Source organism: Armigeres subalbatus, chromosome 1 (assembly GCF_024139115.2).
Source record: "Armigeres subalbatus isolate Guangzhou_Male chromosome 1, GZ_Asu_2, whole genome shotgun sequence".
Lineage (NCBI taxonomy): Eukaryota > Metazoa > Arthropoda > Insecta > Diptera > Culicidae > Armigeres > Armigeres subalbatus.
In genome coordinates, this window is record NC_085139.1 from 150,833,743 (window position 1) to 150,905,831 (window position 72,089).

Genomic DNA, 72,089 nt, shown 5'->3' on the forward strand with positions numbered 1-72,089 from the left:
CAACTCAACATCAGAACTAGGAAAATATATTAAGCTCTTTTAGTGGAATGTATTAAACCGTCTAAGACGAATTAAGTACTGTCCATTTAATTCCAGTTAACTGGTGGACTTAAATGGACAGTACTTAATTCGTCTTAGACGATCAGAACTAGGCTAGTGCGGTTTGAGTTAAACACGGTCACTTTGATAGGGCCGGCTTGCGGATACTTGCAGCTTTTCATAGAAGTTCAAAAGAGCCCACATCGAATTTGTTCCGTCGGTCGAGTACATTTACCGCGTCCAAACATGTACCAATATACCACACTGCAGGTATAAATATGGAGGAACACTCACGAGCGACGCGACGGTTACAGTTTAGAAGGGACGATGGTGAAAATCGGTGAGGTGCAAATCTTATTGAGCGTCTGTTCTCCATGTCAGGATCGGCTCACAGCAGCGTCTGTTCTCTATGTTAGGGGCGGCTGATCATCGTCCGAGTGCCAGCGAGGGACTCTAAGTGAAACTGTGCACCATGGTCCACCGGAAATAAGGAGGAATGGTCCTCCGGAAATTTAGGGGGTTTGGTGTCAGGCCCTGCAAGCCAGCCTTTAAAAAATCATAAGCAACGAACAATCAACAAGAGAGTATGGACCGGAACCATCGGCGAAGACCACTGCGACGAAAAGGGACTAGCGATTGGAAACTCGGTTCGTGGAACTGCAAATCTCTCAACTTCATCGGGAGCACACGCATACTCGCCGATGTGCTCAAAGACCGTGGATCCGGCATCGTAGCGCTGCAGGAGGTTTGTTGGAAGGGATCAATGATGCGAACGTTTAGAGGTAATCATACCATCTACCAGAGCTGCGGCAACACACACGATCTGGGAACAGCTTTCATAGTGATGGGCGATATGCAAAGGCGCGTGATCGGGTGGTGGCCGATCAATGAAAGAATGTGCAGGTTGAGGATCAAAGGCCGGTTCTTCAACTTCAGCATAATCAACGTCCATAGCCCACACTCCGGAAGCACTGATGATGATAAGGACGCATTCTACGCGCAGCTGGAACGTGAGTACGACGGCTGCCCAAGCCACGACGTCAAAATCATCATAGGAGATTTGAACGCTTAGGTTGGCCAAGAGGAGGAGTTTAGACCGACTATTGGAAAGTTCAGCGCTCACCGGCTGACGAACGAAAACGGCCTACGACTAATTGATTTCCCTGCCTCCAAGAATATGGCCATTCGCAGCACCTACTTCCAACACAGCCTCCCGTATCGGTACACCTGGAGATTACCACTGCAGACAGAATCACAAATCGACCACGTTCTGATTGATGGACGGCATTTCTCCGACATTATCGACGTCAGGACATATCGTGGCGCTAACATCGACTCTGACCACTATCTGGTGATGGTTAAACTGCGCCCAAAACTATCCGTCATCAACAATGTTCGGTACCGACGACCGCCGCGGTACGACCTAGAGCGACTGAAGCAACCTGATATCGCCACTGCATACGCGCAGCATCTCGAGGCAGCGTTGCTGGAAGAGGGTGAGCTCGATGGGGCCCCTCTTGAGGACTGCTGGAATACAGTCAAAGCAGCCATTAACGACGCAGCGGAGATCAACGTCGGGTATATGGGTCGAAGTCGACGGAACGATTGGTTCGACGAAGAGTGCAGACAGATTCTGGAGAAGAAGGACGCAGTGCGGGCGGTCGCGCTGCAGCAAGGTACCCGACAGAACGTGGAACGTTATAGAAGGAAGCGGAGAAAGCAGACCCGCCTTTTTCAGGAGAAAAACGCCGCCTGGAAGAAGCGGAGTGCGAGGAGATGGAACAGCTGTGCCGTTCTCAAGATACACGCAAGTTCTATCAGAAGCTCAACGCATCCCGCAAAGGCTTCGTGCCGCGAGCCGAAATGTGCCGGGATAAGGATGGGAGCATCTTGACGGACGAACGTATGGTGATCGAAAGGTGGAAGCAGCACTACGAGGAACATCTGAATGGCGCTGAGAGTACAGGCAGTGAAAGTCAAGGCAGCGGAGGGGATGACTACGTCAGTTCAAGTCAACCAGCCCCCACCTTGAGGGAAGTTAAGGATGCCATTCAACAGCTAAAGACCAATAAAGCAGCTAGTAAGGATGATATCGGAGCTGAGCTCATCAAGATGGGCCCGGAAAAACTGGCCACTAGCCTGCACAAACTGATAGTCAGAATCTGGGAAACCGAACAGCTACCGGAGGAGTGGAAGGAAGGGGTTATATGCCCCATCTACAAGAAAGGCGACAAACTGGAGTGATATCCCAGATCATCTTCCGTCGTCTGTCACCATTAGTGAACGAGTTCGTGGGAAGTTATCAAGCCGGCTTCGTTGACGGCCGCTCGACAACGGACCAGATCTTTACTGTACGGCAAATCCTTCAAAAATGCCGTGAATACCAGGTCCCAACGCACCATCTGTTCGTTGATTTCAAGGCGGCATACGACAGTATAGACCGCGTAGAGCTATGGAAAATTATGGACGAGAACAGCTTCCCTGGAAAGCTTACCAGACTGATCAAAGCAACGGTGGATGGTTTGCAAAACTGTGTGAAGATTTCGGGCGAACACTCCAGTTCGTTCGAATCGCGCCGGGGACTAAGACAAGGTGATGGACTTTCGTGCCTGTTGTTCAAATTTGCGCTAGAAGGTGTCATGCGGAGAGCCGGGTGTAACAGCCGGGGTACGATTTTCAACAGATCCAGTCAATTTATTTGCTTCGCGGATGACATGGACATTGTCGGCCGAACAGTTGCAAAGGTGGCAGAACTGTACACCCGCCTGAAACGTGAAGCAACAAAAGTTGGACTGGTGGTGAATGCGTCAAAGACAAAGTACATGCTTGTGGGCGGAACCGAGCGCGACAGGGCCCGTCTGGGAAGCAGTGTTACGATAGACGGATATACCTTAGAGGTGGTCGAGGAATTCGTCTACCTCGGATCCTTGCTAACGGCTGACAACAACGTTAGTCGTGAAATACGAAGGCGCATCATCTGTGGAAGTCGGGCCTACTACGGGCTCCAGAAGAAACTGCGGTCGAAAAAGATTCGCCACCGCACCAAATGTGTCATGTACAAGACGCTTATAAGACCGGTTGTTCTCTACGGACATGAAACATGGACAATGCTCGAGGAGGACTTGCAAGCACTCGGAGTATTCGAGAGACGGGTGCTTAGGACCATCTTTGGCGGTGTGCAAGAAGACAATGTGTGGCGGCGAAGAATGAACCATGAGCTCGCCCAACTATACGGCGAACCCAGTATCCAGAAGGTAGCTACAGCCGGAAGGGTACGATGGGCAGGACATATTGCAAGAATGCCGGACAGCAACCCTGCAAAGATGGTGTTCGCTTCCGATCCGGCAGGTACGAGACGGCGTGGAGCGCAGCGAGCGAGATGGGCAGACCAGGTGCAAAACGACTTGGCGAGCGTGGGGCGTATCCGAGGATGGAGAGATGCGGCCTCGAACCGTGCATTGTGGCGTCAAATTGTTGATTCAGTGTTATCTGTTTAGATGTTAACTAAATAAATGAATGAATATTGGAATAACGGTTTTGTAACGAGTTAGAGCACGTTTTGTATGAATGACCCCCAAAAATCATATTTTGAGCATAACTTTTTTGAAAATGATTTTAGCAGTATGGTTTGTTCTAGAAAGTTGTGCATAATGACAAAAAACATGTTTGTCTAGAAGACTACTTTGATCTATCTTGAAACCTGTCAATGTTATTGAGGAATCTTTAGAAAAAATAGTCAATTTTCACATCAAAACACCATGAGAAGCGGCAAGAGGCGGCAAGCCAAACAGCCACCATCTGAAATATTCATGCCATTTTTTTTTTTTTTGCTATTTCAGACATTCTATCTGTCACTATTACTCTATTCGAGAACTAAAATACTTGCCTTGCTTTTTAATTTTCGTACGACTTATATTACGGCAGACTATGAAGAATTATTAGGATTTGAGGCTAGACCAATTCAACCTTTCATTAGACTTGGAAGAACCTAAACATGTTCAGCTCATAAAGGGATCAATTTCCCCCTATATGGGGATCAAGTCTCCCGCAAGTTTTGAAAATGCCAAATTTTCTATCTTTCGGCAAAATCGATTTTTTGGTAACTTTCATGAACAAATAATTGCTTCCAATGACGTTTTTGAATAGCTTATTAAATTCTTTATCAAGTCCATCAAGAAGCGTGCAAATCTGTGTATGTTACATCGAGAAATATCCTAAACAAAAAGTGGGGATCATGTGTGTCCAGTTTCCCCTACAGTGCGTGTTTCAGTCGTCGTGTTTGTACAATCTCGCAAGTTCTAGTCAATCACGGAGTAGCAACTACGAATTGTACGGTCATAATGCTCATGCTCATGCGCACCGTTACAAAGTCAACTCATCTTTAGGCAGACGAAAAAACACGCTGGAGAAAATCATAAAAATAAGAAATTATTTAAATTGCTTTACATTTCTGGGGAGCCATGAGATAGAACATAAGAGCAGTAACTCTGCACAGTTAAACATATTTTGTAACTTTTAATATATTATAGTGTACATTTGGAACATGCAAATATGCGCAACATTCAATTGAACTTACTGTCATTTTGAATCGAAATGAAATCAAACTGCGCTGGCCTGTAGAATTCAATGAAATTTTATTGAATATCGAATGTTAATTCGCTTACTGGAAACACATGCTTGTTTACATGCACAGCAAATAGTTTTGAATATTCAACGACGTGTAAAATAGCATCTAGCCCAAACAAACGAATAGACATTCGATATACAATTCAATTTGATTGAATTTTACAACCAAGCACAGTTCAAATTTATTTCGATTTAAACGAACAGTAAGATCGATTGAATGTTAAGTTTATTTGCATGCTCCAAATATGTGCATGAAAAAACATTTAAAATCACAACATATTTTTATCTATGTGTCGTTTCCAATACTTTTTTCTGTGTATATATTTATGGGTAGTGAACAATAAAAGTTTAAGATCCCCTGAGGGACAATGTAGGGTTACTGCTCCTGGACTTCATCTCATAGCTCCTATATTCATCCCATGAAAAACGAAGCAATGAAAGGGAGTTTGGTGTGTTTCTTATTTGTGTGATTTTTTTCAGCAGTGAACACGCAAGTTAGCAAAAAGAAGCGACGAAATTGATGCTGTATTTTTTGTTTCGCGATGGGATGAATATATATTCAGTAAAGTGGAAAACGGAACAGTTCCCCTATGTAACTAGTGAGAAATGCTAGTGTAAAATATGACCAAAGGAAAGAGGCTGAAAAAGTGGACATTGTTAAGAACAGCTTTTGTTTTAAACCAGCACTAACTTACCTTACCAAATCGCAAAAAGGCAGTTCAGGCCAATTTCTCAGGTTCTGATAATTACTCTAATATGCAAAATGAGCTCTTTTCTAGTTATCACGTCTGCTGTGTTGAGCACAGAATAAACCTCTGGTAGATTTCTTTCCAAGAGACAACACGTGATTCCAGTCACATGCACCAGATTGTACAATAACATTTCAAAGATACACTCAGGTCTCTGCGAGCATAGATGAAGAAATCTTTGTGTAATTTATTTTAATCATCAATTAGAAGACTCGTACGGTGTATTTATAAGTGTAATGACGGTAATGAGGTTTGATTACAGGCTTCGAACTTATAAAAAGCACGAGAAGTAGGTGTTGTTCGTAATGAAGTAATCTGTTCATATGTCCCCAGACAAACTTGCTACTGAATAACCACCTGATGCAATTATTTATCTTTTAGTATTGAATACTTTTCCTGGACGACATTTTTAATAACAAAAACTTTAATATTAACGGTAGCTAGTCCGATATTGTTGCCTAAGAACAGATAATAGTGTATTGACCAAATCTTTGCATCATATTCCTTGTACAACCTAATATCTATGTGAAGGGGCAAACAGAGAAGGGACGCAAATTGGATTAAATTTATGATTATGAAGTTAAACCAAAAACACACTTTAAGTTGACTACAAGTGATATATGATTCTAAATGACAAGTGCACAGTTAGCAATGTACCCATAGAAATACTCATTTGAATTTACTTATATGCAAAATCCATATTTATAGATTTATAATCTATTGAAAATGAATCATGAATTGACTTACAAATAATCGTGAAAAAATATCTGCGCTAAAACAAACGTGCCCATTTCCCCCCGATTCCCTTCAATTTAACAAAATAGAGGCACGACTTTCTCGCTAGTGTACGAGTTAAGCAGGATAGTTGAAGGTGGCGCAGACCATGGGTATTTCTGAGCACGGTATGTTTTTTTCACAGTATGTATACAAATGTGAAGGAAAAAATCAGTCATTATTTCAATTAAGCAGTAATTTTGCATAAATGCACGCGATGACAGCAGGATAATTGCCGTGAGCGTGTGTTAACAATATTAAGTATAACATGTCTTCATGGATTTTCCTTCTCCATATCGGCTAATTCCAAAGCGGAGCCGGGCTTCAAAATGGGGTGTGATTATGTCGATCTTAATTATATTAAAAATGTTATACACGGACGGTGCGATACATACGTGATGAGTATGTAAGTAATTTTCTCAGCTTGTTTATTTGGAATTTGTGTTTTTTTCATCACTGTTCCATTATTTCAATTTCTGTTTTGTTTTGGAATAGCCAGATGTAAATAGCATTAATTTGTTTTAAATAAATGGAGGTTAATATATTGTCATTCTCAAAAGTGTCTCCTTCTTAGCATGTGGGCAGTGATAGCTTTATTATTGACGATATCGTATTGTAAGAAAAATTACTTTGGAGCTTATCTTAACTACTTTATTCCATTTGGTAACTGATACTATGGGAGATTTGCTTTATAAATTGTTATATTGTTATTGGTAATACAACAAATCTAGCATTGTCGTCAATCAGAACCGTCGATTTCATGCGTTTTTCTTCTCTGTACGTACTGCTGATCAATACAACTACTAAATATAATAATATATATTTCGCTCGCAGAAGATATCGTGCACGTTGGCATTATTATTGTGACGCTGGGATACATGACACGCCAATGAATGTCAATAATTCAATTAGTTCACTGTTTACGAACGTGATTTGTTGCAAAATAGTTTTTGATCTGCTTTTCACCCAACGCGATGTTACGTTAGAGTATCTAAGTGAATGAACTCTCCAATGATGAGACATCATTTTTCTTATTTTTCAGACTGTTTGGTATGGAACCATTTCCCACTTTATTTATGAATACTCATATCTGACAGAGGCGGCAGCATAACTAACGTATCGCAATCCTGGAGCAAAATTATCAACGGTTGTTGGAGTCTTGTTGGAGTCTTGCTCTGCATGTGGTTTCACTTAACAGTAAGGTCAATGTCATTTTGAATTCAACATATTGCTGTATGAAGGGGCAAAAATGGGGGTAGTGGACCTGCAAGCAGAGGCACTTACACGAAGCTTCCGGGAAAATAAAAATCTCCTTCCAGCAGAATGATCCAACAAATTGAATAATGAAAATTGCATTACTTGTTAAGCTTTCCACGGGATGGTTTTATTGAAGATGGGCGCGTCAACTGGTTAACATCTGTTGGAGATAAACGTAATACACGCGAATGACTAATACTATTCTTTCTTGACTCCGATTGGCTACCACTTCATTATCCAGTTGTAAATTCATTGATGCCCTGATACACTCTCCCAACCTCTTCTCAGATATTGACAGTAAAATCAGTGATATTGTTGAGTGAGAGCATATGGAACAGTTATCTGGCAGATAATCCTGGAAGGCTTATCAACGGAGTGAAAATGATCACTTCATAATACCAAGTAAAGGGACTCTTGGATTTCGTTGACCTGCTCCAGAATCATACGGAGCGTGACAATATGGTCCACACAGGATCTTACGGGCACTTGTGGTTTTTTGGGAGGGATTTTAGCAGAGCCCACTGCTAAATCCCACCACGCCTTAGGCAGTTCTCCCTGACTCACAGACAGCTGGGGAGGGGTCGTCAAGCCCTTGGACATGGTCCCTGCTGCCCCCACCGCAAGATCCTGTGTGACAATATGGTCCACACAGGATCTTGCGGTGGGGGCAGCAGGGACCATGTCCAAGGGCTTGACGACCCCTCCCCAGCTGTCTGTGAGTCAGGGAGAACTGCCTAGGGCGTGGTGGGATTTAGCAGTGGGCTCTGCTAAAATCCCTCCCAAAAAACCACAAGTGCCCGTAAGCAGACTCTATCAAAGCGACTGTGTGCCGCTTCAAAAGCACAAGCCCAGGGAGTGCCATTGGCACATCAGGATTGATCCCAGTAAGATCCTGATTATGGTATACTGGTTGCATGTTATTGGTCTTGTTTTTGGATATTGAGATATTGTGAACGCGAGGGCTGGTAGTCTGGTTATTCTATTCTCTTAGTAAGGCCGGGTGACACCGACCTGAAACGGCGAATGGGCTAATGGCCAGGCTGTCTTCCGTCCCCTAAAACCGTGGCAGGCCTTGTGGCACGCGGTACAATCCTGTGGCTCAGCTGGTAGCTGAGTGGGAGTAGGCTCAGATGCTCCTTCCTGACTAGCGCTGATCTGGCTCTGAACACGAAAGTATCAACCCTCGCATGGCCTCCCTGCATGCCGCAAGGTATGTATAGATAACCATGGGCTCGCAAAGGCGACTACACCAGCAGGATTCGACAGCAGCCGCAAGGGGGACCCAACAGAAATGAGTAACCTATTAAAATCAACAAAATCGACGAAGGAGGGAGGTGAGGCGAATGGCGACAAGGAGAACCCTTTCGCCAGGCGCAGTGGCCTTGATCGGTCACCCCAAAGATCGCCGGGGGGAGGCGATGGCGGAGCACGTGGAGGGTCGGAAGAGGTGCCGGTGGATGTTAAGATGGACGGCCCCACTCTGACCAAAGTCATTAACTCGGTGATGACTAACCACGGCGAGGATGGAGTCCAGACGATGGAAGTGATTACGGACGTTTCGGACGTAATCATGTCCTTCCTGGACAACCGAGTAAATTATAGTAAGGACTTGAAACAGGCCGTACTGACCCTCTGCGCTCTAGTCGTGGAGGCGAAGTCGGAGTGGAAGTCCTTGCTGGAAGCCAGTAAGGAGGCGGAGCACAAGATCCGTCTTCTTACTGAGGAAAAGGAATTGGCGGTTAGCCAAGCCAAGAAGGCCTCGAAGGAGACCGAATCGAAGATTCGGCTCCTTGCAGAAGGGAAGCAGCTGGCGGAGAGCCAGACTGCAGAACTTAAACGGCGTATGGCTAACAGCGGAGCAACTCCTAAGCTAAGTAGGGTCACGCAGGAGGCGGACCTGAAAGTAGTTAATAAAGCCTCGGCACGGACCGTAGAAAAGGTCCGAGTGGAGACCGAGAGGAAAATGGTACCTCCACCTAGGAAGATACCGGAGGACCGCCAGGAGGAAGATCTACCATGGACAAAGGTAGTGAATCCTAAAAAGGCGAACAGAAGCCGTCAGCAGGTCGCAAGGAGTGCGAACAAGGGAAAGGACCCAGTCACCGCCAAGAAGGGTAGAGCCCGTGAGAAAAAGGGTGCGCCTTCTAGTGGTAGTGGCAAGCGGAAGGATAGAGGTGAAGCGATCATTTACCTGGTAGACGCACTGAAGGATCAGTGTAATGTCGAGATCCAGGAATCCGCGATTCGGTTACGCAAAGGCTTTGCGGGAATGCAGGTTGCCTCATTCCAAGTACCTATGGCTGAGGCCAAGAAGGTGCTGGATAAGGTAAAACTGAAGGTGGGTTGGTCGGTGTGCTCGCTGAGCACAAGCCAACCCAATCAGGCCTGCTACAGGTGCCTTGGCCACGGTCATAAGTCCTATGACTGTAAGGGACCTGACCGTAGTAAGCTGTGCCGTAGGTGCGGAGCCGAAAACCACCAGGCTCGCATCTGCCAGGCTGCACCGAGATGCCTGATCTGTCCTACGGGGGCAGACAACAGGCATCTCACCGGTGCGCAGGCCTGTCCGGTCTCTAGAAGGGTCCAGACATGCAAGTAACACAGCTAAACTTGAACCACTGCGAGGCGGCCCAGCTGCTGCTACAACAGTCGGTTATCGAGTGTAAAGCTGATGTTGCCTTACTGTCCGACCCATACCGCATCCCTGCTGGGAACGGTGGTTGGATTGCGGACAAGTTCGGTATGGTGGGAATCTGGACTTGTGGGCGCTACCCCATCCAGAAGATAATATCTTCTCCTGACGATGAGGGTTTCGTCATAGCAAAGGTAAACGGTGTTTACTTTTGTAGCTGCTACTGTCCTCCTAGATGGAGTATAGAGCAGTACACTAGGGTAGTTGATATTCTTGCGGCGAAACTAACTGGCCTTAAACCAGTAGTTGTAGCAGGTGACTTCAATGCGTGGGCAGTGGACTGGGGTTCCCGGTTTACTAACGCTAGAGGTTATATCCTGCTAGAGTCACTAGCGGTATTGAACGTAGTTCTGCTGAACGAAGGTCAAGTGCCAACGTTCAGAGGACCGAGAGGTGATTCATGTATCGACGTCACCTTCTGCAGCGCAGGATGGACTGAAGAACCGGGATGGATGGTCCACGAGGCTCATACTTCTAGCGACCATCAGGAAGTACGTTTTATGGTCGAGTATACCCGGAGAACTACGACGAGAAGAGGTGGTGCAACGGATCCCGGATGGCGCACTTCACAGTTCAATCAAGAGCTGCTGGTGGAGGCACTGCGCTGGGAGAGTAGGACTACAGGACTAAGCGGTAACGACCTGACGGAAGTACTTACACGTGCTTGCGACGTGGCGAAGCCAAGGAAGACCCAGCCCCCAGGAAATCGACAACCAGTATACTGGTGGTCTGACACGATTGCAGATCTTCGTAGAACCTGTCTTAAAGCTAAAAGAGGGTTGCGACGTGCTAGAACAGACGCTGAGCGACTCGATAGACGAGGGATATTCCGGACAGCGAGCAGAGCCCTGAACTACGAGATTAAATGTAGCAAGCGAGCCTGCTTCGAACAGCTGTGCAGGATGGCGAATGACACCCCGTGGGGTGATGCATACAGGATAGTGATGTCTAGGACCAATATCACACCTCCTGAAAGATCCCCAGAGCTGTTAGCCAGTATAGTAGAGGGATTGTTTCCGACACATGAACCATCGGACTGGCCCGCTACACCATACGAGTCAGTCGACGTGGTACCGCTAGTGACTAACGAAGAGCTTATCGTAGCCGCAAGAAAACTTAAGCTCAATAAGGCGCCAGGCCCGGATGGTATTCCAAACCTGGCCCTTAAACACGCCATTCTTGCCAATCCAGATATGTTCAGGAGCTGCCTCCAGAGATGCATGGACGAAGGAAACTTCCCAGATCGATGGAAACGGCAGAAATTGGTGCTATTACCGAAGCCTGGCAATTTGCCTACTCGACACAGCTGGGAAGCTGCTAGAGAGGGTCATTCTGAATAGATTGTCGGCTTATACAGAGTGTGCTGGTGGCTTATCCAGCAACCAGTATGGCTTCCGTAAGGGCCGTTCTACCATCGAAGTAATTAGAGCGGTAACGGATACGGCCAAGATAGCGACAGGTTTAAACAGAAGAGGTATTAGGTACTGCGCGTTGATTACACTCGATGTAAAAAACGCGTTCAACAATGCTAGCTGGGCAGCAATTGCTGACTCCCTGCACCGATTGAGAGTTCCGGATTACCTGTGCAGGATACTGAAAAGCTATTTTCAGAATAGGGTGCTGTTATACGGCACTGATGCTGGTCAAAAGTCGATCGTAGTGTCCGCGGGTGTTCCACAGGGATCGATCCTCGGACCGGTTCTGTGGAATATTATGTACGATGGAGTATTACGCCTAAGTCTCCCGGTCGGAGTGAAGATAGAAGGCTTCGCGGATGACGTAATGCTAGAAGTAGCAGGTGACACTCTCGACGAAGTTAGATTGAAGGCTTCATACGCGATTGGCAGAGTGGAGGAATGGCTCAACTCGAGGCGGTTGTCCCTCGCACATCACAAGACGGAAGTCGTGGTAGTGCATAACCGTCATGGGCTGCAACAGGCGAGGATAAGAGTAGGGACCTGCACAGTTAACTCCGTGAGGTCTCTCAAGCATCTGGGCGTGATGATCGATGATAAGCTCAATTTTACGAGCCACGTCGATTATGCATGTCAGCGGGCTTCAATGGCGATAAAATCTTTATCACGAATGATGTCCAACAGATCGGCGGTGCATAGTCAAGTGCGTAGGCTGATAGCTGGCGTAGCATTGTCTATCATCCGTTATGGCGTGCCGGCATGGGCCGTAGCACTAAAAGCCAATGTAAAGAAATTGATCAGAGTACACCGGCTGATGTGTTTACGTGTCGCGAGCGCATATCGCACCATATCATATGAGGCGGTGTGCGTTATAGCTGGAATGATGCCGATCGACATACTCTTAGAGGAGGATGTGGAGTGCTACAACGAAAGGGACTCGGTGCAAGTGCGACGTGTCAAGAGAGCAGCTTCGTTGCTTAAATGGCAAAGAGCATGGGACACCGCAGTCAAACGTCGTTGGACCCACAGACTGATTCCAGATGTGTCCAACTGGGTTGATAGGAAGCATGGTCAAGTCAACTTCCACATAACACAGGTGTTGTCTGAACATGGCTGCTTTAAGAAATTCCTACACAGGTTTGGCTTCGCAGATTCTGCGGAGTGTCCTGAATGTGTAGGTGAGGTAGAATCGGCAGAGCATGTGATGTTCGCATGCCCGCGATTCGAGATAGAACGCAATGCCATGCTGCTTATTAGTGGTATGGATACAACCCCGGACAACCTCGTCGAGAGGATGTGCCGGGAGGAAGCTATATGAAATGCGGTGAACACAGCATCTCAACAGATTATGTCGAAACTGCAGCGGTGATGGCGTCTTGAACAAAACCAACGTGTGCAGTAAGGGCACCTGTGATGCAGTGAACTCTTTGCTCACCCCGACAACCAACATGTCGCGGGTGGGCTGCGGGGACCTCAGTATGTAGATATAGAGGTCATTGCGGTTCACGCGCGGTGGTTGTTGTCGGGGTGCTCGTCTCCAACGTGAGATTATGATACGGACCGTTAGGTTACTATCATAGCTTGCGATCGACGGGTGGTGAGGTAGCCACCCTTGAAGTCAATGTTGTGTGTATTGACGTCAAGTGCGTTAGAATAGGCGTGAGCGTTCTCAATAGTCCCCCCCTGATGTATTGCTTAATTGCGGGCCGGGGGTACGGACTGGCGAAAGGGTTTTGGTTTTAGTGGGTCGGGTAAGAGTTACATGACATACCCATCCCCACACTACCTGAGTACCTCCTCAGGTGTCTGGTTGCAGATTTCCGTTTACCCTTGCTCAAGAAAAAAAAAGGATCTTGCGGTACAGAATCCAGCCTGCAGCCGCCGGAGAGTCACATAGATCTTCTCCTGAATCCGGGCTAGAATAATTTTGCACAGAACTTTGAAAGCGGTACACAGTAATATAATGCCTCGCCAGTTATCGCATACAGTCAGGAAATCCTTTTTGGGCACCTTCACTAAGATACCTTGCATCCAGTTAACCGGGAAAGTTGCGGTGTCCCAGAAATTACAAAATAAACGATGCAGTAGTTGAGCGAAGGTCATGGGGTCAGCTTCGTGCATCTCGGTTGATATGCGTTTGACTCCTGAGGCTTTGCTTTGGATGGCTGTTTGAATCTCTAGCAGTGATGGAGCTTCGGTATTGACGCGTGTTATACCGTGCCGAGGTAGTGGTGGCTGGTCAGTTGGGTTGATCAATAACTGACCATTCGCGTCTTTCACAGGCATCGTTGCATTCATCTCCGCCCCGCTTAAGCATCGTAAGATATCTTGGAGGAGGCGAATGTCCCCGGTTGCTGTGGCTCTCTCTCATTCGTAGGCCAGAGAGTCCGCCCACGCTCGCTTGTTTCGTCGACATGAGCGTCTCACTTCCTTCTCCAGAGCCAAGTATCGTTGATGGGCTAAGATTTTTGCTCCTCTGGTTTTTGTTCGCTCTATCGCGGCTTTGGTTTCTCTTCGTCCCTCTATCTTCCTCCAGGTCTCATCGGTGATCCATTGTATTCTCTGGGTGCGCAGTTCGCCCAGATTATTCCCGCTGATGGCAATGAAGGTAGTCTTAATGGCGATTCATTGGTCATCCACGTTGTCACCTTCCGGAATATCTGCGACACGCGTCTTCAGTTCTTCAACGAAGGATCGTTTCACCGTGACATCTTACAGTCGGCGTATGTTGAACCGTTTTCCAACTCTCTACTCCTGTGTTTCCATTTTCGGCTGATGCAGATGCGGTCGATCTGATTTTCTGTAAAGCCGTCACGGGAAACCCACGTTATTTTGTGAACCGGCCCATGAGGGATGAGTAATCCCCCGATCACAATGTCGTTATTACCACAGAATTCTGCCAATAGCTCTCCGTTTTCGCTCATTTCAGTGGTTTTCGGAATAATAGCAGCAAAGGCCGATTTTCATACAAAATAGCCAACTTTGGCATGCAGTGACTTCGTTCCCCGATGACCAATTGAGCTGAAATTTCAGCAATGAACTACAAATATGTTGAAATTGACACACACGAAATATCAAATTTGAACAGCTTGTTGAAAAATGACATACCTACTAGGTCACATTGTTAGAAATAATAGCAGTGCCTCTTTTTGATTAAATTCAATTAAATATCATATTTCACAATGTATAATATTTATATAATCTTCTTGGTATCCTTTATCACCTACAAACAAATTAGTAACTACTCATACAATTGTATTCCAGATATTTACAAAACAAAAACTGTTGTTTTGCTACTATTATTCCGAACACAACTGTACTAATTGACTCAGCATATCCATTAGGGTGGTTCAAAAAATGGATTTTGCTCCACAGCTCTCACATGATTCTTTACCATGTTCTGAGTGTCCTCTGAAAATTATAGCACATTTGGATTAAAACTTATTTAGCACAAGCCGTTTCAAGTTTGCATGCAAATTAGTATGGGGTAATTTATTTTTTCATTATACTGTTATTGACGTTTCCCCATTAAGCACAGGTTAAAAGAAAACCTACATAGCTAAAAGGAATACTCAACAGCTTTCACTCAGTGAAAACCGCATGTTGATTAATCGCTCCAATAATTAGTAATCGATTTTAAGACAGGTTGCGAATCTTTAGTCATGATCGTTAAACTTCTTTGAGTACATCACTGAAAGTAAAGAATCAGATGAGCACTGTGGAGCAAAATCCATTTTTTGAACCACTCTAATATCCATATGTGTGAAAAAAAAAAATCCATTATACAATTAATACAATTAGGCGTTAAAAATATTTCAAAAGGCTTCCACTGCTACGTCTTTTGGATAGCAATTCAAAACAAAAACTCAAAGATGCAGCCCAATCGGGTTGTACACAAAGGTGACGTAGGACTACGTAGCTATTTGAAATTGATGGTATTTGCCATAATAATTTGTGTCGTTTTATTTACATTGAGCATACTGCTCGGAGGCCAACTGAATCAAGAAGTCGAATAGTTGTTCCCAGTTGGATGGACTTTGAGTCTCTAACCGTGGAATTAACATGACTCATCGGCCGCTGAAGCCACTCGACTGGACATGGACATCACAATCCTTACCTTGTCACTTCTTATTTCAAATTTCTTATTTCTTATTTTTTATTTTTTATTTTTTATTTCTTATTTCTTATTTCTTATTTCTTATTTTTTATTTTTTATTTTTTATTTCTTATTTCTTATTTCTTATTTCTTATTTCTTATTTCTTATTTCTTATCTCTTATTTCTTATTTCTTATTTCTTATTTCTTATTTCTTATTTCTTATTTCTTATTTCTTATTTTTTATTTCTTATTTCTTATTTCTTATTTCTTATTTCTTATTTCTTATTTCTTATTTCTTATTTCTTATTTCTTATTTCTTATTTCTTATTTCTTATTTCTTATTTCTTATTTCTTATTTCTTATTTCTTATTTCTTATTTCTTATTTCTTATTTCTTATTTCTTATTTCTTATTTCTTATTTCTTATTTCTTATTTCTTATTTTTTACTTTTTATTTTTTATTTCTTATTTCTTATTTCTTATTTCTTATTTCTTATTTTTTATTTTTCATTTTTTATTTCTTATTTCTTATCTCTTATTTCTTATTTCTTATTTCTTATTTCTTATTTCTTATTTCTTATTTCTTATTTCTTATTTCTTATTTCTTATTTCTTATTTCTTATTTCTTATTTCTTATTTCTTATTTCTTATTTCTTATTTCTTATTTCTTATTTCTTATTTCTTATTTCATTTCTTATTTCTTATTTCTTATTTCTTATTTCTTATTTCTTATTTCTTATTTCTTATTTCTTATTTCTTATTTCTTATTTCTTATTTCTTATTTCTTATTTCTTATTTCTTATTTCTTATTTCTTATTTCTTATTTCTTATTTCTTATTTCTTATTTCTTATTTCTTATTTCTTATTTCTTATTTCTTATTTCTTATTTCTTATTTCTTATTTCTTATTTCTTATTTCTTATTTCTTATTTCTTATTTCTTATTTCTTATTTCTTATTTCTTGTTCTTATTTCTTATTTCTTATTTCTTATTTCTTATTTCTTATTTCTTATTTCTTATTTCTTATTTCTTATTTCTTATTTCTTATTTCTTATTTCTTATTTCTTATTTCTTATTTCTTATTTCTTATTTCTTTCTTATTTCTTATTTCTCATTTCTCATTTCTTATATTTCTTATATTTCTTTTCTTATTTCTTATTTCTTATTTCTTATTTCTTATTTCTTATTTCTTATTTCTTATTTCTTATTTCTTATTTCTTATTTCTTATTTCTTATTTCTTATTTCTTATTTCTTATTTCTTATTTCTTATTTCTTATTTCTTATTTCTTATTTCTTATTTCTTATTTCTTATTTCTTATTTCTTATTTCTTATTTCTTATTTCTTATTTCTTATTTCTTATTTCTTATTTCTTATTTCTTATTTCTTATTTCTTATTTCTTATTTCTTATTTCTTATTTTTCTTATTTCTTATTTCTTATTTCTTATTTCTTATTTCTTATTTCTTATTTCGTATGTCTTAGTGCTTATTTCTTATTTCGTATTTCTTATTTTTTGTTGCGTATTTGTTATTTCTTATTTCTTATTTCTTATTTCTTATTTCTTATTTCTTATTTCTTATTTCTTATTTCTTATTTCTTATTTCTTATTTCTTATTTCTTATTTCTTCTTTCTTATTTCTTATTTCTTATTTCTTATTTCTTATTTCTTATTTCTTATTTCTTATTTCTTATTTCTTATTTCTTATTTCTTATTTCTTATTTCTTGTTCTTATTTCTTATTTCTTATTTCTTATTTCTTATTTCTTATTTCTTATTTCTTATTTCTTATTTCTTATTTCTTATTTCTTATTTCTTATTTCTTATTTCTTATTTCTTATTTCTTATTTCTTATTTCTTATTTCTTATTTCTTATTTCTTATTTCTTATTTCTTATTTCTTATTTCTTATTTCTTATTTCTTATTTCTTATTTCTTATTTCTTATTTCTTATTTCTTATTTCTTATTTCTTATTTCTTATTTCTTATTTCTTGTTCTTATTTCTTATTTCTTATTTCTTATTTCTTATTTCTTATTTCTTATTTCTTATTTCTTATTTCTTATTTCTTATTTCTTATTTCTTATTTCTTATTTCTTATTTCTTATTTCTTATTTCTTATTTCTTATTTCTTATTTCTTATTTCTTATTTCTTATTTCTTATTTCTTATTTCTTATTTCTTATTTCTTATTTCTTATTTCTTTTTTCTTATTTCTTATTTCTTATTTCTTATTTCTTATTTCTTATTTCTTATTTCTTATTTCTTATTTCTTATTTCTTATTTCTTATTTCTTATTTCTTATTTCTTATTTCTTATTTCTTATTTCTTATTTCTTATTTCTTATTTCTTATTCTTTATTTCTTATTTCTTATTTCTTATTTCTTATTTCTTATTTCTTATTTCTTATTTCTTATTTCTTATTTCTTATTTCTTATTTCTTATTTCTTATTTCTTATTTCTTATTTCTTATTTCTTATTTCTTATTTCTTATTTCTTATTTCTTATTTCTTATTTCTTATTTCTTATTTCTTATTTCTTATTTCTTATTTCTTATTTCTTATTTCTTATTTCTTATTTCTTATTTCTTATTTCTTATTTCTTATTTCTTATTTCTTATTTCTTATTTCTTATTTCTTATTTCTTATTTCTTATTTCTTATTTCTTATTTCTTATTTCTTATTTCTTATTTCTTATTTCTTATTTCTTATTTCTTATTTCTTATTTCTTATTTCTTATTTCTTATTTCTTATTTCTTATTTCTTATTTCTTATTTCTTATTTCTTATTTCTTTTTTCTTATTTCTTATTTCTTATTTCTTATTTCTTATTTCTTATTTCTTATTTCTTATTTCTTATTTCTTATTTCTTATTTCTTATTTCTTATTTCTTATTTCTTATTTCTTATTTCTTATTTCTTATTTCTTATTTCTTATTTCTTATTTCTTATTTCTTATTTCTTATTTCTTATTTCTTATTTCTTATTTCTTATTTCTTATTTCTTATTTCTTATTTCTTATTTCTTATTTCTTATTTCTTATTTCTTATTTCTTATTTCTTATTTCTTATTTCTTATTTCTTATTTCTTATTTCTTATTTCTTATTGCTTATTTCTTATTTCTTTTTTCTTGTTTCTTATTTCTTATTTCTTATTTCTTATTTCTTATTTCTTATTTCTTATTTCTTATTTCTTATTTCTTATTTCTTATTTCTTATTTCTTATTTCTTATTTCTTATTTCTTATTTCTTATTTCTTATTTCTTATTTCTTATTTCTTATTTCTTATTTCTTATTTCTTATTTCTTATTTCTTATTTCTTATTTCTTATTTCTTATTTCTTATTTCTTATTTCTTATTTCTTATTTCTTATTTCTTATTTCTTATTTCTTATTTCTTATTTCTTATTTCTTATTTCTTATTTCTTATTTCTTATTTCTTATTTCTTATTTCTTATTTCTTATTTCTTATTTCTTATTTCTTATTTCTTATTTCTTATTTCTTATTTCTTATTTCTTATTTCTTATTTCTTATTTCTTATTTCTTATTTCTTATTTCTTATTTCTTATTTCTTATTTCTTATTTCTTATTTCTTATTTCTTATTTCTTATTTCTTATTTCTTATTTCTTATTTCTTATTTCTTATTTCTTATTTCTTTTATTTCTTATTTCTTATTTCTTATTTCTTATTTCTTATTTCATATTTCTTATTTCTTATTTCTTATTTCTTATTTCTTATTTCTTATTTCTTATTTCTTATTTCTTATTTCTTATTTCTTATTTCTTATTTCTTATTTCTTATTTCTTATTTCTTATTTCTTATTTCTTATTTCTTATTTCTTATTTCTTATTTCTTATTTCTTATTTCTTATTTTTATTTTTTATTTCTTATTTCTTATTTCTTATTTCTTATTTTTTATTTCTTATTTCTTATTTCTTATTTCTTATTTCTTATTTCTTATTTCTTGTTATTATTTCTTATTTCTTATTTCTTATTTCTTATTTCTTATTTCTTATTTCTTATTTCTTATTTCTTATTTCTTATTTCTTATTTCTTATTTCTTATTTCTTATTTCTTATTTCTTATTTCTTATTTCTTATTTCTTATTTCTTATTTCTTATTTCTTATTTCTTATTTCTTATTTCTTATTTCTTATTTCTTATTTCTTATTTCTTATTTCTTATTTCTTATTTCTTATTTCTTATTTCTTATTTCTTATTTCTTATTTCTTATTTCTTATTTCTTATTTCTTATTTCTTATTTCTTATTTCTTATTTCTTATTTCTTATTTCTTATTTCTTATTTCTTATTTCTTATTTCTCTTATTTTTTATTTCTTATTTCTTATTTCTTATTTCTTATTTCTTATTTCTTATTTCTTATTTCTTATTTCTTATTTCTATTTCTTATTTCTTATTTCTTATTTCTTATTTCTTATTTCTTATTTCTTATTTCTTATTTCTTATTTCTTATTTCTTATTTCTTATTTCTTATTTCTTATTTCTTATTTCTTATTTCTTATTTCTTATTTCTTATTTCTTATTTCTTATTTCTTATTTCTTATTTCTTATTTCTTATTTCTTATTTCTTATTTCTTATTTCTTATTTCTTATTTCTTATTTCTTATTTCTTATTTCTTATTTCTTATTTCTTATTTCTTATTTCTTATTTCTTATTTCTTATTTCTTATTTCTTATTTCTTATTTCTTATTTCTTATTTCTTATTTCTTATTTCTTATTTCTTATTTCTTATTTCTTATTTCTTATTTCTTATTTCTTATTTCTTATTTCTTATTTCTTATTTCTTATTTCTTATTTCTTATTTCTTATTTCTTATTTCTTATTTCTTATTTCTTATTTCTTATTTCTTATTTCTTATTTCTTATTTCTTATTTCTTATTTCTTATTTCTTATTTCTTATTTCTTATTTCTTATTTCTTATTTCTTATTTCTTATTTCTTATTTTCTTATTTCTTATTTCTTATTTCTTATTTCTTATTTCTTATTTCTTATTTCTTATTTCTTATTTCTTATTTCTTATTTCTTATTTCTTATTTCTTATTTCTTATTTCTTATTTCTTATTTCTTATTTCTTATTTCTTATTTCTTATTTCTTATTTCTTATTTCTTATTTCTTATTTCTTATTTCTTATTTCTTATTTCTTATTTCTTATTTCTTATTTCTTATTTCTTATTTCTTATTTCTTATTTCTTATTTCTTATTTCTTATTTCTTATTTCTTATTTCTTATTTCTTATTCTTTTTCTTATTTCTTATTTCTTATTTCTTATTTCTTGTTTCTTATTTCTTATTTCTTATTTCTTATTTCTTATTTCTTATTTCTTATTTCTATTTTATTTCTTATTTCTTATTTCTTATTTCTTATTTCTTATCTTATTCTTATTTCTTATTTCTTATTTCTTATTTCTTATTTCTTATTTCTTATTTCTTATTTCTTATTTCTTATTTCTTATTTCTTATTTCTTATTTTCTTATTTCTTATTTCTTATTTCTTATTTCTTATTTCTTATTTCTTATTTCTTATTTCTTATTTCTTATTTCTTATTTCTTATTTCTTATTTCTTATTTCTTATTTCTTATTTCTTATTTCTTATTTCTTATTTCTTATTTCTTATTTCTTATTTCTTATTTCTTATTTCTTATTTCTTATTTCTTATTTCTTATTTCTTATTTCTTATTTCTTATTTCTTATTTCTTATTTCTTATTTCTTATTTCTTATTTCTTATTTCTTATTTCTTATTTCTTATTTCTTATTTCTTATTTCTTCTTATTTCTTATTTCTTATTTCTTATTTCTTATTTCTTATTTCTTATTTCTTATTTCTTATTTCTTATTTCTTATTTCTTATTTCTTATTTCTTATTTCTTATTTCTTATTTCTTGTTTCTTATTTCTTATTTCTTATTTCTTATTTCTTATTTCTTATTTCTTATTTCTTATTTCTTATTTCTTATTTCTTATTTCTTATTTCTTATTTCTTATTTCTTATTTCTTATTTCTTATTTCTTATTTCTTATTTCTTATTTCTTATTTCTTATTTCTTATTTCTTATTTCTTATTTCTTATTTCTATTTCTTATTTCTTATTTCTTATTTCTTATTTCTTATTTCTTATTTCTTATTTCATTATTTCTTATTTCTTATTTCTTGTTTCTTGTTTCTTATTTCTTATTTCTTATTTCTTATTTCTTATTTCTTATTTCTTATTTCTTATTTCTTATTTCTTATTTCTTATTTCTTATTTCTTATTTCTTATTTCTTATTTCTTATTTCTTATTTCTTATTTCTTATTTCTTATTTCTTATTTCTTATTTCTTATTTCTTATTTCTTATTTCTTATTTCTTATTTCTTATTTCTTATTTCTTATTTCTTATTTCTTATTTCTTATTTCTTATTTCTTATTTCTTATTATTTCCTTCTTTTCTATTTTTATGCACTGGAAACGAAATTACCCTCACTCGAAAGAGATGTTAAAACAACGGTCAGCGATTCAGCAACAGCAGTAGCACAGCGACGAAGTAAAACCAAGTATATCAGCAGAAATACTACCCGATCCAGGAGCAAACGACTTTGCAACTTTTTGCTGTTTGGATGACCATAGCAGGCAGTATTACAAACGTATTCAGATCCACAGCGTTCAATGTAACGTTTGACGTAGCAAATTCAGCCTTAATGTCAGATGATTCTGAAATTTAATCAGATGCGAAGTGCCTCGCGAATAATCCGCACGCATCAGATTCACTCGTCGACTCTCTTCCTCATGAATTACACTAGGACTTAGACTTATTCTTCCTCTTACTATTTATGAAACTCCAGAAAATTTAGGTTCACGACGAAAATTATTCTGCACTCTTATAACATGATTTTTAGACAGTGCAGCATCTAACCGTCTGTATTCGTCACTAGCGTCAACCAATCACAGATTGCATCGCTGAATTCAGCAACCGTGTCATAAACATCGAACTTTCATACCAAACAAGTGAGCAATAAGGAGGTCAAAGTCGACGCAGCGATAATTTAGTTGTTTTTCCATTCTATTAACTTCTTAAAGAGGCAGGGCAGGAACATCATGAAGAGGCAGAAACATCACAGCGAACGCTAAGCGGCCGATGGCGAAGATCAACTAGCAGCAATTGATCTTTGACAGTGTGTACCGAAATACGGCTATGAACAGGAGTGAAAATCAAGTCGAATGTGCGGTCTAAACTGTTGAACTGAACATTTACCTGAAATAGGTTCAAGAAGTCTGCATTCCATATAGCAAAGCAGTTCCTTTTGGAGTCAGAAGATGAATTGTCCGGACGGATTCCATTCTCATCGAGTCGACACACCATGCAATTCGAGGTTGATGGTAATCACCATATAGGCAAAACTTAAAGTATTCTCTTTCGCGCGAGAATCCCCCGTAACGCTGGGTATACACTTTTGCGTGGTGTGTTACGGTGTAAGATCTACCACGGTCACATTGTCAGCTACAGGCAAATCCTGACCAAACGAATACATTCCCCAATATCCAACTCCGTGGTACTTATAAAGGTGTCGCTGAGTAGTAATCTGAGTAGTAAAATGGAGATATCACGAGAAAAATATGAGTATCACTGCTGTCCAAACTACGAAGTACACCGTAACTATGCTATGCTATACTATGCTAAGTATGCTCTTTTGAGGGAGAAAAGGAGTAAAATTTGATGCATAAAAACCATGAGTTTTACACATTTTTCCTGTTTCTATGCATAAAAGTTAATCATTTGTCAATAAAAGATAGTCATAATTGTGCATCATATTTATTCCTTCTTTTGTGTAGTCCCATTCTCCCACAAAGAGCGTACTTTAAAATCAAAATTAAATACTTTATAGCCAAAAGAACATGCTTTAAAGTCTTTTGTGTGTAAACTTTCTTAGAAGTGCACATGAACACGTTGTCATCATCGGACGCGTTTTCGCAAAGCTCAAGAACGGGTGAGTCAGCATTTCGGGTTTTGTCCGGAGGAACGTAGATTGTGCAAAAACAGGAAATGAATCTATGCAGTGTAGAGTTCTATGGACGGCGGGAGGCTCATCTTTCCGAATAATGATAAATGGTAGATCGCAAACAACTGCCGTCACGGCCCAACTCATCACTGGTGCAATTGACTTTCCGGATCTTCTCATGAGAGTACATTTGTATGCTCCGAAACGAATAATGCGACAACAAAAGCTCCTGCACTTTTCCCCACGTGATCGACTGTATAACTGATATGAATGAACCCCTCCGTACTGCTGCGTTTGCTTTCAGCAACATCGAGAAGCATTTATTTTAATTTACTATTGACGACCTTTTCAAGAAGAATGTAATCGTTCAATGTACTTATATACCCAACCAGCGACTGTTGCATTTTCCAACAATTCTGTGTAAGAACCTACCAAAACCTGTATTAGAACTGAGCATATGCGAAATTGTTAGATTCTTATTGTACTGTGGGCATTTTTTCTTTGTTGCATGTATAAAGATAAGTAATGTGGTATTCCTGTTAGTACACGCTTTATTTTACTTTACAGATTTTTCATTTGTCCTGCATATACTGACAGTAACATAGATCTGGATTCACCATGGAAAGTGAACTTCTACACAACAGTATTACCATTTCCTTATTTTGTTCAATTGTACATCCTTCGCGAAAATAAACAATCAGTCGCTAAAAGTGAGCGATTGTTCATTTGAATTCCGGATTAGGCGCCTGGGTTATCATTTCTTTAACGTAACGAAAGTAAGAAAGAAACGGGATTAAAACTACAAATAAAGTAATATTCACGACCATATTGATAGTACATAATCGGAAAGCTAATGTGAATCAGCAACATTTATTTTATCTCTACTCAAGGTTAAATAAGAATAACCATATTGATAGTACATAATCGGAAAGCTAATGTGAATCAGCAACATTTATTTTATCTCTACTCAAGGTTAAATAAAAATGTCCAGCCAGAAAAAAACGCGCGCGTGTGTGTGTTGCTTGCCGTGACCAATATACTGTAATCAGGATCTCACTGGTATTAATCCTGATGTGGCGGTTGGCACTCGTGTTGGGCTAGTGCACTTTGAGCAGCACACCGTCACTTCCCATAAAATCGTACATCATACAAGATGCTAAATTGGAGACGAATCGTCATACATGTTGTATGGACAAGTACCTCTATCCCTAGTACCTCCATTTTAGCATCCTATACAACTCCATATACGTTCATGTGTTGACTGGGTTTGATGCTTATAGACACATGCAGCTTTTTGTAGAGGTTTAATAGAGCCTACTGTCAAACCCCACCACATCCTAGGCAGGCCCCCTTAATCGCAGTGGCCATGGGGAGGGGTCGTCAAGCCCTTGGACATAGTCCCTGCTGCCCCTTATTATCAATAATACTAATTGTTAGTCAAAAACTTATTTTTCGCTAATCAATTATCATACCAAATATTTTATTTGATGATTTAGGTATTGGAAATCAAGGGAAACACATAGATAATGTCAAAAAATAAGTTTGAAAAATTGATGTATTGGTGGACCTGTCCTGTCAACAAATTTCACAGTCAAACTTAGTAGCACAAGCTTTCATATTTCTGTATTCGGTTCCCCTGGTCCGATTTGGGCAACGATGCGGTTATGTTTAAGTATGGAAGAAGGTACGAATAAACAAGAAGTACGATAAGTACGATAATTTAAACGAGCAATTTTACAAGTATCATGATGAACCAGTTTCAAAATAAAAACAGCGTATTCCAGAAATCCCCTGTTATCGCATTTTATCAGGAAGTGTGTTACGTGATACGTTTAATCAAATAGTACTACCTTACACTTTGAAGAAGCCACACATAATTTGCGGAATGCTTATCTATATCAGAGGAAGCAGCCAATCGGAGTTATTTTGGTGACAAACCCCCCATCAGATACCGACTATAATTTTAGAAACGCTTACAGTGCGATAACAGATGAAATTGGTATATCTGGAAAAAGATAAGCCTCAATTAGTCTTCTTAGCAACAGTAAGAGGCGCGGCTACTGAGCAATATCAGTCAAAGGAAAAGGACGGTAGTTCGTATTACGATCCACGAAATGTTATTTTTTCGGGAAGAAGCCATGATTAGAATAACAAAACATGATACGGACTTAATTGATATTAGAGATAAAAGAACAAGTAACAATATCAAACTTTTGCACCGAAATATCATTTAAATATCAAGATGTGCTTTGGATAAGAGCAAACTTATTGCACATGATATTGATCCCTTTTTACAAATAGCATAACGCGATCTTCTAATGATATTTTAATGCAAAATGTTGATATTGTCGTCTGATTTTTATCTCTTATATCAATTATGTCCATATCTCATTTTGCTATTTAATCAATAATTGGTATTATTGAGCTATTTTCGTCTTCTCGGGTTGCCATAAGGTACATTAGCGTAAAATAAGGTGGATGGGGGTATTTAGGTAGCCTTCTCCAGACCGTCTTGGGCCTTCCTCCAAAAAATTCGAAAGGGGAATTTGAAATTATTTAATATTCATCAACTTTATCAACATTTCGTCACTCAGGTTTGAAATTTCAACAGAATTCATTTGCACGCATTAAAATGTAGGACTTCTATAACCGATTGTTTGACAAAGTACTTAACTTGTTGTTGCGAAATAAAAAGTCTAAGTACTATGGAAATGCAAGATTTTCATTGCAAATCACTTTCATTACCAATAACTAGCGTTTCTTCCCGGGTAGAGGTGAAAAACAAACTAATAACATAATAATAACAAATTTTAGTTAATGTTGAAGAAGTTGATGATCAATAAAGTTAAGTGGCAAAAGATTTATTATGCAACATTAATGTATCTTTCAAAATTAAATTGTTAATTGCAATTAGTGTTAATTGCGACTAGTGTGATTAGTTAGTCTCAACGATTTGACAACTCTCAGTTTATTCTGATAATGGCGCAATCAAATAACAAGAAATGTGTATACGAAACGTTAGCATACTGTGATTTTATTATAAGTTAGCAAACCATTCCTTCGAAGCGCTGTGTGGTGTACTAGAAGAGTGAAGGGCTACCGATTACAAGATCCATGTTTCGTATCCGGTTTGTGTTTTTGTTTTTTTTTTCAAATCCAGATTGCTTACAATATTATTGCAATTTACCATCAATCGCAAGATGTTTCCAATCACCCAAAATAAAAATGTGTGACATTCTTTCCATTAAACGTTTTGCATCGAATCGTGCATGCATACCGATCAGAGGATGTTATATTTGTTATGTCAGATCATTTTATTGAATTGGTTTATTTGGTTTCGCTCATTACATCTAACGATCTCGTTGATTCCGTCAGGGACAAATATATGAACCGAGCACAGCAATATAACTTTTACTCACACACAATCCCTCCCGATTCCGTTTAGCTTGATAACGAAAAACACAAATAAGCATGTTGCCAATTCCACTAATACCACCCATTGCTATCACTGTCACGCATCTACTTGAACATTAACGTGATGTATAACGTGGATTATGATAGATTTTGGTCACTATTCTCCCATCTGATAAATAGTCCAGATAGCTAGGGCATTAGTCGAGCAGTGCTAAGCGTGTACGGCCTAGGTTCAATCCCCGTTTTTGCTCATTTTTTTGTAAGCAAGTTAGGGCTGGCTCTGTACTTCCAACGATGCTATTCCTCGGTGGGAGTCTAAAAATAGTGTTAATATTGATAGAAATACACATACTCAGTTTTAATTTTATTGTGACCGGATACCTAACCCCCATACACACGGTCAAGTATTATTGACAAACATTTCCTTAAGCCCCAGGAATGAAAACAAATTGACGCTTTGTAGCTAGTAGTATTTTTATTTATAACGTTTTGGGCTTTGGCATATTTTTTTTAAACAATACAAGTATTTACCTTGTGGTTCTTCATCATACCAAAAATTGGTGCAAATGATAGGATTATTAATATCCAGAAAACAGTCACAGTAATTTTATACATAATTTCAAAAAATCTATTCTATTTCAATGTTTTAAAAACTTTTCCGAATTCAATACAAATACAAATGAAGAATTTCTAATATAGTTTACCAAAATCGAGGCAAAAAGAGGCTATATAAAACGCTTCGTTCTCATTTTCCGTTGGAGAGCATATGTTACTCGCACAGATGTGTAAAATAAATTGAAATGCATCAGTCCCCTCGCAACTGGAGTTTTTTTTTTAATAATCATGGGGTGAACCCCTCAGAATCAGTTCATTTTTATTACAGCTTGCGAAAAACGTCTTTCACAAAATAACATGATTTAAATAACCTACAAAATAATCTTATTTCATGATGCAATTTTCGACAATGTCGTAAGCCTACGATGCTCCGGGATTTCATCAGATTTGCGGATTTTTTTTTATTTAACGTCAGGTATATATTGAAACAAGCTCATTCCATGTTCTTTATTTAAAGTGAGCGGATCGATTGTTTTCTTGTTCTAATAGCGTGTGGATTTTTTTCAAGTGGTTTTGCGTGTTAAAGATTTTCAACTGGTTTTATTTCCATCGAGTTTTGGCCAACTGAAACTGGGAAGGAGCGTACCCTTGCTGAGTCCTCCGGCGTGTGGAAGGCACTTCCGGCCACGCAAACCGGCCAGAATAAAAGTTTCGTCTCTTCGAAGCATCATCTAGCAGCAGCCGTGACTGCTACAGTTTTGCTGCCGAAGCCCTCATCGTCGCAGCGTATAACAAGACAACAACCTGCCTGCAGAGGAATTAAGGTCGACGCTGGTGGCGGATATAATTGAGTACATAGACAAAGCCGTCAAACTGGGTAACTATTTTGGTTTGTTTTTAGTTTGGTAGTGCTTAAAGTTTTTCGAACAAACGTTTTAATAGAGATTTTTCAAATAATGTTATATTATGTCATCAATTCCTACTATTCGCGTTACATTTTCCCTTCCATTTTTTTTTCTAGTTATATTTTTCAGTATTATTAGTTTTTCTCTCCTTATATTTTCATTTGTTGTTTCTTTATTTATAATCTTTTTTTTATTAGTTTAGTTTTGAAAAGTAGATATGACAATCACAACATTATTGAAATTCCGCTGTTTTTACACTGGTTTTGTAATGATAACAACAGCTAATGAGCAACAAAAACATTTAAAAATCCTTTGCAGCCCATAGGCCGTTCCCGTAGTCATGGAAATACAATTATGAAATCATTAAATGTTTCATATCATAAAATCATGTTTATAGTTCATGCTTGAATGCTTTTTTTTTATTCCTTTCTTTATTTGGTAGGCACTAAGTGTTACTTAAACGCTACTGTGCCGAGATCTACTGTGGCATTCTGCTGCCAGAATCCACACAGAATCTATTTTTAGATTTTCCATTATCATTATTGTTGTCGTTGCTTGTCCATCTCATCGTGAGTCCATTGTGTCCGTTTGTCCATGTCGTCTATCCAATGATCGTTGCATTGTTCGGTTGCCATTTGTCCGGGTAACGTTGGAGGAATGCCTCCGAGAAGAACAAGTTGTCAGTCGTCATCAGGCAGCCGTGACGGTAAGGCGTGCACCCCAGAACGCCACCGTATGTATGGGCTGCGGATCCGGCGACTGACGAGGGTTTGGTGGAGGGGCTGGGAATCGAACCCATGACCATTCGCTTGTAAGGCGAACGTGACTTGAATGCTTATCGGTCGACAAAATGCATAACCTGTTACACTTTGAACTACCATTTCCAAAAGTCAAGGGCGGTCTAGAATTAGCACCCCGGATTCTCACACAGTGGCCTCGAGTTCGAACCCCGTGTTGAACTTTAATTATTTTTATGGTGTATTATTATAACGCGAAAACACGATGGATTTATAACATCACATCGCAGGACCCTGTATATTATTGCTTCAGAGAATTGGAAAAGAGTATCTATGCATGTATTGGTGTAATTCGTCAGGTAGTAAATTTATTTTTAGTCTGTTACCACAAGGGAACATCCATAAATTACGTAACGCAAAAAATGGCAAAAATTTACCCCCCCTCCCCCCCTTGTCACAGAATGTCACATTTTCTTCGACCCCCCCCTAAAAATTTCGTCACACGGCCTTTAACCCCCCCCCCCCCTTCACTTTTTTTTTCGGAGACGATATAAAAATTTCGACAATATTTTTAAATACAAAAGAAGATATTAAATGATTGTTGTATTCATGAATTCAGTTTTTTGATAAAGTATTTCAACATAAAAAAAATAAATTAGCAGCGGTTATGATATACATTTATAAACTTACGCTACTCTTCAATCCACGGGTTTTGTAGATGATCATTGATCGATACTACTAGATAATCGCTTGGTTCGGCCGTCGTATCGCTTGTCAACGGTGGTGATTGAGGCAAATCACTGAGGTCCAACTCGTCTTCTTCAATCCACTCACAATCCATGTTTCCTCCACGGGATATGATAGCCATCCATTCACGTTGGCGTTTTGCAGCAACTCTAACCGGGCGCGTTTTTTTCGCGGCTGCTTGGGATGTTAGAATGGTCTTATGCGATTTTCTGTGTTCTCGGAGCATTACTGCTGAAGCAAAGTATATTCCGCAGGAACCGCAAATCCTGTCACCAAAACACTTTTCACAGAAGTACAATACCGATCGTATGGGATCAGCTTATATGCATTTGCCGATTTTGGAAGAATATTCTCGTTGTGGAGAGAATTCCAAGACGAACATCGAAGGAAAGTGTATTGTTTCGTCTTTTGCAGATCCAGCTAAACCATGATAGGTTTGAGAAAGTGAAACTGGTGGCGAAAGAAATCTGTTGCGCAATACATTTTGCAAGCTGCTTCTTAAATTTACAATTTCTGCAACAACGTACGATAAGTTATCATTTCGGAAAAGGTAGACTATTACAATTACCTGTGGGAACATTTCGCAATCTGAAGCAAATATTGACTGGTCCTCACGTGTTTTCAAACCAGATCTGATCGAAACCATGAAATGACTCTGGATCAAGCTAAGATGATTCCGGTTCGATATATTCGGCCACAGTTGAATAACCATCGATTGTCACCTCGTACCAGCATACTTGAAGTTCTGCTTCGCCAGCAAGATCAGTTGTCCTCAATTGGCTATCCAGATGGAACCAAAATGGTCGTGTGGAATTATCAATCCAGCTAGCTCTTTGCTCAATGGTGCCATACGTCGTTCAACTCGGTTGAATGCATTTCGACCAGCGCGTTTGTTGCCACAAACAGTGAATCAAGGTTGTTTTCCATGAAATGGTGAACTGCTGTCTGTATTACTTTTTGGTAGCACGGATTCTCATCCGGACCACCGTCGACGATAAAAATAAGGACAGGCTTAACAAATCCATCAAATTTTAGAAGGACCTCGAATGACTCAAGAGTAAGCAAACGTTCAAAATCTAAACCATGAGAGTAAGCTGTCGATGAAGAATGCTTCCCAGATCGAACTGCACAATGTACGTAGGCCCAGAATATCCTACCGCTTCAGGTTTTCCCTAGGCCATTAGGCTTTATTTCAATGCCCGCATACACCGAAGGAATAAGCTTATGCTTATTCGCGACCACCCAGTCGTGATCTGGGAGAGTTACCTTGTACTCCACATGCATAAGCATCGGTGCCTGCTTATTTGCGGCAGCCAACCCAATAGCAACTCTTGCTTTATCATCCTGACTAATGAAAACCAGTTTCATTGGGTCCCAGAATTGATGCGATTTCTTCGAGTGATCTGATTGATGCTGTACAGAACCGTCCGTCAGGATGTTCTTGGTGCTTAGCATTGCTTGCGCGTAGCAACTTTACTGGTACAGTATGAATATGTCGCTTACCTTCACTGGAATCAGCTCTTCTAGGGATCAGTCGTAGATATGTTGCTGATCGCTTGATGTTAAATCCTTTCGTTTGAAGAGCGGCAGTCAACTCGTTTAGAGTTTTCACACCTCACACTTTCATCGTGACGTCTGTCATGTGCAGCAGAGCCGTGCAATGCTTTGACGCAAATAGCCTTGAGCAGGTCTGGCTGCTCCTCTTCCAAACGAGGCCGTCCTTGCGACTCGCGAAACGTTAGATAATTTGCTGAAATTTGTTGCCATTATTGCGTGAAATTCGTATTTTTAATGTAATATTATACCTGCTTCCGGAATATTCTTCATTACTTGTAACTTTGCCTGCTCAGTTTTGTCACGATGTTTCTGTTGCCGAGCCTGTTGATTCACTTTTAGTTTCATGTCCATTTCTAGTTTAATTTTTTTACTCTTCAAATTTTGTATTTAAGCGAATACAAACGTCATCTGTAAATAATCCACTTGATTTCCTGTTTGACAGGAAAATAACTTGTGAATTGACGTCGTTGAGTTGGGTATTCAGGCTTTCTTGAGCTGGAGTAGAGCGTTTGTTAGCACCAGAATGTCGAAGGTGTGGCATTATCGGTTCCTTTTCGGCTTTGGCATCGATTTTGTTGTGGATTCGGTTGATGAAGTAGGCTTCGCAGTTGTGGTCAACGATTTGCCCCAGAACTGGAGCAACTTTCCCTGCTTTGTCAGTACAAGCCCTCTAATTCCTTGATTTTCTTCTCGACTTTCTCTTCGAGAACTTTAGCATCCTTCTCCTTCCATACATTCCAAAAATTCAACGGCTTCAAACTGGCATTGCTGTCTTTTCTTGTTCGGAAATGCTTTCACAAAGGCATTGAACAATGAGTGAAAAAGTGCAACCTCGATCCATTATTCAAACTTTCAAAGTAATTCCGGAAATAAACACTTCACACTGCTACGAAAAACTGAATGAACACGGGCTTGCATCAAATGTCATTAACAAAAAAACAACAAATGGAAGTAATGGGCGATTCCCGATAATTCGACAAATTTATTTTGATTGAAAATCTTCGATATGTTGTTAGCGTTTTTGTCGATAAATAAATCTTAATAAATTTATTTCGCCTAATACAACACTGTTAATGCAAAATCAATTTAATAGATTTCCTTTATTCATGCTTATAGTGGCAAACTAAGAGTAAACTACAATAAATCAGTCTGTCCGAATATACCAAAACCAAAAATTTCACGAGATCACAAATCTTCCCCGAAAAATCTTGGTTCCTAACTGATATAACATATTTTCACGTAATATTTTCATTCAATCCATTAAGATTTTCCAAACAACCATGCGTTTACCATCATTTCACATGCAATTAAGTCTTTTTGCACCACCTTCGGGTGATTTGCCCAAGGCTTATTTTTAAAACATATTTTTAATACGTCAGTAAGTCAAAAAATCCTTGATTTCGATAGGATTATTGTGAGATGTAGCTAGTTTTGTAAATTTCCTATCTGCACGTAGAAGACCTGCGGTATGTGAAAAAAACTGCTTTCATTTCATCTGCCGATAGATGAATATTGCGTACATGAAAAAGTTGGCCAAAATATTAAGTTATCATTATTGAAGGGAACTATTCCACTGAACTATGAAATGTTATTTTAGGAAGAATGATGTTAAACTTCTGAAAATAAACACAAACATGAGGAAAGAAGTAATTTATTTTGCTCATTTATTTATTTTAAACAAACTAAGACAGCAATTGAATGAAGAACCAAAACAGTAACATTTTTCCGGATGTCGAAAAGCAGCAAAACAAGTGCAATTTAAAGAAACACTTTTATCGATGAAATATTTGGCAGAGTAAACACCATTATTACTGGTTCAAAACCGAAAGATTTATTTTCATTAAAATTTATCCTATACATCGCTTTATACATTTAAGAAAAATGTGACGTTACGGTCAGGTCCACCCCCTCCCCCCCCTTTGTCACATTTGGTCACGTTTCATTCAACCCCCTCCCCCCCCCTAAAAGCGTTACGTAATTAATGGACGCTCCCCAATATATAAAAACTATGGACATTTTTCAAATGGGCCTAAATAATTTTGACCTTGATTTTTAGAATGGCGATTCTACGGTCAAGTAATGTACCTAACAAAAAGAATAGATTGCGAACTTTCTGTTGGTAACGTCAGTTACACCAAATATGCTGAATAAAGAGAGTATTAGTCATTTTAAATTTCAAGGTCAAATACAGTTACGCCTATTTGAAAAAAGTTCCTAGTATTATACTTTAAACAAAAAAAATAGGCCTGACTTGAATTCAACCTAGGCTTGTCACAAGCATCGCCACAGTGCACTCGCGCGTTAGCCGCCGAGTCCAATTTGATTAGTTATAGGAATGATGATTGAAAGCCAACGTAAGACACAGGGGGATTCCAATGAGTCAGCTATGAATAGTCACCGCTGAACTCGAATTTTACATGTAGTCGTTTTGGCAACTCAAGCATAAGATGTCGTTTTCATATATTGCATAAAACAAATTAAACGATCTTATACAGCCCAACAAACAATTTAAGCTGGTTTTTAGCTGAAGAAGACTATTTTTAGTTGAATAAGCACTCTATCAGCTTCCAATGTTTTTTTGAGAGTAGACTGGCGGATGTATCATTGAGATTTTGTCTTGCGCTGTGATCTTTTCGCGTATTATTATATCTAATCCATGACATCAACTTGACAGATAAACACGTTTGCTGGATTTCCTGCAGTAACATGACTTTAGCTGATTTTCAGTAAATCATTTAACAAGCCAGAGTGTATGTAATTAAGAGCCCTCAGACCATGCTGAGGGTGGTCTAGCTTCGACTCCCGGTGCCGGTCTTGGCATTTTTCGATTTGGAAATTGTCTCGATTTTCCTGGGCATATAAGTTCATCGCGTTAGCCTCATGATATACGAATGCAAAAATGGTAACTTGGCTCAGAAACCTCGCAGTTAATAACTGTGGAAGGGCTGAATGAACACTAAGCAGCGAGGCGGCAATGTACCAGTGGGGGATGTAATGCCAATAAGAAGAAGAAGTATGTAATTAAGATTAAGAGTCTTACCAAAGTCCAACCAACGTCTTACCAAAGTCATATGAGCACGTACCGCTGTGAGGTGTTTGATGTCAAATATCGTCAGAACAGGAGAATTGTGTGCAGGTTTTGACAAGCGATGATGAAGCGGCTTTCCCCCACTTTTATACTTGTGACACATATATGATACCAATATCACTGTACAGCATAAAATCATATGTCTGTCACCCGGAATCACGCTGGTATCACGATAGCACGATGATTTCCGTACCCTGCCCTGCGACCGTTGAAATGTACGAAACAGAACATAATTTGTTGTTTTGAAATGTCAAATACGCCGTTTGACATATGAAATAAAAACAAACATTTGCAAGCTGATTGAGTAAAATTCGTTTTTCTGCAATTCCGGATGATATTTTTCACAACATTGGCAAAATAATTATTCGTAAGCCCATTATTTGCTACAATTACGCGCTGAAGATGTCTTCCTATTTTTTCCTATATTTTGCCAGTTCTTGTGTTGTTCCCGGGAAAGATCTACCGTCACTTTTGCATGATATTCAATGGTTTGAGTTCTGTATCGTGTGATTTCGAACATTTTGTTCAAAGATCCTATGGGTTTTAATTGGAATGAGGTCTAAGGATTGGGAAGGATGCGGGCTCTTTGATTTGCCATTAGTCAGAATCTACTTTTTTAAATGGGAAGAATGTTTTGTACCGTTGTTTTGGACAAATTCAAAATTAGATCTGTAGTGTTTGGAGAGGGAGGGAGGAGAGGAGAGGAGGATCTCGTGGAGGTGAGAGTGGAGTGCAGATATAAACGGTAGTCAGCGCGAAGTAAATAAGTGTTTGAAAAACCTGGAGTTCCGTGTCCGAATAAACCTGTTAGGGGTCGTACACTAACGTAAGCACTTTGGGGGAAAGGGGGGGTCTGCCATTTTCTTACGTTCCATATAAATAAAAAAATATTTGTATGGGAAAAATCTTACATGGGGGTAGGGGGGTTGTAAAACATCCTTACAGGATCTATGACCCAATTGAACAATGCTGGCTTTATACTTCAAAATGTTCAAATGAGTTAAACGATCAGTGCCGTTTGCACTGAAGTCGCCCCAAACCATAGAATAGAGTGAATAACATCCGCAGAAATAATTGCCTTGCGGAATATTTGCAAGAACTCGCATATTTCTGCTAAAATACCTATACGAAGAATTGGAAAACAATGACGTTTTCATATCGATGAATGAACTGCTGACGCGAATTCATAATTTGTTAAAAAATATGGATAAATATTGTGCAATACTTATAAAAACCATAGTAACAGTTTATGATTTCTATATATTTTGATGAAAAATATAGTTTTGGAAAGCTGTAGAATTAGTTTCAAAACAAGCTGACAAATAGATACAACGGTGGAAAGAAAAGATGTGTGTCATCTTGTCACTGTACGCGTACAGCGTGATACGAAAATCATTGTGCGGAAATCATATGTCTGTCGATAGTATTAGAGTGACCAAAGTCGGCTGCCGAACTAAAATCAATCTATTCAGGACACAATCCAAGCCACACTGGACAAATAATAGAGCCATCCGCCATAATTGCCAACCGTGGTATCGAAGCAATTGAATACCTATTTGGTTCACATCAGTGAGCCAGAAAATCAGTCTGGGGGGTTTTCTAAATTGCATTTAATGGAGCAATTTCAATGTTAAACCTGTGATACTGGTTATACATTTTATTCAACTTTAAGGCTGGCGGACTTTGTGTCCCGTGACGCTCAAATATAATATATAAACAAACAGAGTAGGCTTTTTCTTCATTTAAATATTTTTTTTAAAGCTGCTGCTGCCTATTTTTTAAATGTTTCCAAGAAATCGGGAAACCTGTTAAGTACGCATCTTACTTTCTTACAAACATAAGAGAGCAGATTCGTGTTTTAGTCGAAAGATCTTTTAAGATTACCTATGTTCCGTAGATCTCCGTTAGTCAGGCCATCCGGAAGATGTTCCCAGTCGAACCAATCCTCGAGCACGGCGACACGCCACATCGTCCCTTACGCCAAATGCCCGGATTAGCAGCCAAAACTCCCTGATCCCGAATCCTAAGCCCGGTCCATCCTTAAATATTGTAAACTAACCTCGAGTCACCACGAGTACGCTGGCTCCTACCCCTTCCTTACTAACTGAAAAAATGACATTGATTGTTTATATCACAAAGAAACATGGCTACGCAAAGTGCTATACACGCCTGAGTCTACCAAATAAACGAACTTGGAGAAGAAATCGTGGAAAACTAAAATCAAGCGTATACTGATATTTTAATTCGATCTAGCTCAACCATTGTAAGAAGCACAACATCATTAGAAGAAGCACAATTGTTCTGCATAACATGGACCAGCACACGATACTTAGTATCATGCGAGTTCCGATTTCCCACGAGTTTTACCCCACCCAACACTTCTCGCTCAATTTCGACGGTGATCCTTTAAGGATTTTCTGCGACACATGCGGGGTTCTCTACACAGTAAAACACGTTTTCGGCAGATGCCATATTTACAAAATTCCCCGCTCAAACTACGGTATACCTTCGAGCATACGAGATGCTCTGATCGACGAAATGGCCATACTGGCAATCCCTTTCTCGTATAAAAAAGTTGTACAAGAAGGCTATAATTACACTCCAAAAGTCATATTTTGATAGGAGGCTCGGAGAACCATAGTGTTGTATACCAATCGACTCAGCTCGAAAAACAGAGCAAATGTCGGTTTGTGTACCCTTGGGATTTTTTTTGTTTAACACGTTTCATATAGAAGGATTTGACCGATTCTAGTACAACAGGTTTCAATCGACGGAGAAACGTTCCTATTTGGACACTATTGCTTTTGTTTGCTAATAAATTATGCATTTTGGATAAACTTTTCATTTATAACTCTATGGTTTCTCGACTGATAAATATATGTAATGGGATTTGGCTTAACAGTCTAAATTATTCAAACAATAATATTTTAATTAGCCGACGTTCCGACTGTGTTTGGCAGCCTTCTTCTGGGGAAATTAGTTTTACTGTTTACTGTTTAGTCTTACTGGAAAAGCCTTCTAAACACAGCCGAAATGTCGGGCAGTTAAAACACAATTGTTTGAACGATTTAGACTGTAAAGCCGAATCCCATTACATTTTTATTAATCGTTCTACAAATACACTGTTTACATTCAGATTTGGAATCATTAATCAACTTAGCCGTGGTCTCATAGTTGAGTAATTTTTAAGCAGCGTGATATAACCTCATGAAAGCCTTTAACCGCCAAAATGTAGGCAATTGAGTCTAACTTTATGCTCGATTTGTGTCGTCACTGCTTCCAAAACCTGAAAAAAATGTTCGTGCCTGCCATAAAAATTCAAACGAAATTGTCAAACCTATACTAATTCCGCCTTGAAAATGAACATCTAAGCTGGAAAAATTACAAAAGAATGTTAAATAACATTGTAAGATGCGTTAACTTTGCGCAAGGTGTTAATTATTAATTAAATTTCATTTTGATACGAAAGACCATTATTTTACACTGCTGAAAATGTTTTCCCCGAATCTTAAGTTAATTTTCGTTTACAGAGGAATGGAATCGAAGACACAGAAAATGCTCCGCGAATTGGAAAGAGAACAACTTTCTGACAATCATGAATCTACTTCATCGTATTCTAAAAATAATCATACTGGCTGATGGGTCTATACGTGGTATCACCGATAATATATTTCTGGAAACAAACCGGCTTTTTCATGAAATACATTGGTGTTTTCTTTTGAATGAACTCCTTATCTTCGGGTGCTCGACGAAGAACCAATAGCAAGGCCGCGTTTTCAGACGAGCCCCCGAAATCGTAATGTTATCAGCTACCCATTTGTACTAGTTTAGCGCCATAAATATGCTTAAATTGTATTGATATGTTCAGTTTGTTGTTCAGTGTGGTCAAGAGTGAAGTGTTTTGTGTTCGAAGATGCAGACTAGGATGAAAGGTAAATAATAGTTACTTCCATAGTTTACAAACTGATTTATTAATAAGTGCAACATAATTTTGGTGGGCGTACCAGCTGTTATTATGGATATTGCTACACCACTGTTTTATTCAAGTACTCCGTCGAAATGCACAGTTAAAATGAAAAAAAAAATTAGAAGCAGATAAAAACCATAAATACGTTTATTTGAGAAGTCATTTTACCCAGTTAAACGGTAAAATTAGTTGAATTCGAGCTTTTGGATTTTTTATTGGGAATGTAAGTTGAATGTGATTTGCTTCAAACTTTCAACCTAGCCTCATCAAAGGGCAACCTAGCCTCATCAAAGTAGTGCAAAGTTCTTCAATATTCATTGAATTCATACTTCGGGATATGACTATTGCCAGGCACTCTCCATGTACTCCCCGTGCTCCTCCTGTGCACGAAGTGTGCATCCATTTTGGCGTGGAACACCCGGCACATCACTGCACTATGGGGAATTCTCATACAAATGGGCGGCCAAAAATATTTTTTCAATAAAAACTGTTTCTATGCAACATATTTTATGTGCAGGAATATTTAAGAACCTTTTTTAACCCTTTAAGGGCCATCGTTAACCCTTAAAAAAATGTCACCCGCGAAAAAACTTTTTTTTTAATTTTTTTTCTTTGATATTGTTTTTTTTTTTCAATATAGCATGCATAGAATAGCAAACAACCATATTTCTAGTAATAATGTTGTTCATTTTCTAATCATAACGAGGTATAGAGAATAAAAACCACAATTTTCAAGAAAACTTTGTTTGCAGCGTTCTCGTAAACGCGCAAATATGCGCAAGCAAATCACTCACTAGAAGGTGGTACTAGGGTTATATTTCAATCCTTCATTTACAGATCAGGGGACATTTGGGGACATTAGGTTTGCGGGACCATTTTATAGCAAAGAATTATGATTATAAAAGTTTTCCTTTTACAACTTTTTGATATTAAACTTCGAGTGCAAAACAAACCGATCTATCGGAAAGCTAAAGTTCTAAGCTTTGAAATGGTATATAAAACCTTAAATTTGGAGAAAAAACGACTTCATAACATACGAATCAAAGTAAGTAATGATTTTTTTATTTTTATCAGCATTTTTCACGTCACCAGCCCATATCTTTTGACTGAATAAAAACAGCGCTTCAATATTTTCCGATTCTCTTATCTAGGGTATATACTCTCATAAATTAGACAAATTGGTGCCTGAACACTCACCTGCCTGGACTTTGGTACTTTGATATTCACCCTCATGCCATTCATCCCCTCGGCACGGGTCGCTTGACACCTTGGGATTCGGGGTTAGGAACGTCATATTGTCGGCTTCAACTGGATTACCACCCACTTTTATTTTATACATCCTACACAGTGACATTAGTGTTGGTGATTTTGGATCTGGAGAACTCGATACTGAACCTGGCGATATGACCGAATTTGCACCATTACGCACTAATTCAGAGTATCCATATCCCAGCGTAACGTAACATATACCAGCGTTACTGATTCCATTTACTTACGGATTAGCCAGTCGATCTAAGCTTAGTTATGCTATACTGAGTGGCATGGCAGAGAGTTCAAAACTTTCCTGCCAGAATTCAAATATAAAAGCAAATCAAGTCAAAAGTAATGATTAGTAAATTCGAGTTTTTATGTTTTAAGTAATTGCAAATATGGGAGAGTTGTAACTGCATTCAGCTGATCAATATAAACACCGTATCATATTTTAAAACCCCTTATCATTCCACATTATGGCGAAGTGATAATTCCTATGTAGAGCATCTTCTTCTATATAATGAAAATTTCCTTCCTGACGATTTAACTCGCAAATGGGTTGACCGATTTGCCAGATTTTTTTCCTAATCGATTGGTTTTGGGATCCGCAAGGTTTGTATCTACAAAAAGTTGGTAAATTTAACGGGGAAATGTAAAAAATCATTTGAATACAATTTTATGTCAGCTGTAGGGTAAATAAGTTTGAATTACCTACACGTTGCCATTCATTAGATATCTTTTTTTTGCGAATACTTTGTTAGGATATCAATAGCATCGGTATGAAATTTTCAAATACGGTATCAAGTAAGCATGTCTGGCTCTCGTCTGTCTCGTTTATTTTGCAAAATATTTTTAATGTCTAATGTCTCGTTTATTTTGCAAAATATTTTTACATGTCGCTGCCTTTTATTACATTTTGCTATGCATTCTAACTTTGTTTAATAAACTACTTTTTATGACAACTTCGTTCTACATTCAAAAAACAAATATTACAATCCTGTATAAAATCTGTATGTATATATCCAGATTCGGCAAGGCTTCAATACTAAATAAATCTTATTATACAGATACTGTATTGAACTTTGTAATTTTTGTAATTTTTTTATGCAATGATTGTAATAAAATCTTCTATATTTTTATAAGGCTTTTTTTTACAGATTTTGCAAGGTTTCAATGCAGAACTGTATTAAAATCTGTCACTCGGTTGTTGGGTGTACTACTTATGGTTCTACAACAGAACAAATAGAAACTGTAAATAAGTCGAGTCAAGTGCGAGACACTGAAGACGACCGCACAGTTGTGGTCGAAATACGTATCTGCAAAGATATCGAAATAATTGGTGGAATTAAATGGAGGTTGCTTAACTCGTCTTAGAAGGTTGTAAATAATGTTCAAAAAAACAGATTAATCCACCTGATGGTTCCTTTCATGTGTATCAAAGGTGATGGTTTCTCGTGAATCATATAATATAATGAGATAAACACTTGAGGTAAAAAGAGCACTTTAGGGAAATAGCTGCCAACCACGATTTTTAAAATTTATTTTGATGCGATGTAGGCTATTTGCTGTTTTATTAATACACGCTCCTCTATCAATAACATTAGCTAAACAGACAAATTAATTTGTATTAGCTTCGATTCGGCTTGATAACTGCTGAAAAAAAACACAAACAAATTGTGTCTCACATTTTAGCACACATACACACATACAGACAAGAGCTCAATTCGTAGAGCTGAGTCTATTGGTTATATATAATACTATTGTTTTCCGTGGTTTCTATCAAAAGTATGATTTTAGAGTGATCATAAAACCTTTACCTTAATTTGTATATGAGAAACTTAATAAAATAAACATGGAAAAACTAACGGAATGAGTTTGAATATTACCAAATTTATTTATTTTCGATTATAAAAACGAAGTAATTTAGATCAAATTAATTTGTAAATGAATATAGACTTGAAATAACAAAATACGACCAACTGTTCGCATTCCAGGGATATATTTTTCTATTAATCATGGTATGTACATTAAAGCCTACGCGCTGCGTTCCATTTTAATGGAAACCACCTAATCGGTATGAGAAACGCCCGTTTAATGTGACTTACAATATGTAAACAATCGTTGGCCACTTTTGCAAATCATCGTTCCTACCTTGCCCAGCCGCGTGGCTGTGTAAGTACAAAAATCACCTTCTGAACTTTTCTACAGATCCGCTGTCCATACTGCAGGGGATACTCCCAGCTATTTGTGTTATGATTTCATGCATCTATAAAACTGAATGACGTATTCTTCTTTCGAAGAAATGATTTTTAACAGCACGCTACTTACGTCTACAATTCAGTAAACATGTAGCTTGTTTGCAAATTGACAGCAAACGCCCGGTGAGAGCTAAAAAAAATGCGTTCCGGTTCATAAGTCCCGATCGCTGGAACCGCGGCCCCTTCTCGCTGAAACCATTCATCGCTTCAGCTGATCGATTCAAACATTCACGATAACAACAGTCAAAGATAACCCATAATACACATTTATCAGCTGTTCGATAAGTATGTGGATGTGGAAGAAGCGCAAATAATAAAAATAGAACCAACCATACCTACACTGGAAGCCGACACGGGCCTCTTTAGGTTACGAAGGTGACGTATTTGTTCAAACAGCGTGTTTCCCCGACGTAACGTCATCGTTCATTCATAGATTTGTTGCCCGGTTCACTCGTCGTACACTCCCACCTGTAGATTTCTTGCGTTGGCTTAAAAAAATGTGAGAAGCCCCATAGCATGGTCAATTTGGAGAAATATTTGTATATTTTTCCCACTTCTCTATTGAATTGATTACTCAGCGAACAATTAAAGACACGTCATGCATGTCCTCCGGTCATTTCACGATTTTTTATGCCATGACTCCAAAATCTTCTCTACATCCGCTGCAACACGTAGGTAAATCCATTCCTTCACGACAGTCATGGATCACTGCCGAAGTGGTTTCGCTGGAGTACGTGACCAATCTAGCTATTATTTGCATAAGTAAAATAAAACATAATCCTAATGAATTACATCTTAATCATCACAGTTAATCAAATTATTACACATATTATCAATCATCCATACGTCTGGTTGAATTCCAGAAGTTCCTTCCGGTGCTTTATCACGACCGGAAAACAATTAAGCGAATCGCGTGCGGTAGGTGTGCCAATTTTGATTATAAATAGCAATCATAGCATTTCTAAAAATGTCATAACACAGTCTTATCAACCCTCAATTTTATAAGATACCGGCGTGCCCCAGCGCCAGCTTACTGCCTTCCAACTTACACCACCCCTAAGCTGTATGTAAACAAATGGATGAATCAGGTATCAGCTGCGAAGCAAGTATACGTAGATGATTCTACACAGCTACGTCGTTCATTCATGAAACTTTCCCTCTTTTGAAATTACGTCATTAATATCACGACCAATACAGCGAACCGCGGACCTCGCTGGCGCAAACATTTGTAGTTAGTTCTTCTGTGGAAGCAGATAAAAAGGAAGGTGCCTACTAACGTTCAGCATAAATGAGAGCGCGCCTCGCGACTATCCCAGTGACGATGATTCACTCATTTTTTTTCCATGCGGTTGAGAGAGATGGGCCTGTGTGGTGCCTGATGACTAGCATCGCTGAACTTGAATCACGTAACACACTCGCTCGCGTGGGACAGACGCTGGAACATTGCGGATTCTAGCCATCGTCGATGCCAAATATTCACCGCTAAAATGTGGCGCTAGCTTCCGTCATTAGGACGGTACTTCACCGAATATACCGCTACGGATATGTTGAGCGTGTCCGGAAAGGATAGAGCGTTCTAATCATTATGTCATAACTATAAACTAGCGAACTAATAGAAATGCACGTTCAAGCTATTAGACATCTACAGCAAAAATCCACAATTATAGCCCTAAAAGGATAAATTATCTTTTCAGCACTGCACAATTCAAACAAACTGAACAAATTCAGGCGACAACTAATAGCAAACGAATGATTTATCAGTATGAATCTCCTCATATTTTCCCATTCTTTGCATCGTAAAACCTTCCCGGCTTAGTGCTGCTTACAAGCCAATTGTCCGTGAGCTTCTTCCCAAAGTGTTAAATGCCTGAAAGGAGTCAAATCTCAAAAAACATCAAACAGGATATTGTGCTCAGCACTTTTATATACGTGCCAACATGTATATATTCTGTAGATCTGCATAAAGAAAAAGTAAGCGTACATCATAAAGGTCTACGTACAGTGGGAATTTATGATCTGGCAGAAACCAGCACCGCTGATCTGACCAATGCGGATGAGGCACGATGAAAAGCACGGAGACAGAGAGGGAGCAACAGAGTGCAAGACCGAAAACGCCGATCTTGCCGGTGGATTATGCTTCTCATTTGCTTCCCGGTGGTGTTGAGACTTGCCACCCATATAACTCTTTCGCTACATGCTACATTGTACAAACATAAGGAAAAAAAAGTGCAAAAAGCAAAACTCTCAACATAAGTAGGTAATGGCAACCATGACAATACCAAGGCGCAAAACAATTGCAGCGCAATCAAAGAACAACATCTTGAATTGATTTGTATGAGTTATTTTTATGGCTTTGGACACCTCTATGACAAGTATCATTGCGCGGATGCAATACATCGGTAGACATGGTTGAGTTGTAAACTATTTAATTTTTATCAGAATGCAAGAAAACAGTTCTGTGCTATTCGATTTTCAGTAATGGCGGAAATACATTTGGCTCTTGTATAATCTTTTACCAATTTTAATAATCAGTTACTATCCGGCCCGAAAATATTTATTTGTATTTTTTTTTTGCTAAATATTTTTAATTTGATCTTGAACAATGATTTCCAAGCGAATTTTTCATGTAATTGTAGTGATCCATTAGACATTTCCTGCATTATTTTCGACATTCCAGCCGTTGTCTCGCAGATCCGGAATGTAAGATTTTCATGTAAGCAAATAATCAGCCACCTCACAGCTCAGTGTTCATTAAGCACTTCCTCAGTTGTTTACTGCTAGGTTCCTGTTACAGATAACATTTTTGTATTCATATATGACGAGAGGTGTTCCAGTGATAAATGCTACGTACAATACTCGGAGGAAATCTTCGTGTCTGGCGCAGACGCTAGAATCACGAGCTTTACCAAATATACAAAAGAATATCGAGAGTCGTATAAAATACGGCAGACTTCAGTGAGCTGGTCACTTAGTTTGAATGTTGGAAGAAAAAATAGCGAAAACAATATTTAACTGAAAACCGGATAGAAGCCTTTGTGTGAAGCAATGAACACGTTGGCTACAAGCGGTAGAACCCTAAACAATCGAGTAAACTGGAAGAGCATCGCCCAACATCGACGAGTATGGAGCTCTACAATACGCCAGGTTTAGGTTTTACTACGCTGTACGCTGGATATATAACGACTTAAGCTAACATGATGACACTGTATGTTCATGAAAGTTGACAGAATTTCTAACCCGACTATTTCCTTGACTAGGATCCCTGGGCATAAAAGTATCATCTTGTTAGCCACATAATATACCAATGCAATAATAGTAACTTGGCTTAGAAACCTCACAATGAACACTAAGCTGCTAGGCTGCAATGTCCCAGTGGAGGATGTAATGCCAATAAGAAGAAAAAGAAGATTCTTATAACAAAACGCTGAGAAAATTTCACTCAAATGTATTAGTTTATTTAATGCACGACACCAACACCATTAGGAGGATCAATCAGGGGTTTTCTGCATTCAATCACAAATTTTATAAAGTTTTTGGGATATCTCTCATCGTTTTAAAACGGCCATGATAATGATATTGTGATATTGATGGTAGTACATACTGGGGCCACTTCCATGGGAAAAATGGCCACTACTTGATCGAGCCGGAAGCATGACTTCCTACGTGTCAAACTTCATGATTGTACAAAACAAGCTCTTTTTAATATATTATAAAGGCATTTGATCAATCTGGTGACATTCCGGGACATTTTTCTTTCTCTATCAAAGTAGGTAATTGTTTAAACTTAGATAAGTTTTTCCATCACCAAGACCCTGGAATGCTGGTTCCCTGAAGAAACTAATTAATTTTTGATCAGTTCTGAAACGCAACTTCTTTCAGGAAACAAACATTTCAGCGTGTCTCGAAATATTACCAGATGGATCAAAGGTCCTCAGAACACATTGCAATGAGCATATTTTTTACAAAATCGTGAAGTTTGACATGCTGCAAGCCAGGTTTTGAAACTGACCAACATATGGCCACCTCCACCAAAGAACCAGCATTCCAGGGTATTCCCTCGTAGTTCCCCCGAGGAAATCACCATTCCAAGGTATCCCGGAATGTGGAAAGATGGACCAAAGTTTTGCACGTCGTTAAAGCCGAGCTTAAGAATTCATGAAAATCTAGCTCGGAATGTAACCAGAAGGACTGAATGCTTTCAGAACACATTTCTGTGATCATGTTTTTCAAAATCTTGAAGTTTGACACGTAGCAAGTCATGTTCCCAGCGAGATCAGGAATTGGACGTTTTTTTTAGGGACGGGAGGTTACCCCAGTACACCCGTCAATATTCTCGGAAACATGGTCATTTCCCAAGTGATGACCAATGTTGAAAAAAGTTCGTTTTTGGGTTCGTTTGAATGTTGCGATCATTTATGAACATGCTTCAAATATATGTATGAAAATACATTTTAAATCACAAAACTTTTTTTTGCCCGCTGTCAGTGCGATATCAATTTCCATATACCTACTTGCAATGTTTACAGCATTCTTCGTATAATGCAATTCACGTGTTGATGAAGAATTAGCTATTCGAAATACACAATTACAGACTTCACCTCAATTCAATTCCAGAAGATTCATATTATCTTTGTCAGATTGTCGAATCTAACTTGGTTCACTTAAAAACAATTTCAAATTATAACAATGTTCACGTAGTAGAATAATAAAGTAAATAAATCATACAGCTGCTTATGCGAAATCGACTGCACTTCATTAGCTCAATTTCGAAAAGAAATATAATTCTGCTACCTTCACGAAAACGTGGTATTCTCGAGGAGCCCGCAAGCTCCATCAACGACCACACCACTTTGTGTCCTTGCGTGGCTCCCTGAGCTAACGTCGCTGATGAAGTAAGAACAAGAGGCTGCACAAGCACACCCCGAACGGTCTCCAATAAGCGCAACAAACCACCGGAAAAACCACCCAAACATATTTTTTCTCACTCCCGTGATTTCTCTCGCCTCTCTTACTCATCATAAAACACAATTGTACAAAACTCAACAAGATGCGACCAACCGCCTACCGACCGCAGGGAAAACGACTACATACACCTACCGTATATAATTTTGATCTTTTTATCATACCGTGTGCTCGGACAGGAGAATATCCACTCGCCTTCTCTCATTCAGAGATCATTTGTGTAAGGGCCCAGTGGCCGATGGGTACATAGAGAAATCAATTCATAGCTTTGCGGACGGTCGTGGAAAAGTGTGAAGGGGACGAAGCGAAAAAACACCTCACAGTCATTCAGTTTTGAAAATTGAACTATAAAGTCAGTTGAGTTCAGAACGTTGAACAAGATAGACACAAAGCTGTCAGAAGGAAAAAAAAAAGATAAGCCGGGTGGGAAAGTTCCGAAGAGCTTTGCGAGTTGAAAACGATACCACCGTTGCGAATTCGCGTAATTATCTCAACAGAAATATTATTTGCTCAAATGGTGTAATTGGGAAAGAATCCTTTGAAAACAAACGTGCATTACTTCAAAAAGTGCCTGAAGCTAATAAATGTGTGCAAATATTTGTTACGTCTCCCAAATGTATTTTGCAAGGACACGTGCCAAAAAATCGTTACTACAATTGTGTGTGCATTTCGATAGAGTACATGTGATACGAAAAACCATGCTTCGACTAAGTAGACATCTATCTGAAATTACAGTGATTACGCGGTGCTCCATATCATGGATGCTAGTGATCAGTGCGTGCATAGTGGGGTCACATTGTTTACCTGTGGATCACTTTGAGTTACAAGACGATCTGTGGAGAAATCCTTGCTCTGTTGACAACTTCAAGTCGTCCAATGAAACCAAAACAACCCTCTCGCCGATAGAGAAAGCAGACTACTTGAGTCGGGTAAGTTTCGTCTAAGATTATCACATCGAGCTTTATATTACAGTTTTCAGGACATTTCAAAGCATAATTACAGTATAAATCCATAAATTACATGAAAAAGTGATCGACTATCAATGTACCTTGAAGATCAATTTGATAAAAATAAGAAAAAAAACATTCAAAAATTAATTTTAAATTTTATCTCGTACTTTCTGCAGATAAACGACTCAATCGCTCGCACTTTGTCCGAGTTAAAGCTAATAACAGACAACCAAGAGAATACAGACTGGAATTCAGCTCAAAACCAAGATACTTACAAGTTCTTGAAACCCTTCAGAAAGGTAAGCAATAGTTAATGTCGAACAACTTGTTAAAACTCATGTGTCACGACGCTACAGTTCAAAAAAGTGGTTAAATTGAGGCGCATCGAGACGATAAAGGTGAGAACAAAATTTCCGCGCGTATGAATAACCAAACACCGCGCACATGCTTTCGTTTAACCGGTAGCACACAGTAGGCTAATGATAATTAGTTCAAATTGTTCGATTCTGCTGAATCGGGCGGCAAAAGCATGGGAAACGAGGAATTCCTTCTGCCGTCGGTGCGAAATTGCTCGAAAATCATACTCATTTGTTCCTTTATTACCTCAATCATATGCCCCTGACTTGCAGGATAACGAATTTGGCACATTATACAGTTTGTTGTTACTAGTGCCGTGCTTGAATTTACGTTCATGAGATTGATTAGTGAAGCTGCATACTTTACTATTTATCCTTCCATGTGCTATCCAATGGAAAGTACGATTTATTTTACCGCGCTCGGGACCATGGAAGTGGGCGCTCAACATATTTTGCCGTTCTCTATCCGTACCGCATATTGAGGCATATCATTATCATAACGATATGATCATGATCCATATGAGAGTGCAGTGCGTTCCGTGTCGTGCGAATGTTTTCTGCATCCCTCTTGATCGTGGTACGCTCCGTGCAAGAAGCTTATCATTAAATTATCTTTCACGCTTCTGGCTGTTCGATCGCGTCATTGTGCGTTCGTCCATCATCACCGCAAGTATTCAATATTCTGAATGATGTTGTTGGAGGGAGCTTCGTACAGCATCATTCCATATTTTCGCTTATTAATCATCTTTATGGGAAAACATTTTTTTTTATAAAATGTCCATTGGTTGGGAGCATTTAAATGAAATCCATGCTCCAGGACTAGTCGGATTCTAGTGCTAGTTATTTGGGCTACTGGAGGATGAAACCGCGAACGAATATCAAATTCATATTCACATACATGATTCACACGCTTTCGTCAAGCGCCTGCTGGCCATGATTCGTCATCATTTTGGCCACACTCACTGCAGAACCTAGATGAAACCGTTCAGTTTCCCTCCAACGACAGCGATATACGATTTCATAACGAGAAGTCGAACGCTTGAGCCCATTTTTTTTATTTGTTCAAATAAACAGCGACGAAGGGATCAACAACGTCAAATCCAGCACTCATGTTACGAGGCCAATAGCAAGATAGGCAAAATAAAACTTTTGATTTTTCTATTCATATTGCCAAATTGTATAAATGTTTATAGAACACGAATCGCCAAATAGACAAAAAAAATCCCTACAGCGACGGCAAGGCTCTCTTGTAGAGCGCAGATGTAATGGTCTCAGGGATTAATCAAACAATAACATCAGGGATGTTCAAACATCAATGTCAATTGTAGCACTACCAGCCTTATAAGATCTCGGGTTGGTGGCTACTCTATGTTTTGTACAACATGGCCAATTCCCGACGGGAGTTTTGCCGATGTACAGTAATCTGAATAATAATGCCACATCTTTTGGACATGGGGAAAACTATTCTTGTTATAAAACACTCCCTAACTCAAGCGCAATTCGTATAGATAAATTATTCTGTGCATCAAAACACTTATTTAATCTCTAATGGTAAATCTTTTTTATGAATTTCTCGCATTTTAGTGATTTCAATGTGGTCGGGGCTCAGTAAAACCGTCTTACGATACTTTGTCCATAAAAGGAAAACTTATTATATTCATTTTTTTTTATTTTGCGTTCTTTTGTAAGTCTTAAAAACTAGGTTAGTTTGGGAAACCGAAACACTCGCGGTTGAGTCGAGGTTAGTGACATTTTTTTCAATGGGATGGGAAGGGATTTATAAGAATTAATGGTGGTGTTGTTGCAGAGCTGCGTTTGATTATCTATAACGAAATGAGAAGAAGGGAAAGCAATTTTTTAGAAATTATACTACGACGAGATTTGGATAGTTAAATAGGAGTTACAACGGACGTGGTGTGAGCTATTTACAAACTCTAACAACAATACGCTTCAAGAACAAGTAAATAAGTGGCATGTAATCGATATCAAGTCATGACAGCACCTCTTTTTCGGACTTCTGTCGTCTTCCTCGGACTCGGGAGTGTCAGTCAGCTCAGATCTTATTTCACGATGTTCGGAAAGCGTGCGCGCTTGGTATGACACATGACGCGAATGCAATCGCGACCCATGTCCAACACTTTAAACCACGGTTTATCCGATACCTGTCGGAATAAAGAACGTAACCATTTACCCATCACCCTATCCTTTCATTTATTTAGCCAACTTGTCAAGGCCAATGCGAAATTTTTTTTAAAGGCGATTTGTCGCTCGTAAATATTGCCTAGTATAGCGCCAATCTTAGCCAGAAGTCCGCTTTCTCATTGCCTAAAATTGAGCAATGCGAAGGGACCCAGGCCATTGTGATGGTGTAGGAGCGTTTGGACAAAGCTATCTGTGCTTTGTTGTCTTCATAGACTGAATGGCTTCCAGAGAGCTTAGACTGTCAGTGAAGATGAAGTAGTGGTCAGGTAATGGAGAGGCAATATACTCTATTGCAAGGTGAATACATAATATATTAATTTCGCCAAGTCAACCAGCTTGGATTTTTGTATGGAATTAAAGCGTGTTTGTTCACCTTTTGCAATGAAAATGAGCTTTTCACCCCCGCGTTGGCTATTCCCATCTACTAACGAAGTCATTTGACCTCACATATATAAAGATCTTGCTCTATTGTAAAGTGTATGACCTCAAACTCTGCGATGTATACAGAACAAGGTTCCTGAAGCTTGAATGAGGCGCTATGAAATGTGTTATGATCTCCGAAACCAGTGGAACCATTCATTTTTCATCCGTCTGTGAAAAATCTTCTATCCTCGTTAGAGTACCCGTACTTGCTACAAAACAAAGAATGGTATCAACGACGCCCGATGGTACTCAGGTATTCCATGAAGCTCTTGCTTCATGGATTTATCGAAAACTACACCAGAACCTACGAAGTTTGAGAAGTTATCGATCATATAAATTTATGGATACATTTTTTTTTATTTCGCACACTTCATATTTAGAACAATAATCTGTATAACAAAGTTATAAAATCCTTTAAATATTACATGTTGATCAAAAGTCTGAATTGCGTTTAACTTTTCAAAAAGGTTATTAGCAAATGAGTAATAGAAATCCCATGACATTTTTTTGACATTTTCCATTACTAATAAGAACTCAATTTGTTACTTTCTGCTGAGGCCGAAAATTGTTGTTGATCTTGTTCTTGTAAGTATTTCTGGATTCCAACAAATAAATGTGGCTATTGATCATTGTTAATAATTTCAATGATGTTTCAACTCTATTCGTGAAATTGTGTGCCGTGTCGTAGGCACAATCAATCATTTGAAAAATTCAAAACTCAGATTCAACTACATTTCTACAAGAAATTTAGAATACATAAAAGCAAAACGGTTTTTTATGCAGTTGATCATGCGTCATAACTCTTCAATCAAGGGTGCTCTACCCGTGTTACGGGACCTAACATCAATGGCAATTGGTTTGCATAAAACAAAACACTCCGTCTGCCTGCAGCCCTCGAAGCACATGCTTTGCGCCGGCCCGACCTGTAATTAAAATTATAACTCATTATCATGTCACATCTCAGGAAGGCGAAAGAGCTCCATATCGTCGTTTGCCTTTTTCGAAAATTGATCCATAATTTTAGAGACGAATGATCCTTTTTTCCTCCACGAATCCAAATCCATCATTTCGCGCCCCATACCGATGGATGATGTGCGCTCCGATGTGGTGCAACACCCGTGCGAAAAGATTCTCACAATCCGCGTGTGTATAGTTTTGTGCAACTTGTATACGGTGGGTCCTTCTCAACAAGAGCGGATCGATTGTAATTTTGTCTGGACATAAAAAGTTTGATTTATTTTCCATGCTCAGTCTCGCACACTTAACCCATATTTACAATCATATATTGTCTCGGAGAAATCAAGACGCGAAAAATAACCTCAATGAAAGAAGGCACCGTTTTACTGTCCTGCGGTGATTTTCAGACATTTCCGCTTTTAGAAATAGCACGAATTAACTAAATTGGCGTTACCTGTTATATGGGAGGCTTCGTATTGGACCAGCAGATAAGCCGACGGGCTATCAATCCCAAACGTGGCGGGCTTGACTCTTGTCGACCCAGGAAAGCTCTTGGTTCCTCCAGAACAGCAGCCGTCGGATGTGCATTGAGCTGAATGAATACGCAAGGGTTTCCATCGTATAAAAATACTTTAAAGCTGGAGCTTATGGTACATACAAAGGATTTATTTTTATCCATTTTTCTGATGTTGTTTTACTAGTATGATCTTTAAAACAGATTAATTCACCTATTGCATTATTGTTTATTGAAAAAAGCCTAAAAGAATGTAAGAAAAACAATTAATAAAACTGAAAAAAGGCACAGCTACAGTTGGTTACATCCAGTGCAACTTTATTCCAAGCAATGTTAAGTTATCGCTCAACTCAACCCTTCATTGAAATCATGGTTCGCCCAGTGAAAAGCTATAAATAATGTATTCTTTAAAAATAGACGTTCTCCCGAAATAAGGCATCGGTGGATGTTTTTCCTTCTTTAGAAATAGACGTTTGCCCAGAGTAAGGCGAATATGGGTTTGTTCCACTCTTCAAAATCAGTCAATGTTTTCAAATGAAATCTGCCAAATGATGAAGTATCAATAAGAAAACACAATTATTCTGTTGATCAATTGGTTTATTCATTTTCCGATTGTGAAAAAATTGCGAATCAAACTGGCAATTCCGAGCAAGGCCGGGTACATAGAGCTAATCTCGAATAAAAATCAGTTCTACTTCGTAATACTCGCTTCAAAATTTAGCATATAATAAATTTAATTTTATTTTACTCTGATATTTTTTTTCGTAGTAGATAGTTTGCTAGTCTCTGAAAGCAAAAAGAAAGAAAAAGAAAAAAATCATGCAAAATATTCCGATTATTAAGAAATTTTGCCTCTTCTTCTTTTTCTTATTGGCATTAGTGGCATTAGTGTTCATTAAGTACTTCCACAGTTATTAACTTCGAAGGTTTCTAAACCGAATTAAGATTTTTGCATTCATGATACGATGATACTTTTATGCCCAGGGAAGTCGGGACAATTTCCAATCCGAAAATTGCCTAGACCGGCACCAGGAATCGAACTCAGCCACCCTCAGCATGATATTGCTTTTTAGCCGCGTGTCTTACCGCACGGCTAAGGAGGGCCCCTTTTGCCTATCCGGAAGAATTTATTTTTCAAATTTCCATATAACTGAGTCAGGAGTTTCATTGAATAGTTTTGAATCTAGTAACCGCACTGTCTTGCTAATATCGAATGTACTCTATTTTTATGGATGTTGTTAAAAATACTTCAGCACGTGACAGGCAAATTAGTAAAAAACTTGTTAAATAATATACGCCACTTTTCATCAAATTTAGGTCAATTTTACAGCAGAGGGAATCAATTTACTCCTGCTTCCCACTGTCAGCTACCTAATGAGACTCATGTGGCGAAATGTGACCAAATAAGCAAAACTTTGCTCGCTATTATTACATTATTACAAATAAAATGATGATCGAACAAAAGCTATTTGAATTGGCATTCTAACACGTTTGCAATTTTGAAACCCTAGTTATCCCCTAGAAATGATGATCTAGCTACTAAAATCATATACCTAACGATCTAGGTAATTTCCTCTAGAGAAGCTATCGCAAAATTATCCGTTTGTCCAAAGCAATAATTATTCTTTTGAGTATGACAATGCCGCAGTTTAGGCAAAACCATTGAGATCAAGCGCTCTATCCAAATGTGTGAAAACGTCATCTTTATGTTGGTGCTAATTTTTTTTCACCTCTTGATTTCTTTAACTTGAGGTTTGTTTTATAGCTCAGTCCACGACAACAGAAACACTTAAACTTACGGTGAAGCTTCACGGCCCGACTTCGACAAGCTGCTAATGAGAACGATTTGTTTTTCGGTTCCCTCTACCATATTCCGGTTAACAAGATCAAAATTCATTGACTTATGATTCAACACATAGAGCCATTTACGAAGTAGTGAAACAGTAGTGCTTATATTCGAAGTATCATCGCTGTCGTCAATTGGATTTCAGTTTATTTACGGGAAAAAATGTTTCTGGAACAGATAAACAGACGTACCATTCAAAAAAATATATTGATCATCCATCTTTGGCGTTTTTATGCACCTAACTATTTTGTGACGGCATTTGAAATCGGCAATTATTGCAACAAGAAAATTAGCAAACAAATGAATACAAACATTTTACCGCACCCATGTACCGTTCATGTGGGTAGGATTTTCGATTAAGTTTATGCACTTCCGCAATTTAAAAAGTTTACAAAAATGAAAACATTTCCATGAAATGTATGCCTTTAGAGATAATAAATGGAACAACAATTTCTTGTTATCAACATACATACAATTGCACAGGGCTATACGGGCTATACACGATAATAATAACATAATCGTCGGCGCCGGTGGTTGAGTGGTAAGCTTGCGTTTTTCTCGCCCCACTGGGGCTGGGTTTGAACCCAGTCGGTGCCGTTAGCGTTTTCCTAAACAAGAAATATCTGTTCACGATTTTACATACATATATGTAGGGTCCAGGTGTGGGACTCGTCTTTCAAGCGGCAATGGTTGTTACTTGTCAGGAAATAGGCCGACGGCAAGAAAACGTGAAAAAAGTATCATGATCACGTTGGCTTAATGACACATGAGTAAAAATTAAATATGAATTAAAACTCGATGGACGCAATTGGAATGTCAAACATTAAAGAAACGTTTAATTCTTCTTATTTACAGAACGAAACTACATGGGAACGTCGTGTACAAATTTACTTAGCATCCGTCGAAGTGATTTATAAAATGCAAGTAGACATCGAAAAGTCAAATTCCGATCACACAGAGTCTGATAAGCTGAAGCTCCTGCGAGGCCAAACAAAAGGCTTACTCTGTGGCATACATGAATATAGAAACAAAACAAAAAATAGGAATGAAAACCACACTGGAATGACTGCGAAACAAATGAGCAAGAAAATCAATTTCAACAAGACAGAAGACACGAGCACCATGGATCTCCACAATCATTTCCTAAAATGTCGCTTCAAGTGCTTCCTGGAGGATATGCAACTGCATGTCATCTCTTCGATCGAAGCGCTAAGGAAAGGCAAATCGACAGCCTCCACCATCAAGAAACCAGGAATGAAGCCGAAAAAGGGACTCAACAGAAGAAATGTGCTCAAGAATAAATGCTGCATTGTAAATAATATGCCAACAAGTCCGGCCACGCCCAGACCACCGGTGGGTGAAGCGAGGAAAAACAACAAAACAAAAAAGAAGTTCAGGGGAAGCAAACAGCCAAAATTAATTAAGCCAAAACAGAAGAAAGTTCGGCGCAAAGGTAATAAAAAGTTAGTCCAGTGATTTCAAATGGGAGTTCTGCGGGAATAGAATTCCTCTGCGGTGAGATGAACGAAAAGCGTGTGAAATAATTTATCTTCAGCTTAGGAAAGCAAACAGTAAAACAATTTTGAATGCCTTGTGCTTCATATTTTTGATGAATACGTGAAGCAATTATATAGTTACTAATGCAGCAATGATACAGTATTCCATAATAGGTTAGGACACACGTTTTGAATGCATTTGATAGAGCATAAAGTCATTTGGCATGAAGCCGTTGGGCATAATGGTATCTGCTTGGTATAGTACAGGAAATAACTAATTAGGAGTGAAGAACCACTCAATTCCAAAGATGGAAAGACTCCAAAAAGTCTGAATTGATATTACTAAAAAAATGAGCTATTTAAACGTTTGTCAAAAAGTAAAGCAGAGCAAAAATGAAATGACAACGCCTGATTTTTTTCTGCTAAATGACTTCATGCTAAGTGGCGTTGCTTTGCATTTGGAATACCACCATTTCGTAATTATAAGCATATTTTACTACAATTCTATCCATATGACATAGCTACAGTGCAAGACGACTGACTAATATATTTCATATGATTATTTATTTATATCTTTTGAAAAAGAACTTACCGTGCTGTGATAACTGTATATTATGTAAAAAATCTTATTGGTTTTATGATCAAATCACACCAAATAGCTAGACGTAATGCTCTTTGAACAATCGTTCATTTGAAACAGTATTAGCAGACAACTATTTTCTGCAGACTTATATTCACGGTTACTGGATGTATTCGTACAAAATCCATTGAGCCTTACTCGGAAGCACAATAAAATGCTCATGTCAATGTATAGTTGAGTAAAAAAGCATTCTGTAAGACAATATAGAAAATTAAGATCAAAAGTTCCTGAATAGTGGATAAGAAAATTTTAGAAAAGATTTTTGAAGACAGAAAATAGCTAGTATTGAGTTTATTGTTAGTACACGCTGTTATTAATTGAGTATTAGACATTTTAGGTAAAAGCGTTATGTAATCAGTGCTACGTGTTAAGTATGTAGACTAAATTTTCCAGTGTTAATTTATTCTTCCGTCATGCATTAATTTATTACATTCTCATAGCAGTATTCATGTCATTCTATCAACAACTCGTCTTAGTTATAGTAAAATAAACTGAAAAGATTGTGTATTCAAAGCCATATTATTATGAAATAAGCGTAAAAGAAATCCATCTATCGAACGAAGCGCTAGATTGCGTGAAGATGATACGATGACGTTGGTAGTGGATAAATCTACCAACCTGGGTACATAGTTGGCTGCTGCGTCGTTACACCTTTGCTTAGCGTATTGTAGAGCTCCACTATCGTCGGTCTTGGACAATGTTCCTCCAGTTTCTCCGAACGTTTAGGGTCCCCAGTGCACTGCCCCGAGCTCCGATGTCTGATTCAACCGCATGCAACGGGTGGGATATTGTTTTCGTTATTCTTCCTTCCAGCAATTTCATTGAGTGACCAGCCCACTAAAGTATACCTTATTTTATACGATTCATAGAATTGTTCTCTATGTATACTAGATACAGCTCATAATTTAAGCGTCTGCGCCATGCACCGTTTTCTATTGCCTAATTTTCTCGCCGCGCTTTCTGCACCCCGTGTATCGTTTGGCGCGGCCGTACCTTTCGACAGTCATTCGCCGCGTGAAGTTTTATGCAAGTACCCATTTGGGAACATTAGAAACGTCGCGCAGTGTATCATATCCAGGAAATCTGACAATAGTTTCCCACCATTCCCATTCCCCGATGGAATCAACGCCCACGGTTCATTTGTTTCATGAATTAATTTGAATATCGCTGTCAACAGAAAAACATGAAAGCTTTTGATTGCAGTACTCAAATTAATTCATGAAAAAAATGTTACTTAGATCCTTTTGAAAAGTTAAGCGAGATTTGTTTCGTAATCTTTTGAAGATTTAATTCGCATTCTCTCGACGTTTTCTCTCGAATCCCTCAATGATTTGCATTGGGATGCCAAGACGATGAGAATCCCCCTGACGACTAGCTTCGGAATCCTGCGAAGAATTGCTTCGGAATCATTCGACGATTCGCTTTGGAATACATCGACGGTTTGCTTCAAAATTTCTCGAAGATTAAGTGCGGAGTCCCTTGGTGATCTACTTCGGAATCGACTATTTGTTTCAAAATCCTTCGATGATTTGCTTCGGAATCCCCCAACGATTTGCTTCAACATCTTTCCCTTCGGGATTGCTGGAGGATTCTTTTCGGAATCCCTGGATGATTAATTCGGAGTCGCTCGACGATTTGCTTCTGGATCCTTCGACGATGTGCTTCTTCATTCCTGAAAAAATGCTCACGAAATACCTGGAACAACCATATTGGAATTCCTGGAAGATTTCCGACGGAATCCCTAGAACATTTCCGTAGAAATCCCTAGAATATTCCCGTTCAAATTCCTGGAGGGTGGATGATCCCTGGTATATTCCCGTCGGAATCCTTGGAATATTCCCGTTAGAATTCCTGAAACATTCCCATTGGAATCCCAGGAGGATTCCCATCGACATCCTAGGAGGAATTCCTGGATTATTTCCGTTGAAATCCGTGGTGGATTCCCTTCCTGATCACAGGAGGTTCCCTTCGGTATGCTTGGAGGATTCCCGTCGAAATCTCCAGAGATTCCCGTTGGAATCCCTGAAACATTCCAGTCAGAATCACAAAAGAATTCTAATCGGAATCCTTGGAGGACTCCCGTCTGAATCCATGGAGGAATGTTGCTTTATTCATTTATGATTTCATTTGAGCAGTGGCGTCGCGTAACCTCACTTTTTACCTGTGCACTGACCCAAAAAGTGAAAATTTTGATATTTTGCCATAACTAATCAAAATCTAGTTATGCTAGGCATTTCCGCACACCAATTCCTTAAATTTAAACTCAGTGCACAGGTAGATTGAGGTTAGGGAAACGCCTCTGCATTTGAGAGAGATAGAATATTTATGAAATATGCAAGCCTGACGTTAGTCGAGCACAACTACACGTAGACTGTGGGCTACAACAGAAACCACGTGCTTGAAAATAGAGTATATGAATGAGTGTGATTGATCCGTAATTGCCTTAGGTGGTTGGACCGTATTTGTAACATTACCACTGATAACTTGAATTTATTTATTTATTTATTCAGACTAAGGCCGAAGTGGCCTGTGCGGTATATAAGAGTCTTCTCCATTCGGCTCGGTCCATGGCTACGCGTCGCCAACCACGCAGTCTACGGAGGGTCCGCAAGTCATCTTCCACCTGATCGATCCACCTTGCCCGCTGCGCACCACGCCTTCTTGTGCCCGTCGGATCGTTGTCGAGAACCATTTTCACCGGGTTACTGTCCGACATTCTGGCTACGTGCCCGGTCCATCGCAGTCGTCCGATTTTCGCGGTGTGAACGATGGATGGTTCTCCCAACAGCTGATGCAATTCGTGGTTCATTCGCCTCCTCCACGTACCGTCCGCCATCTGCACCCCACCATAGATGGTACGCAGCACTTTCCTTTCGAGAACTCCAAGTGCGCGTTGGTCCTCCACGAGCATCGTCCAGGTCTCGTGTCCGTAGAGGACTACCGGTCTTATTAGCGTTTTGTGAATTGTTAGTTTGGTACGGCGGCGAACTCTATTCGATCGGAGCGTCTTGCGGAGTCCAAAGTACGTATGATTTCCAGCCACTATGCGTCTCCGAATTTCTCTGCTGGTGTCATTTTCGGCAGTCACCAGTGAGCCCAAGTACACAAATTCTTCTACCACCTCGATTTCGTCACCACCGATGCAAACTCGCGGTGGGTGGCTCACATTGTCTTCTCTTGAACCTCTTCCTATCATGTACTTCGTGTTCGGCGTGTTGATGACTAGTCCGATCCGCTTAGCTTCCCTCTTCAGTCTGATGTAGACTTCCTCCATCTTCTCAAAGTTACGTGCCATAATATCTATGTCGTCGGCGAAACCAAATAGCTGGACGGACTTATTGAAAATTGTACCACTCGTGTTAATCCCTGCTCTTCGTATTACCCCTTCCAAAGCGATGTTGAATAGCAAACACGAAAGACCATCACCTTGCCGTAACCCTCTGCGGGTTTCGAAGGGACTCGAGAATGCCCCTGAAACTCGAACTACGCACATCACCCGATCCATCGTCGCTTTGATCAACCGTGTCAGTTTATCCGGAAAACCGTGTTCGTGCATTAGCTGCCATAGCTGGTCCCGATCGATTGTATCATATGCGGCTTTGAAGTCGATGAATAGATGATGTGTGGGCACGTTGGATTCGCGACATTTCTGCAGTACTTGGCGAATGGCGAACACCTGGTCCGTGGTGGAGCGTTCGCCCATAAAACCCGCCTGGTACTGCCCCACGAACTCCCTTGCAGTTGGTGCTAGTCGACGGCATAAAATTTGAGAGAGTACCTTGTAGGCGGCGTTCAGCAATGTGATTGCGCGGTAGTTGCTACAATCCAGCTTATCGCCCTTTTTGTAGATGGGACACACGACACCTTCCATCCACTCCTGCGGCAAAACTTCCTCCTCCCAAATCTTGGTAATGACCCAGTGCAGCGCTCTAGCCAGTGCTTCACCACCGTGTTTAAATAGCTCTCCTGGTAGTTGGTCAACCCCAGGGGCTTTGTTGTTCTTCAGCCGGCCAATCTCCTCCTGGATTTCCTGGAGATCCGGAGCCGGTAGAATTATGTCCTGCGCGCGTTCTCCCAGGTCCATCACCATACCGCCATCTTCGTCTGCCACATCGCCATTCAGGTGTTCTTCGTAGTGCTGCCGCCACCTTTGGATCACCTCACGCTCGTTCGTAAGAAGGTTCCCGTTTATGTCCTTACTTGAAGTTGGTGGTATAATGTTCGAGAACTTATAAAAAAGGCTCAATTTCGAGAAAATAGATAAATGGGCTGTAGGCCCTCCTAGGCTAGTAAAGCTAGTAAAGCCAAAGAACAAAACCAAATCGTTGAATGTAAATACGGCGACCCCTGTAAATACGGCGACAGTTGCCGGGCAATCAGTGGAGAATGTTCAAAGCTTCCAATATCTTGGTAGCCAAATGGCGTCAGACGGCGGTACCAAGATCAACATAGACCGTATGGATCATAAAAGCAAGGGCTGCCTTTGCGAGTTTAAGAAATTTCTGAAAAAACAGGCAGATACGCACCAAAATCCGAATTTTCAACTTTACGTAAAATCTGTACAGTTCTACGCTAGCGAAACATGGTGTGTATCAATGAAGAACACTCAACGGCTGTAGGAGTTCATCAACAGATGCCTGCGGTACATAATTTGTGCCTGGTGGCTTCACAACTGAGAACTGGATCTCAAACGATAGCAACAGAAACTTTTGATCGGAAGTGGGGCGGCCACACCTTACGTGCCAAGATTATATGATTCTAATCAGAACCGTAACACAATGTTCTTGAAATTTGTAAGTGATATTTTGTGAACTTTCCGTCGAAATGTTTAAACCGAGCAAGTAGTGTCCGCATATAGTCCAGTTTTCTCCGTATTTTGTCCACCCGCTATGTAGTATGTAGCCAACGCTACCTTATGGGTTTCAAAATCCCACCACCAGAGTTCGCTACGGACTCCATATTAGTACACGCAAAAAAATATTGCAGTCGAAACTACCATTCCGAGGGTTATTATAAGAATATGCACCGACGATTTTCAGCAGAAAACAAACCCGTTTGATTTTTGTAGAAATCAACTGTGGCCCATGCGAAATGTTGTCACATGAACTGCAACAGTGGTGAATTTCTCTGAAACCCTGGTCAAATTAATTGAAATTTCATGGTAGTTTTGAAAACAGAGCGTAGTCTACAAAATAGTAGTTTTTACCACGGAATTTTTTTTTGTGTAGCAAAAAGATGGCAAGGAATATACCATGATGATCTACGCTTGGCAGGTGGGAATATGGAAGAAGAGAAGATAAAGGAGGAGTAACACGGTGATGGCGAAAGGTAGAGGATCGTCCTCCTTAATCTCCCAAGGAAATAGTAAATTCTGGAATTGTAGAGTGTCCCGCCGTTTGGGGATACTACATTTTGTTGGTGTGATCCAACCCCCCTCCCCTCCCCTCATCCTATTCTATTGGGGACAGTGCCAGTTATGCGCGCCGACGACCGAGTCCACCAACATACTCGGAAAGGCTGCAGCGTGGCGTACGAGTCGGCAGATGACGCCATCACATCGTCATACCAAGTTGTAGCGGGGAAGAAGTGCTAGCCGTTAATTGGCGGGAAAGATGCCCTCCCCTTGCCCCACGGAACAGTTCCAAAGGTACGAGCCGAAGACCGAGTCCGTCATCATACTCCAAGTGGCTCAAGGATGGCGAACGAGCCATCGCAAAAAAACGTCATTGCATCACCAAGCGATTCCGTAGCGGAAGGCAAACACAGAAGCGAATGATGGGACCCCCACAGATAAGTGAAAGTCAGGTTACCTAGGCTAGGCTTTTTTTTTTTTTTATTTGTTTTGGAAACTGTGTTTTTAAAACCTAGATTGCATTAGGAATTTCAGGCTTTTTCTGGAACACTGCAGAATTTTTTCATATCGCAAGAATATCCAGTCCTTAGTTCTAAAACCTTTCTATGAATTTAAATAGTATTATTATTATTCGAGATTTTTTGTTGATTTTCTAAATGTAAGCTTCTCTTTTTCATACGCAGTACCTGAATTTTGTACATCCAAAGCTTTTTTAATCAATGATTGATTTTAAAAACCTAAGATTTCTTTGCATGATTTGATTTCTTGTGAAATTTCTAGATTTATATACTCAGCTTCCCTAAATTCCTTTCCCTTCCTCCTGTTTTATTGTATTCCCTAACCTCGACCAAACCGCGAGTCTTTCGGTTCCCCAAAACTAACCCTGTATATAAGAATCATAAAATGTATAGAAAAACATGATTTCGGCTCCGTAACGCTTCATGGCAAATGAGCCTACCAAATAAACGAAAGATTTAAAAAATGTACGGTGCTTCATTCTCCGTCTTGGATTTCTTTGTAATTTCTACTATTTTAGCATCATTCAGAACATTTCGATGTATTATTAAATTTTACGATCAATTATCCGAACCAGGCTTCTTAATGAAATGCATTAATTATTACCTGCATTTTTTACTTGGATTAATTTTGAAATTCCAGTATCGCAGAATTTTTCGTCGACATATTTTATTTTTATTCACGCAACAAGACTTTACGCAAACAACACCTTAGCCAGCAGCAGCGTAACGTTGTTTTCTGTTTTGTCCAGGATTATAAAACTTAAATTATTAAAAACAAAATTCGGCCGTAACAATGTCGGATCTAATTCACTCTACTTCGATCGGAACTATTCAATTTCCACGACATTGTTTTTTTTTTATTTTAACTGACTTTTTTTTATGAATTTCCACGCTTTTTGCACCAGAAATTGTTTGAAATTTTAACAGATTTTTTTTTCATTCCGCAAAAACTTTTTATTAATTTCCAAGAATAATTATTCTGGAGTTCCAAAGAAAATTTTTTTGCATATTCACAAGAAATTTTTCGAAGACTACACGAAAAAAAAACTTTTTTACACATTTTTTTCGGAAATTCCATGGAATAATTCCGCAAAAAAAAAATCTGTGGAAATTTCAAAGAACTAGCAATGGATGGATTTTCGGATGAATATTCCAAAACCCAGATTAATCCACCTAGCGGTGATGATGCCTTTCTCGACCTTCGTAAAATGTGTGCGCTTGAAAATAGATGAGCTAGTAGCTAGGAGTAAAAAAGACAAATTTCTTTGTCCGTTCTATGAAAATCAGATTATTAATGGCAAAGATATTGTAGATCCAGTTGAAAACCGAAAATCATATTTTGTCCCATTCCCGGATGTCGAGACTGCATCGCGAGTGGTGCCCGACTATGGCACAGTTGCGCACTACTCGCGATGCAGTTGCAACATCCGGAAATGCGAGAAAATGCGATTGTCGCGAAACCTCGGCTCGGTTTTCAGCTTGATCTACAATATGCTAATAAGAATTTCGACATTTTTGTTTCCTTTTCCAATCTTTTTGACGTACATACCTCTGTTTTATTTTACCCAGTCATATATTTTAAGGATATCACTTTTGGATGTAAATTGAACTGAAGCTCCGACTACACAAAAAGAAAACGAAAATGTCATTCCCATCAAGCGAGCGGAGGGCAATATTTGTTATGATATAAATCTCATGACCGTCTTTCTGCCAAACTCCCGTATGAAGATGGAGGGAAGTGTATCAGTGTGGAAGCATCCGATAGTTCGTTTTCGGAAAGAAATTATAGCCTTTCGGTACAACTTTGTTGCACGAGAAAGGCAAAAAGTATTTTGGCCATAATTTCTAAGGTAATAGTCCAATCTGGCCAACTTTCTAAATAGAACAAGATTCCGCATCTAATGCAATTTGTTGTGAGTAAATCGGTTGAGGGTAGTCCATTAAAAGTCAGCTAGACTTTTTTACTCGCTTTTTTATAACACATAGTATATTTTGGCCATAATTTCTGTGCCCATGGTCCAAATTTTCAATAGAAAACAATACGACAGGATTCCGCGTCGAATGAAACTTGGTGGAATTATAGATAGTGGAATATATAGATGAGTGAAGATAAATCCTCTGCCTCCAAACGAACTGTCAAACGTGTCTCCAAACGAGCATGACGTCACGATTTCAATGGAAACGTTAAGGGCTGTGACGTCATATGTGCGTGTGCACGGGCAGAAAAATCGACTCAGCCATGCTTTCGCTCATCTATATATTCTACTATCTATAGTTGGAATTAAATCAGTTGAGGATAAGTTCCAAAAAAGTGAGCTAAACTTTTCGCACTTTTGGTGCGCGCACACACACACACAGACATCATCGCAGTTCGTCGAGCTTATACGTATATAACACTATGAGTCTCCAGGCCTTCTGTAAAAGTTTGGTTTTGGAGCGAACATACAGCCTTTTCGTATAAAAAGGCAAAAATGGTGTTTCAGCCATAATTTCCGATCCCATAGTCCGATCTAGCCAATTTTCAATAGAAAACAATGGGACAAGATTCTGCGTCGAATGCAATCTGTTGCGAGCGTCAATAAATAAAGTCTAAGTGCTAAAAAAGTGAGCTAGACTTTTTCGAACTCTTTTTCACAATAAATAGTAATTTGACCATAACATCTAAGCCCATAGTCCGATCTGGCCAATTTTCAATAAGAAAATATGAGACATTCTGCGTCGAATGCAACTTGTTGTGAGCAAATCGGTTAAGGATATGTGCCCGAAAAATGAGTGACATTTTTTACGCGATTTTTTCGTATGAATTTGTATTTTGGCCATAACTTTCAATCCCATAGTCCGATCTGGCCAAATTCAAATAGGAAACAATGGGACAGGATTCTGCGTCGAATGCAACTTGTTGCGAGCAAATCGGTTGGGGATAAGTGCCCAAAAAATGAGTGACATTTTTTACGCGATTTTATCGTATGAATTTGTTTTTTGGTCATAACTTTCGATCCCATAGTCCGATCTGGCCAATTTTAAATAAGAAACAATGGGACAGGATTCTGCGTCAAATGCAACTTGTTGCGAGCAAATCGGTTGAGGGTAAGTGCCCGAAAAATGAGTGACATTTCTTACGCGATTTTTTCGTATGAATTTGTATTTTGGCCATAACTTTCGATCCCATAGTCCGATCTGGCCAATTTCAAATAGAAAACAATGGGACAGGATTCTGCGTCGAATGCAGCTTGTTGTGAGCAAATCGGTTAAGAATATGTGCCCGAAAAATGAGTGACATTTATTACGCGATTTTTTCGTATGAATTTGTATTTTGGCCATAACTTTCGATCCTATAGTCCGATCTGGCCAAATTCAAATGGGAAACAATGGGACAGGATTCTGCGTCGAATGCAACTTATTGCGAGCAAATCGGTTGGGGATAAGTGCCCGAAAAATGAGTGACATTTTTACGCGATTTTTTCGTATGAATTTGTATTTTGGTCATAACTTTCGATCCCATAGTTCGATCTGGCCAATTTCAAATAGGAAACAATGGGACAGAATTCTGCGTCGAATGCAACTTGATGCGAGCAAATCGGTTGAGGGTATGTGCCCGAAAAATGAGTGACATTTTTTACGCGATTTTTTCGTATGAATTTGTATTTTGGCCATAACTTCTGATCCCATAGTCCGATCTGGCCAATTTCAAATAGGAAACAATGGGACAGGATTCTGCGTCGAATGCAGCTTGTTGTGAGCAAATCGGTTAAGGATATGTGCCCGAAAAATGAGTGACATTTTTTACGCGATTTATTGTATGAATTTGTATTTTGGTCCAAACTTCTGATCCCCTAGTCCGATCTGACCAATTTCAAATAGGAAACAATGGGACAGGATTCTGCGTCGAATGCAACTTGATGCGAGCAAATCGGTTGAGGGTAAGTGCCCGAAAAATGAGTGACATTTTTTACGCGATTTTTTCGTATGAATTTGTATTTTGGCCATAACTTTCGATCCCATAGTCCGATCTGGCCAATTTCAAATAGGAAACAATGGGACAGGATTCTGCGTCGAATGCAACTTGTTGCGATCAAATCGGTTGAGGGTAAGTACCCGAAAAGTGAGTGACATTTTTTACGCGATTTTTTCGTATGAATTTGTATTTTGGCCATAACTTTCGATCCCATAGTTCGATCTGGCCAATTTCAAATAGAAAATAATGGGACAGGATTCTGCGTCGAATGCAACTTGTTGCGAGCAAATCGATTGAGGGTATGTGCCCGAAAAATGAGTGACATTTTTTACGCGATTTTTTCGTATGAATTTGTATTTTGGCCATAACTTTCGATCCCATAGTCCGATCTGGCCAATTTCAAATAGGAAACAATGGGACAAGATTCTGCGTCGAATGCAGCTTGTTGCGAGCAAATCGGTTGAGGGTAAGTGCCCGAAAAATGAGTGACATTTTTTACGCGATTTTTTTGTATGAATTTGTATTTTGGCCATAACTTTCGATCCCATAGTCCGATCTGGCCAATTTCAAATAGGAAACAATGGGATAGGATTCTGCGTTGAATGCAACTTGTTGCGAGCAAATCGGTTGAGGGTAAGTGCCCGAAAAATGAGTGACATTTTTTGAGTAGTTTTGCGCACACACACACACACACACACACACACACACAGACATCACCTCAATTCGTCGAACTGAGTCGATTGGTATATAACACTATGGGTCTCCGGGCCTTCTATAAAAGTTTGTTTTGGAGCGATCATATAGCCTTTACCGTATACTTAGTATACGAGAAAGGCAAAAACATCTAATTCCGATGAATTTCTAGAATAAATTCTTTTCAGAATGTCTAAGGATATTTCTTAATTTTCGAAGGAATGTTTTCTATTTTCCAAAGGAAATTCTTCAAAATTTTCAATAGAGTTTCTTTTAGAATTAGAAAAAAATATTCGGAATATGCCAAAATAATTGGAGGTACAATTATTGCCGACGATAATGGAGCTCGACAATACGCCAATACGTGTATCAACACTGTAGCCAACCAAATACCCAGGTAGGTATGCCATAATAATTCCAATGGAAATTACTAAATATGTCCCGTAGGACTTTTAAAAAGTCTTTCTGAATTAAAAAAAAATCTCGGGAAATTCCGATGATTTTCCAAGTGGAAATTACGAAAGAATTTGCGGTTGTGCTTTTGAAACATGTCCAGCAGGAATTCCTCAAAAATAATCTAAATCATTTCCTATGGAGCTTTGCCATGAAAGCTTTTAGCAAAAGAGTCAAGCAACATGCAGCTGTAACCACAACGAAATCAGAATGTCAACTTAAACTGGTTACGCAGTCTTTGAGGATTGAAACAAGATTTCTGTTTGTCCAACGTTTCGACACGGGATTGGGTAAGACACCAAATTTAAAAATTTAGAAGAACATTTCACTAAAATAAAGAAGAAATTCTCGTGAATATTCGAAAGACCACATGCTCCTACGCCTTCACGACGTTTTCACATTACGGTTAACATGGTGAAGCTTCCTGAATCATCTGTGGCCAGACAGGAACTGTGTCCGGAAAAAGTTTATCTCACCATGAGCTCTGTCCATCCACGTTAACAAGTTTGAGTAAACGTGTGCGCCGCCGCTGCCGATATTTTTGCATCAGTGCGCCACCGTTCAAATGTTCCACGCCGATTCAAATTTGTAGAAGTCCGCCCAAACCAAATCTGGTCATATATGAGTTGCTGTAACCAAATCAATCTAGGTAGTGCTAGGTAGGGAATTCAGTAGAATTTTTCGATCGATTTCCCAAATACTAAGAATTTACCGTTACCAAATTTCTTTCGTTGGTATCCCGAGTAATTTTCCGTGAAAATAAGGCAGAATTTTCCGTGAAAATTCTAGAGAATTCAGGGGTATATTCCTACAAAAAATCCCAAGGAAATTAACTTCAAAGAACCATGAAAATTTGAGAAAATAGTGTGAATTTCAAACAACTTTCTACAAATTTTTATTATGCATTATGAAATTATGCAAAATTTTTCCCAAGAGTTTCTCGCTGAAATCCAAAAAAATCTCGTTCAAATCAAATTTTTGAACGGGAAAGGCTCGTCATTTCGAACGTAATTTGGCCGAAAGTTGTTTGACCGATCAAACCATAGGGCCGAAACTGATATGGTTGAAAGTCATTTGGTCGAAAAACTCATTACACCGAAATAAAATAAGGCCGAAAATGTCAATCAAACAAACATGTCATTTCATCAAACAAGTCATCTGGCCGGAAACGTCATTTGGGTGAACTAGACATTTTTTTTCGGTAAAATCGATTGCCCAAAAATGCCATTTAGACAAACCATTTTCGACCTAATAACCGTTTCAGCCAAACGGAAAAATTCGGTAAAATGGCATTCGGCTATCAGACTTACGTTTTAACGCGTTATTCAGCTAAGTGTCATACGGACAAATATATTTCCGCCGACTGACTTTCGGCCACAAGATGGCGAAAGTTGTTTGGTCGAATATGTTATTTGGCAGAACAAACCAATAAGCCGAACCCCACTTGTCAGAAAATTTAATTTGCTCGAAATGGCCAAACATTCTTTTAGGGCAGAGTCTCCCAAACTTTTTGCATATGCGACCCACCAAGTGAAATCCCATGTTGCTCTCGACCCACCAGGTACTTTATGAAGAAACATGATCCACCAGGTATAACATGGCTAAACATGAGTTTGCGTTATATTGAGCAAGCTATAATAAATTGCTTCATACTCCTTTGAACCAGTCCAGGGCTAAAAATCTCAATATTGAATAAAAAATCACACTCCTTCATTGTTACTGCAAAAATCTCAGAAATATTTGGATTTAGATTAGATTTGGATTGGAATTTGATTAGATTCAGATTGAACTTGGAATATATTTGAATTTGATTCGAACTGGATTAGGATTTGAGTTGGACTGGATTCAGATTGAATTTAGATGGGATTCAGATTGGATTTAGATTAAATTTGAATTGGATTTGGATTCGAATTGGATAGGATTTAGATTGAATTTGGATTAGATTTAAAATTAATTTTGATTGGAATTGGATTGGATTTGCATCAAATTTGAATTGGATTTAGATAAGCTTTAAATCTGATTAGAATTGGACTTGGATTGGATTTAGATTGGAGTTGAATTGAGTTTGGATTCGATTTGAATTTGATCAGGATTATATTTAGATTAGATTTGTACTGGATTTCAATTAGAATTGGATTGGAATTGGGTAGGATTTAGATTGCACTAGGATAAGATTTAAATTCAATTAAATTTGATATCGAATTGGATTGCATTTTTAGATTGGATTCGGATTGGATTTGGATTAAATTTCAATTGGATTTGGATTCGAATTGGATAGGATTTAGATTGGATTTGCATTAGATTTAAATTTAATTGGGATTTGTATTGAATTCGGATTGGATTTGGATTAAATTCGAATCGGTATTATATTGGATTTGAATCTGATTTGAATTGGATTTGGATTGGAATTTGATTGGGCTTGGAATGGATTTGGATTGGAATTGGATTTTATTTGGTTTGGATTGTAATTGACGCTGTATTTGCCAAAATATAAACATTTTTTTATTCTTTTTCGGAGTATCCACCTCAGTTCAGTATTTCCCTTTATTTGATAACAATTTTTGATTGTAAAATTTGTTGTTCTCTAGTCATTTATTCATTACTAAGATCTGAAAGCTGGTATAGATTTTTGGGCAAAATATGTACTAAAATATGAAGCAAGGCTTGTCTTTCGCGACCCCTTTACGATCAGCCCGCGACAGCCCACATTTTGGGAAACCATGTTTTAGGGCAAACGACTTTTCGGCGGAATTACCAGCATTTTTCGGAGAGTTTCTCGTGAAAACTATTAACAGTTTCCCACGGATATTTCGAAGACTGTTCTATAAAAGTTCTGAAGAATATCCATTGGAAGTTCCTAAAAACTCTCCATAGAAATTCTGAACAATTTCCCTGAAGAATTTGGAACAATTTCCCGTGGAAATTCTAAAGAGAATTTTCCGTTGAAATCCGAAAAAAATCCAAATTGATATTTTGGGAAACTTGGAAGAATTTCCTGGGGAAGTTCAAATGATTTCTGCGGTGAAATTCAAAAGATTTTAAAATCGATGTCTGGAAAATATCCCGAAAAATCCAAAAACAAAAACTTTCAGAATTGAACCACCTAAAATGACTTTCGGTGTGCACCGAAAACGCCGCCGCTGACGACGATTTTCGGACCGTTGCACACCTCTATGTTCAGGATGAGCCGGTTCTGATTGGTTTACAGTGCAAAGTGCAAAGCTGGTGCTATTGAATGCGCTGTTCACATATATTTGTATTTTATAACCATTGCACAGTATCGATCTCCTATGTAAAGCATCCAATCTCAGCACTCTCGAGCACTGTCCAATTTGCATCTACCCTTTGTTAGAATCCGACTCGCACCATTGGCAGCCCACAACTCCACACTCACCCTCTGTACACTTCGTCGGCCTGTTGAGGAAGAAACAGAAGTTTTCCAACGATGTTAAACAGCCATATACTGCCTGTAACCGCATTGTTGTCCCATTTTTGCTGGGTTTCCTATTCATATGGGACATTTATGCGATTACAGGCAGTATAGGCCTATACGAGGCCGGATTGCTCAGCAACTTCCCTGGTTTTGACAGAAACATCAGCTTCTGGATCTATCACATTGAGTGCAACGTGTGAGTGCGACTGAGAGTGAACAGACGCCATCAGATACCACTCTAAAATTCGGTCTTATTGCGGGATTAAGTGCATCAAAAATAGGGGAACTGTTCCGATTTCCATCTCACTGAACATATATTCATCTCATCGCAAAACAAAGAAATACAACACAAATCTTGTCGCTTCTTTTTGCTAGCCCGCGTGCTCACTGGTGAAAAAAATCACAAAAATAAGAAACAAACCAAATTCCTTTTCATTACACTGTTTTTGATGGGATGGAAATAGGAGCTATGAGATGAAGTGACGAACCGTTCCCCTACATAACTTCGCGTATTTGCATCCATTCGTCGACGTGATTTTTCCAAAAAGTGGCGGAAACCTGTAAATCTTAATGATACAGCGGTTTTCTGTGAAAGTGATCGGTGTGTCACAAAGCCGCTTACAACTAGCCACCCTATAACCAGAGACCGGCGGAGTGAAAAACTGTCGAAATGGCAACGTATGAAAATGCATGCAATAGTGAAAATAATACCGGCAGCACTTGAACTTTTTGCTTGCTTCTTATGGATGCAAAAAGTAAACAAGTCGAATTGGAACCGCTTTTGACGGTTCGATTGAAAACAAGATGACGTATTCGCCGATCTCTTATTGTAGTATTTCTACTTACAACCAATAGGGTGCCTCAAGTAGAGTGATGAGTGCTGCTACAGTCCGTAGTAAAAGAGCAGCAATGGAAGAATGCCATGTCTGCCACAATGAAATCAAGTTGGATGAAAAACAACTGAAATGTACTGCAGCATTTCGTTGCATTGGAAGTGTGCCGGATTGTATGAATCTCGTTACAACAAAGTTCAGAAGACTCATAATTACTACTGCGCGACCCAATGCGAATCTTCGCATTCAACTAATAAAAAGATGGATGAACTGTTGATTACTATGCGTGGTCTCCAAACTTCAATGGACAAAATAAACGATAAGTGTGAAGAAAATGGAGTTGAAAATGGAGAACTGTCGGTGTCGATAAGTGAAATGTCCAAATCGCAACGTGA

At 38.0% G+C, this 72,089-nt stretch overlaps 1 protein-coding gene across 2 annotated transcripts; it reads left to right on the top strand.

Annotated features, from left to right (window-relative positions):
• Positions 1-28,231: 28,231 nt before the first annotated feature.
• On the top strand, positions 28,232-56,963 carry LOC134207397 (uncharacterized). 2 transcript variants are annotated; one of them, XM_062683128.1, is made up of 4 exons: positions 28,232-28,477; positions 47,808-48,001; positions 48,199-48,321; positions 55,176-56,963. In XM_062683128.1, the coding sequence occupies exons 2-4, from the start codon at positions 47,834-47,836 to the stop codon at positions 55,794-55,796; spliced, it is 912 nt and encodes a 303-aa protein (XP_062539112.1). In that variant the 5' UTR covers positions 28,232-28,477; positions 47,808-47,833; the 3' UTR covers positions 55,797-56,963. The 2 variants fall into 2 exon arrangements, with proteins under 2 accessions (XP_062539112.1, XP_062539107.1); XM_062683123.1 differs by lacking the exon at positions 28,232-28,477 and having other exon boundaries at positions 47,315-48,001.
• The last annotated feature ends 15,126 nt before the right edge of the window (positions 56,964-72,089 follow it).

Bases quoted from the DNA above. Each gene is read 5' to 3' on its own strand.
- LOC134207397 (XM_062683123.1), top strand. From the start codon at position 47,657: ATGTGTGCAAATATTTGTTACGTCTCCCAAATGTATTTTGCAAGGACA. The intron at 48,002-48,198 runs GTAAGTTTCGTC...TACTTTCTGCAG, and splicing joins AAGCAGACTACTTGAGTCGG to ATAAACGACTCAATCGCTCG. The intron at 48,322-55,175 runs GTAAGCAATAGT...TCTTATTTACAG, and splicing joins TCTTGAAACCCTTCAGAAAG to AACGAAACTACATGGGAACG.